Source organism: Chelon labrosus (assembly GCF_963514085.1).
Source record: "Chelon labrosus genome assembly, chromosome: 11".
Taxonomy (NCBI): domain Eukaryota; kingdom Metazoa; phylum Chordata; class Actinopteri; order Mugiliformes; family Mugilidae; genus Chelon; species Chelon labrosus.
In genome coordinates this window covers 14,718,759-14,790,024 of record NC_140344.1, presented here as the reverse complement: position 1 = coordinate 14,790,024, position 71,266 = coordinate 14,718,759, and the positions used below count along the sequence as shown (strand labels likewise).

The 71,266-nt window shown below is 42.3% G+C and overlaps 3 protein-coding genes across 4 annotated transcripts; all 3 read left to right on the top strand.

The window, feature by feature from the left end:
* Positions 1–11,384: 11,384 nt before the first annotated feature.
* Positions 11,385–55,429, top strand: roraa (RAR-related orphan receptor A, paralog a). The gene is made up of 10 exons (XM_084555747.1): positions 11,385–11,516; positions 41,058–41,143; positions 42,536–42,677; positions 44,381–44,776; positions 45,408–45,529; positions 45,635–45,767; positions 46,746–46,853; positions 47,844–47,954; positions 48,149–48,261; positions 48,674–55,429. Exons 1-10 carry the CDS (start codon positions 11,486–11,488, stop codon positions 48,836–48,838), a joined length of 1,407 nt encoding a protein of 468 aa, XP_084411873.1. The 5' UTR covers positions 11,385–11,485; the 3' UTR covers positions 48,839–55,429.
* Positions 55,430–57,051: 1,622 nt separating this feature from the next.
* Positions 57,052–65,989, top strand: ice2 (interactor of little elongator complex ELL subunit 2). 2 transcript variants are annotated; one of them, XM_084555573.1, is made up of 15 exons: positions 57,052–57,315; positions 58,372–58,473; positions 58,595–58,952; positions 59,048–59,167; positions 59,257–59,391; positions 59,553–59,669; positions 59,983–60,142; positions 60,756–60,937; positions 61,027–61,792; positions 61,874–62,043; positions 62,149–62,278; positions 63,751–63,835; positions 64,058–64,108; positions 64,639–64,882; positions 65,387–65,989. In XM_084555573.1, exons 1-15 carry the CDS (start codon positions 57,302–57,304, stop codon positions 65,531–65,533), a joined length of 2,781 nt encoding a protein of 926 aa, XP_084411699.1. In that variant the 5' UTR covers positions 57,052–57,301; the 3' UTR covers positions 65,534–65,989. The 2 variants fall into 2 exon arrangements, with proteins under 2 accessions (XP_084411699.1, XP_084411700.1); XM_084555574.1 differs by lacking the exons at positions 57,052–57,315; positions 58,595–58,952 and having other exon boundaries at positions 58,403–58,473.
* Positions 65,975–70,239, top strand: LOC311495918 (annexin A2-like). Its single transcript, XM_084555575.1, has 13 exons — positions 65,975–66,049; positions 66,652–66,709; positions 66,847–66,940; positions 67,726–67,820; positions 67,912–68,025; positions 68,141–68,231; positions 68,444–68,523; positions 68,607–68,666; positions 68,970–69,063; positions 69,176–69,271; positions 69,406–69,464; positions 69,720–69,842; positions 69,956–70,239. Exons 2-13 carry the CDS (start codon positions 66,662–66,664, stop codon positions 70,013–70,015), a joined length of 1,014 nt encoding a protein of 337 aa, XP_084411701.1. The 5' UTR covers positions 65,975–66,049; positions 66,652–66,661; the 3' UTR covers positions 70,016–70,239.
* The last annotated feature ends 1,027 nt before the right edge of the window (positions 70,240–71,266 follow it).

The following is a 71,266-nucleotide window of genomic DNA, read 5'->3' as shown; positions in this document are numbered from 1 at the left end:
ATCATTGAGCCATCAGACGCTGAGGTATTCTAGATGAAAACAGATACTTGTCATTGTGGCAATGGCTATGATGTCCCGTCTCCATTCAGGACTTACGCAGATTAATAGTCTGAGGCTGCAGTTTCTCTGCTCTTTAACTGTCTCCCCTTCTTTCTTCATTTCCCCCGATGGGGCAGCCCCTTGCCAGCACTTCCTTTAACCACAAGACAGTAATTCTCAGCAAGAAGTCAGCTGCGGTTTTCCTGTGCATGTCCCTGGCAGTTTAGCATGTGCTCTTATGTGGACTTCTGTTAGCAGTCAAAGTATCTCTCAAAACAGCCTGTTTCTGGAAGAAGCGGCAGTAAAAAAGATCAAGAAGTTAAATTCTGTCACAGTGTTTTTTTGTTATTTTGATGGTGGACACCAGATACGCACCGTCACCTTCTTCTACCTCAGTAGGGCTGCGCGGCTGTGAGATGAGATTCTGTTTGGACCTGTTGAGAGGGCTGGTGTGGAGCGGAGGCTCAGATGCAGCGGCTGATTACACTGAGATTAGACGTCTCACCTCTAATCTAGCATCAGCAGTCTGGGACTCTGTCGCACAGCTCGAATAGCAGCGAGCTAGCTAACGCACACGCACACAGGTCATGTAGCCAGGATGCTCTTCTTCGAACAGAGCAGATCTCCTGATTACCAACAGCTTATCCTCCTCCCTCTCTCTTGCAGCTGTAGATGCACAATAAACTGTTTGTCTGCTCACTCTTCAGACCGTAATACGCGCGACAAAGATCTGCATATCCACATGAAGTTGCCTGTTTACAATTTCCTTCCATAAAAGAGTAGACAAAACATACAGGATAAAATGACAATATGCTAATACAATAGAAACACCAAAAACCAGATTCTCAAAAATTACACTACAGCTTAATTTAGCCTTTTCAGCAACACAAAGGCACTATTCACAATTATTCAAATACTATACGTGTCTGGTTATTGTGTTTTTATATATATATTTCACAAGTGTTTGCATTATTTTGCCACTCTGCTGTATTCATGTGTCTGGGTTTGGAATGGGAATAGAGCGGCCAGAGGGAGGCAGTAGTACGTATGTAACTCTGGGAAAAGAGAAAAGGAGACGGATGAAGTTTCCTTACGTCTACAGATGCATGTCTGTGAGCCTGTTTTTATTTTTTTTCCCTCCCCATCCTGTATTCATCTACATTGTGGTGGCAGACCTCTTACACTTATTGAGAAACATGACCTTTATCCTGCGTCTTCACTTGATTGCCAGCACCTTGTATTGGGCTTATCTCATCAGTGACGTGCGCTCAGATTCAAACGGTGCAGACAAGCTGTTTTTCTGAGGCTGTACAGAAGAATCTGAATCATCTGGTTAGCGTTTAAAACAGAGTGCAGAGTTAAGGGGGAATTATATCACTCATTACTCAAGAGTTTGTAGAATCCAGGCCTTTGTACATTTTATTCTTTCCCTTCGGAGCATCTTTGGTACAGGTTTTTGAAAATATGCAAACAAGCTTATTAATCCCAATATTTCTGTCTGTGTTCACATGGCACAGTGACAGCTTTTTACCTTTGTAATGCATCTGCTTCACCACAAAATAACATGACAGACCCTGATTGGGTGTTGTAAAACGTTAATGCATTGGCTCTGTGAGTTGAGGTATTTTCAGCTAATCAAACACGAGATTTATGGCCCTCAATAGCGCTGTACATTGCCAATTTAGGAGAATAATATGTCCCAGTTGCTGTCTAATTTTGCTTGGCAACAGGCGCACTCCTGTGGAATCGCCCGGGGCGGCGTGAGTTGTCTCTGCATAGCTCAGTGTTCCATGCTCAGTGGTTGTTTGAAGGTATTTCATCACATTGTTGCCTTGATTCAGCTCTGTGGGGATTTGTTAGTTGCACTCATGTGGGAAGTGCATCCAGTACATTGTTAAGCTCGGTGCTGATAATGAAGATCAGCCAGCCAGAGTCCCCTGAGCTACGCAGAGAGAGATAGTCTAGTGAGACGCGCGGCGGAGGCATAGTGGAGCAGGACGAGCGCACGCGGCAATACACACAGACACAAAGGAATCATCCGCACAAAACATACAACGCTCAACTGTGCTGTAGTGTCTCAGAGTAAAAAATACCATCCACTACCACATACTGTACCGTGGATTATGTTCAAATACATTACACTCTTACTAAACATTATTCCAAGTTTGTGCAATTGCCATTATGATGTTCAAACCTTAGTTGAGCAATATTGCAATCTTTTTAATGTTGTTGCGTTTTTGTTCGAGCTGAAATTGACGTTGCGGGGCCCCACTACGCAGAGCCTCTCGTTCGGTGGAAAGTTATTTGATTCTCAGCATGGTACTGGAACTGGTTGTTTCCTCCTCTCCCAGAGCAACATTGAATGCTTAAATTGACACAATCTTTTTCTCCTTCTGTACTGTAGGTTATGTTTCATCTTACTCTATTTGTTTGTTCCACAAAGGGAGTATTTTCTTTTTGGACATTTTGGTTTAATCTATAATAGACGGCTATTTTTTTTTTTCTGAAATAGGTCAGTGTAATCACAACAGTGAGGGATGGACAGTCACTGTAAAAGGGGAAATCAATAGAGCTATCTATTTGTCGTAAACCAGGCCAACATGATTTTTCTCTATTTTTCCTCTCCTGCCATGTCTTTTCCTCTCCAACTCAATATGGCAGGTCCTCATTTTTCAGTAAAAGCATTATGCCTGCCATTTTGTAAAATTGCAAATGGCCTTTGTACATGCACTTTCTTTGCATAAGTTTCTGTGGGTAAAGACTCTTCTTTTTATCACCTCCATGGGGCCCTGTGTCTTTTGTAAAGGGGAGTGGAGTGTGGGGAGCCATAGGGGTGCAAGACAGGTTTTTGTGGGGCTGGGGGTGCTCTGCTTTTGTTGGCTCCTAATCTGCTTCTTCTCTTGGTTGCCGGCTCTTTCAGAGAATTTGAGTTGAAGTGAAGAGAGACCTCGTCAGCTTTTCCTCACCCCTTCCCTTTTGTGTCCCCCGCAAAACTGAAAGGCCCTGTCTCGAAGTGTTGTCAGACCAGAAAACAAGAGTAAGTGACATGTGACAAGGACACAATGCTTGGATGGGCTAGCCAAAGTAAGTGGCCTCATCTGCTGCAGGCGATTTCTCCTATGCCGGCTGTCTGCCGCCTCAGGTGAAAGGGGCCAGGGAGTGGGGGGCTGTGCCGAGATGGTGGCTTCTGCCAGGCGAAGCAGTTGGCATGGCTGGGAGGGCACGGCCGGCCTCGCTCAAACTGCTACGCACAGTCGGCCAGCCTTTGCACAAGTGCAGGTTATCCGTCTCTCATCAGGTTTCAGATGCCTCATCACTTTCCCATGGCGTACACGCATTCAGCGCAGGACAAGGGTGTCAGCGTGTAATGAAAGGTTTGATTCATGGAGGGCGACAGGGGAGGAGGTCATGGAGCTCCTCCGGATATGATCCCGACTGATTCAGAAAGGGTACCGTAATTATACCCTAAATCAGATTTCCTTGAGCTTATCACTACACCAGCGTGTTTCACATATTGATAAAAAATATATATATATATATATATATATATATATACAGTATATATACATACACAAAATTGAAGGGGCACAAACTAAATACATCTGTCATCACAATAGATTCAGTTATGAAGTTGTATTTGTTGGAAGTAGAGATTCTGCAGTACTATGCATAAATAAAATCTAGCAAAAATGGATATCTGTATACTATATATGATTTAATTACTGTAATTAGCTGTCCCCACTAAAAGAATTCCTTAGTAATTGCTTGAGGTGTAGTCACTATTTCAAGATCAATAATAATCACAGTGCCTCAAAGAAGAAAAAAATAAATGCTGGGACAAAACAAACTGCATACCGATCAAATAATAATTTGAAGCTAGGATCATAACTTTTTGACAAATAATGTCATTCTGTTCAGAAACTAAAGCAGGAAAAGAAGTTGGGTGCACAGAGAAGAAAGCAGACGTGCCCACAAAAGCTCTCGGTGATATTATACATTGACATTTGTGCTGATCGCATTGTGCCCATTTTGTTGAATCTGCTTTATTAGAGGAATCTTGTTGTTTTTTTTTTCTTGCCGAGTTGCTATTAATTTGTGTTTCTGTGGGTGTGCAGCGCGAGAACAGAGAGATGTGGTTAACCCATTGTGAAGTTAGCCGTCATCATTAAGATTCTGCAGATAACAGGCATGCGGATTTCTACTGCTCAGCATTATGGGATCTCAGACATCAAAGGCAGGTTTTCATTCTACTGTGTCTGAGGCAGGCACGGTGAAGGGGGGTAGAAAAAAAAAACAGGTGAGGAGATATGGAGTCAGGAAAATAAAGCAGACTGGGAGAAGAGAGGAGAGCACGTACACTGTGTTTCGTGGCATCGGGTGACACAATGCCCTATAATGTGTTTGATGCCACATTTCCTCCCGCCTGCATCGTTAGCTCCTTGTTAAATTGGCGTCCACTCTGATTAAGTGGCGCAGCCCTTAATAACACCACAGCTGACTGCAGCTGCAGGTTGGTTCACTTTAAAGATCAAGTTCATTTCTCACCGTGGTCATTAAAATACGGGCCTGCGTAACTCAAAACAATTTACTTACATATTTTTTTCCATCTTTGTTTCTTCCTCTCTTACCTGTGACACCATTATCAGCTCAGCGTAGCCTCCTTTAACATAAAATCTATATAAACGTATTGTCATTAATGTTTTTCTTTCTGTGAATACTGCAGTATTATTTTCTGTGGCATTACACATATGTGTAACAGCGAAGTTCCTCTTAAATTCAGATTACTTTCTCTTTCAGCGTGGTGCCATTATGCTCGTGCCATTACATCAGTGTGAGCTGTTCTTCAGCGAGAGTATTGAATGTACAAGAGCGAGAAATATGCTGTTCTCCAGTATTGTGCTGGATTACAGAATCAAGGTCGACTCACAAGACACAGAGCAGCATTATCCCTTAATCCTGTGTTTTGGTTTCAAATAGCCTTTTTACACCTAATCTTCACAAGTAAAATGACAAACACGAATAAAAAAGAAGGTAGGTATTTAAGTGTGCATTACCTGCGATGTTAAGGTCAAAGGCTTATGTTGACTTAAAGTGGCTCTGTTTTGTGAAAGAACAGACAATCATGTGTTATTTTGTTGCAGCTGCATTACAGGGAGTCTTGTGATGAAATTCCCCCAGGCAGTTTCAGATGGATAAGTCTGGGAACTTTCCCTCCAAACTATGACTCACATCTTGTTTGTTTGTCTTTTTCCTTTGTAGACTGTGTAAAATTTTGAATGAGGATACAATTCCCCCCCTCATTTTCATCTCTTTTAACAAGTTTTGTTTGGCCTGGTGTACTTGGGCACTCCGAGGGCAAGTTTCTCTGAGTCAACACATACAGTATAGTGAGTACACAACTTACACGAGCAAGGCAGTGTCTCCCCTTGACCAGGCTGGTCTTGGTGTGTCCGTCAGGCTCAGCTGTGGCAGCGCTCGAGGAAACTTAAAGGTGCTGTGAAAGACTAAAAGTGGGCCAGCCGCTGCTGCCTCCTGTTGACCTACCTTGTTCAGAGGGTCCAGGTACAGACTGATGACAGGACTCCTCCTCAGTGGACCACATTACTAATGTGTGAGGGTGCAAGAGGAACACATCCAGTGATGAATCACTCCCCTGCACCCATGGCATCCTCATAAGTCAAGAGTAAAAGTGTTGAGAGTGCGCTCGGTAAAGAGATCCTTCGTCCCGTCCACCACAGAGAAACTCCATCCAGGCCCAGTGGAAGAGGGGAAGGGGGAAGGCTAAGTGGTGCACATCACGCATAGCCTGAAGATCTCCCTCAATCTTGAGGAAAACATTAGTCCCTCTGGTGGGGTCACTTGTTTTTTTTTGTTTTTTTACAAAGCTCGCAGAACTTTGGAAAAGTTACTTTCATGCTTGAACAGAGCTGCTTTTTAATAAATGAGAGTAATCTAGTTTGCGTTGATCTGGCATGCCTCACTGGACCAACTACATTACCTGAAGTCACAGAGAGAACATTAAATATGTGTTAATTTAAGCTAAAAATGTTTTCTTCTGAGGGTTTCCGCACTAAGCAGTCACAGAAAAGGCACTGCCTCATTAGTCACTTATAATTTACTTTATAATTGTGAAACTGTTCAGCTCAACCCAAAGAATACTAATAGTAAGTATGTTAAAGATTTTAAATATTATTGTCTTTTTTTTTTTTAATCCAAATCTTGCGGATTGGTTTGTTTCTCTGTTGTTTTCTTCTAGCCTTAAGCCGGAAGGTTAAACTATTTTAGTTTACACGCCTGCCTCCCCCCAGAGCTGATGTCGGGCTACACTGGTGATGTTGGGGGAGTGTGTAAGTTTGACGCTGGGTAATACATCACGCACTCCAGGGGGTCTCCCTGGTATGCTCCTCAATAATGAAGTTCATTCGTTAACTTCTCCCTCAAAGGCCAAGTTCCCCTGCTGCCCTTTTCAACAGCCATTGCAACTCTTACCAGAGTCACCCTACTAAGAGAAAAAAGACACATCATCATGCGTTGCCCCTTGACAGTCTCAGTGGTTGCCTTTGCAGCGCATGAAGAATAAGCAGGTCCATTACCAATCCCTCATGCCTGGTTATAGCCATAATTATCACAGGGAAAATGACCTGCTCTGTTTGGTTTGCCATAGAGGCGCTGCACCTTCCTAATCACCTCCTCCTTCCCTCCTATCGTCCTCATGCCACGGAGATGGAGCTGGTTTTAGGGGGAGTCTTGCCAGTTCATTAGAATTCACAGGGTTCCACCTCCCTGCCTAGCCAAGCTAAGCCTCTCACACAGGCTGCCATGCCTGCGATAATCTCCTCTCCTCGTTCCCTTTCGCTCCTTCCCTGTCTATCCTCCTATCCCTTTCCTCTCTGTCCCCAAGGGCAGCCTCGCACAAAAGACATGCCGTGCAATTCATTGTTAAATCTGATTTCTATTGATCTATTGAGAAATTGTTCTGTGAGACATACGATATCGCTCCAGCAGCGCTGTTGAGTTCTCTTTACCACTGCCTTTTCATCTGATGAACCAAATAAATAAACTGACTTGTTCCTCTTACTTAAATGACAGCCTTTATTCAATAATTTTGTGAAGGAGGTGCATATTTCTTCTTCTTCTTTTTTTTTTCTTTCCCAGTGCTGTGTCAACCAATTTAATATACAGCTCCAGTGGTGACATTTTGTTGCTGTTGAAGTGCTCAGAAACAAGTTTAGTTTAAACCTTGCTAAGATACAAAGGGAGCAACTTAACTGCCACAAAACAAAATAGTGACAGAATAGTGTCACCACCTCACTTACGCCTTCAAGGGATCATTTAAATTATGTGAGACCTGGTCAGTCCGCAAAGAAAAATTTGGCCTTGATGCACAGTACTAAAAAATCTCTGACAAAAACATGATGATTCAACTGATTTGGAAATACCGGAGACTTGCATTTTTATGTCTGTTCGAAACAAATATTTAAATCTAGCTCCATAAATAACCCTGGCAGTAAAACAAAAGGCTATAGCCTTGTCAAACATTCACTATACGGACTGTGTTGTTGATTCTGATTACATGACAGTTGACAGGTGTATTCTTCACCTATGTAGGAATGATATGCTTTCATATCTCCTCCCTTTGACCCTGCTATTCTATAAATACTGGGTTTGTGTGTGTGTGTGTGTGTGTGTGTGTGTGTGTGTACGTATTTAGTGATAGATAGAAAGAGACTGGTGCTGATCTGGCCCCGTGGCTTCTGTGCATATAAAGTATGAGGGGCAGTGTATTTAGTGATTAATCCAGACTGATCTGATGGGAGTGTAACTGTAAAAAATTGTAAAAAATCTTTACCTACAGCTGCTACCTCACTCGATGAAACACATTGCGCTGCTCTGTGGAAAATCCATTAGTTGTAATGAGTTAACAGCATTTCCTGTAGCTACACATAATGCTGGCACAGCAGAGGCATGCGCTGTGTTTTTAAACTCTCACTGCTCTTATTTAAACTTGTCTTTAAATGCAACCCCCCCGCAGTCCTCTGGACATAACCCAATAGTGTCCTCTATTTTCACTGAAATAGATATTTCCTTTGTTGTCTGTGTGATTTATTGAAGTCTTCCCACAAGTGGAAGCCCCCAGGAAATTGCCTGGAATGGCCCTAAATTGGTTTATGATTGTGTGGTGTGGGCCGGCGCTGTTATGGTTCTAATATTATGCCCTCCACTCCTTGGCATCTATATTAAATTGATCTGTATTGTTTTCATGGAGTGCCTGTTGGAGCTTGTTAATTCCACCGCTGCTTCAGGCTGGCTGCGCGGTTCCAAACACCCGGGTGGCTCTGTGGAGGAATATGAGCTCTCTCTCAGCTCTCTCTAAAATACCTCGCAACAGGATTGGGACGCAAAATGCGGAAGTCTGAAAGCGTTCACGCTGTGGGTTCAGAGGCGACGGGTTCGGCGAGGCCAGTCCGGAGTTGTAAGAGTTAACGTGGATCAGCTGCGTGGTGAGGCTGTGCATGGAATGGCTACTGACAGACTGCTAATGAGGCCATTATCAGGTCTCATCCTCTCCTCTCCTCCGGGGGCACCAGTGGATGTCCTGTACCACATCTCAATTGAATTTCATTCCACTGGGCTTGTTTACAGTAAATACATTTGCTTGAATTAGTCCATGAGGAGTGAGAGACATGAAACTCACCAGAAATGTATCGCACTGGGCCTGCTCCCTCTCACTGTCTAAAGTATTGACCGTAACGCTGCAACTTCTCCACCACGGTTTCTGTTTTGTACTCCGGGGTATAAAGACATTATCAACTAAAATTATTCTATCGATTACCTCGCGTCGTCTCCGCTTTAATACGCATAGACAGTTGACCATCAGTGCCTTTGTGGCTTAATCAATGCCCTAATGAACACGTATCAGCAGCGTATTGGCATGCTGTCACCGGTAATGTGGAGCAGTCAAGGAGGAGTGTGATCAGGAGCTAATGAAGCAGCTTTGCGGGAAACATTTGTCCTTAGGGAGAACTGGGCTTTTAAGCACAATTATATACAGCTGGAGGCGCTATATATGTAGAGCTGAAAGGACAGAGCAAGAGAAACATCTCTGTCCACGTTACCCTGGGTTACAAAAACTGATTTGTTAGAGGATGTGAAAGTGTTAAAAAAAAAAAAAAAAAAAAAAAAAAGGAGTATCAGGAGACCTTAATTCATCTTTACTGTTCACCGAGAAGCTCCATAACAAGCTACTTTATTAATATTAAGCTGGCTGATTGTAATTATGTGTGACATTTTTACACATTTTTCTTTTTGTTTTAATAGAAGTAGCCACTGAATTATTCCTCTCTCAACTTGTAATGAACTTTTTCGGAAGCTATTCCCCACATGCACATTTTAGATGAACAGAAAACATGCACTCCTTCCAACTTTCTCCTGATGCTCACTCAGATTGTAATGCGGGTGTTCTCCTCCTCTCAGATGTTTATAGATAACCAGCCAACAGACTCAACCCTCGCTATCATGTCTTTTTATTTATTTATTCATTTTTTCTTTCCCCTTAACCATACCTTTGTGTTGATCCTCAGTGTGTGTAGAGCCACGCTTGGTTCTAGATTGATACAGCAGCCGGTTTCTGAGAGACGACCACAGATAGTGACAGTTAAACAAGTTCCTGCGTAGGCCTTGGCCCTGACTCATCTGGCGAACTTTGAAGATCTTGTGGGGAGACGGCGACGTCGAAATGAGAAGACTGCGCCGCCTGTTACATCACATTGTTTTGAATAGTTTATCGTGGCTTGTCTGCGTCGAGTTTGTGTCACAGGCACGCTTCATTTGATTCTATCAGCCTCCCAATGATATTTTGTTCATTAGGCGGCGTGCAGTAAGAGACCGGTGTTGACACAACCTGAGTTAATGTGTTTAGTGACTCTAATGGATCATAGACGTCCTAATGAAACATTGTCATGGGAAGATTTATGTTGCAAGCTGCTGAGTCCTCGTTTCCATATCTTATGTGGTTAAAAATGCCGTTATTCAGTTAATCGAATTCAGCAAAAAAAAAAAAAACAAATCTACATATATAGAGTATAACACAGTAATAAATAAATACTCAAACATCCTGTTTTGGTTGCTTCGTTAATATAAAATTCTTGCCCCGTGAAAGAGTGGTAATTCCGTGGTAAAGATGCTGTGCTCAAGAAGGGTTATTAAAAGTGTAGAAAGTGTGAAATCCAAATTTCTCGAAACCTGAAATATTTATGGTGTTAAAAAAATATATATATATTTTCTCTTCGTGAACTTTTAGATTTGAAATATTGCAGTGTCTAAAACCGAAGCTGTGTGATGTTTTTTTCCTTGAGACAAGATGATATGAGCACCAGCTTATTCATGGAAATGCCAAATGGTTATTGGCCAAGGCTGGATTGCACTAAAACCAGAATATTGTATCAGAGAGAGGCAGCTGGTTAGGAGTCAGAACAGATTATCATATGAGAGAGGATGAGTGAGGAGAGGGGGAGGAGAGAGAGGGAGAGGGAGACGGAGAGCGGTAGCGACGGGAATGGAAAGCAGGGGGCGAGAGTGAGGGGCACAGGAGGAAAGGGAGGGAGAAGTGATAGTAAGAAACTCATCGCCTGGTCGCTGTGGGGTGGAGGGGATCATCCGAAACCCTTTCCGTCACTATCTCCCCTTCCTCACCTGTCAAAAAGAGCGTGTGAGGAAGAGAGGGGCTTGCAGGTCCTCTGAGAGGTCAGAGGAAGATGCTGAGGCTCCACTCATCTTCCCTCTGCGTAGGGCCCACCGCTGCTCGCAGACATCTGGCCTCACACTGATCACTCATATCTACAGACAGGGAGGAGGAGAAGAGCGGAGCGCTTCTATCTTTGAGCCGCTGAAAAATTACAGATCCTCTCTCATCCATTTCCTCTACTTCATTTTTTTTTTATTTTTTTTTTTACATTTCTTATTTTCCTTCACCTCTCTTTTATCCATATTTTTCATTTCATCCCTTCTTTTCCTTATCCTTAACTATTTTTAAAGGCAGAAAACCAAGAGAGTATAAAGTGTTCAGAGCAGGAATGTGTGGGGAAAAAACGCTGTCTGCTAGAACTGGTTCTGACTTTATCCTTGCACTAAAAAGATAAGCCACAGAAGATAGTTAGAGTGTGCTGTGTCTAGCAAGCCGGCGTACAAAGCTCTGACTGCAATCAGTGGGAAGAGGGCCAGCTTCCCTGCCTGAGCTCTCAGCGCCCCTACTGGCTGCATGCTGTGCCAATCAAAGGCTAGTGGGTGGGGAGCAGTCAGACATGAACACTGATGTCACAGTCACATGGATTCTGGTGTGGTCATGCTCGGAGGCTGAGAGACAGAGCTGTGCTGGCCAGCTGCTGCTGAGACAGCAGTGGAGGGCTTTGCGCTGGTGATAGTTCTTCTCTTATGGACTCGAAGCTTAATGATGTATTTTGTGATTTCAGCTATGAAAGGTAAGAGCAAAGCGCACGCTGATCCTGCACCCAGAGTAACAAGTAGGGAAGTACGGCTACGCTATTCATAGCCTGCCAACTCTTTGCATTTCATTTGCAAGGCATGAGTGTGACAGCAGAGAGAGAGAGAGAGAGCGAGAGAGAGGAGGGAGAAAGGAGGGTGGGAGAAATACAGTAATACAGTGCTTCTTATTGTGTCTAAGTCAGTTAAGCTTTTCTGATATATCTTTTTATGCATGCACAGAATTTCTTTTGTTTTAACTCTGTAAAGAGGCTGAGCTTGAATTCTTTGTCTTATGAAAATAGCAAAGATAGTTGTATTCAATTTAGATAGTATTATTTGCACTGTGCATGTCTTCTCACTGCTACTGTAGGGTGCTGTGGAAACCACAACCGCTGTAGTTTTAACATGTCTCTGACAAGACAGTTCCTGAGCTTCAAAGCAGAAGTTTTTTTTGTTTGTCTTTTGGCATAGATGTGAGGCAGCATGCAGTGGGGGGGTTGGTGGGGGGGTCCTGTCGCTATTCCTTTCTGTCCCGTTCCTAATCCTGTTGTTCCAGTCCAGAGGACGTGTCTGTGCCGCAGGAAGATGTGTGTGGCAGTGTTGAACGTGGGTCGCAGACGGGCGACAAGGCACTGGCGCTACTGGCAGACTGTGATTCTTTGAGTTGATACCGGTGCATGTGTGTGTGCGAGTGTGTTGTGTTCCACTGACCTATTTTTTGGGTAGTCGGGTTTACATGTGTGGCCATGAGAGCAGGACAGGGTCCTCCCAGTCGCTGTGATGTTGATCTAATATGCTTAATCCCAGTTCTACCACCCCCTCCATCGTACAGACGTACATGTTCACACACACATCCGTGCAGACAGATACTGAGTGTGCAGTCAGACGTGCAGTACGGCGCACACTTCTCTCATGCATGCTTGCACACACATGTACATAATCACGTTTTTCCTCACTTAATGCATCCTCATTCTGCCACACACAGAAACGTGAACAACCCTCTGAACGTATGTGCGCAAATGCACACATGATATAATCAAATAGCCTTCAATAAGCACGGTGAGGCACAGACAGCTGTCATTCTGTATTTAAAGGAAAATATCATTTGATTGGAGCATGCTGCCTTTCTTGTTTCTAGCCTGTCTAAAAATAAATTTACACATTTGCTATATATCTTATTTATTATGTAGATTTGAAAAGCAGTGGAGTATTTTCAAAAGTAGTTCTGTATATGTAGTAAATGCAGCAAATAAAATTCATGTGTGAAAACGTGTTAAAGGTGAAAATACTGTTTTATGACAATATTCGTAATATGTATCATAACCCTTATAAGTTTTCTTAAATTAATTTTAATTTTAATTTTACATCATTTTGACCTCTAAATCTTTGTAGTATCTTGGGTTTTGTGTGAGACGTGTAACTCTGACCAGAGCGTTAATTTCAGTCTTTTCCTTTTTCTTTTGTTGACGACCGTGTGTGAGAATTCATTTATGAAGTGAAGTCTTTTGTGAGAAGCCTGACGTGTGTGAAATTGAGAAAGAGTGCGGCCCTGCATCTTATTTTCATTGAGGCACATATGAAAAAGGACCTTTGACCTAATGTCCTTTTGCATGCAATTTACAGTGATGGGCTTTATGCAACCACATATTGTTGCAGAAACAGTGACTGAGGTGCACGTCTGTTTTCTTTCTTCGAATGTGGTGCAGCAATTCAAAATGTGTGTTTCTTCTTCCCTTGCCATTCGTAGAAGAACGTTTTTTTTTTTTTTCCTGTTCTGTTATGAATTATTGTAATTTGACGAATAAATAGACGAGCAATGATTTGCACCCTTGTTGTTTCGGCCGGTGTGTTTACCAGTCTCTGTATTTTCCCACATGATACTTTCAGTTTGACAGGGGTTTGCTGGTGTCGTGACACGACACTGTGGCAATGTCAGAAATTAAATTAAAATGTGAACGTGCTATATAATTGGAAACTAATTTAAACGGCAGGAGTAATTTCATCCTGCAAATGGTCAGTGAAACAGCACAGTAACTTATTTATTGGTATTTATTGGTGTGTTACTACACCCATCATGTGCCTCTTTTGGGGTGTTTTTTTTTTTTTTTGTCTTTTCATCCTCTACCCTTCAAAATAATGCTAATATATTATAACAAACATCTCTACGTCTCTCTGTGGCTTTGTCTTTACCCTGCACCACCTCCCCACTACCCGCCTCTCCCTCCCAGTTCAGCCTCTCTACCACACCACTGCCTCTCAAGTACCTAATTACCTGTAATGGAAACATCCCTCTCATTACCCCATGCAAATTAGGCAGCCTACTCAGCACAATTAAGATGAAAATTCCAATTACATAATTAAAGAAAGTTGTTTGATGTGCGGATAGAAAAGGTAAAAAGTGCGCCTCATCCAGAGTACATATAATTAACCCTTGGGAAAAAAAAGCATCTACTGTACGGTGCAACAGTGTTTTCAGAAGAGTTGAAAACGAGGCCCAGCGAGCCACTATACAGTGCATGGAGGCAGCACATAAATATGTGATTTAGCACGAGTGTGTACTAGACTGTGAAAAATGTTCTGGGGCCCTGGAGAAGGTAAAGCCAAATATCTTGTGATAGTCGCTTTAAGGCTATGTTAACAAGGCTGTAAATATTTGCTGTAGATTTCCTACTCTTTGTCTCTTTCTATCAGTGGCCGATTGAAGTGCTCACTACCCGGTGCTGCAGGCTCTCGCACATTAAAGCAGAGGTTAACAAGATTGGCTATTATCCAGTTAGGGACTGAGGACATGAAGAGCCGAAGGATAAAATTGCCACAGATTAAGGTGAAGGCAAATATAGCACAAGTCACCTGCAAGGATTTAAAATAAAAGACCCAATTGTTGAAACAAATTAAATATATTCTTATATCCTCTGATCTTAAAAGCATATAATATAGTTTGTGATTACATTTATTTTGGTTTGAATAGGATCGTAATTTCCTATTTAAAATATGCACCACATTTTAATTTATAACGATTTATTTTAAATTTTCATTTTAATTTCTTTGTGGAACATGTCCCAGTGAAAAATCTAACATCTGAGCAGGGACAAAAACAAACAAGAGTCACATAAACAAAAAGAGGATGTGTGATTTTGCCCTCTCTCTAGCTGCCTGAGGAAGTGGAATGGTGTCCCCACGGGTTATTAAAGTGTGTGAGGTGTGCCAGCCTGTGCTGTGCACACTGAGACAAACATCCTGGCTGCCTGACTGTGTGTAGAGGGACTGGTTAATGAGATATTGACTGCCCATTGAGAGCATGGATTTTTGATTTGGCTCCATAGAAGTTGGGAAGAGATGGAGGTGGAGGGGAGAGTAGAGCAGCCTAGTGACGGACACTAAGTTCAGGATTCGAATTTCTCAGCAGTGTTTCTTATTATGTTGTGATTCTTCTTCGTAATTGTACTTTTGTTCTTTTCTTTTGTTATATAATTATTAATTAATAACATAAATCACATGATAAGCGAGCATAATAATCAGTCACATAAAAGGAAATATCATGTCAGTATATTGAAACAGGAACTTGTGTATTCCAGGTAAAACAGCTCAGCAAAGTTTATGAACTGTCGGTGATAACTCCTCAAACGTAGTGTAAGAATCCAAATTTAAACAAAGAACGACGGCGTTATGTAGCCTTAACCGAGTACACAGCTTTTATACTGTACACACATTAATCTGCGACTTCATCCGAGCCATTGCAAGGGGTGCCAGACAGCTCTGTCAGTCATCTTGTCTTGTCAGTCACACCTTGTGGTTTTGACAGATTAGTCCAATCACAGGCAAGGTTAAACGCCTCTCCTCTCCCATGTCCAATCAAACAGCAGGGCGCGACAAACGGCAGTCGCTCATGGTAGCCATTGCGCCCGCACCGGAGGATTTTTGCACGTTGTGAAACATTCACACAAGTTCAGTCAGGGTTCTCATTTTGGCTCTCCAGTCAGGTAAACCACCTAGCTGGGCTTAGTCAATGCCTCTAACTTAAGGGTAATTTCCTACTTTACTTTCACTCTGTATTTCAGGAGTCACTTATAGATCCTTTGAAGTGTCTCCCTGTCATGCAGCATTTAGCTCCTGATAGAATACTTCCTCTGTCAGCACTCGTTAGATAATCATATACCACAGTCCATGGACTTGAAGAACATTTTCACTTTCATTTTTTTTCTATATCTCCGTCTGTAGAATATATACCGAGAACAGAGAAATTATATATTTTTTGCTGCCCCTGTTCACAGAAACCCTTTGATTTAAATTTTATGGTTTGTTATTTCCGGTTATGGTAACGTTTGAGATGCATCTTCTCAGTCTAGATCCGTTATATTCTGCACAGTGTGTCCACATAATTAATGTGTAAATATGTAATTTGAAAAGAAAAATATCAAATTTCTTCTCCCTCTCGTGTCTTGGCTTGCCCTCATATGCTTGCCACTCGTGGTTTAGAAGTAAACAGTGTTTTAAGAGAGTGAAGGGTGAAGTTTTATTCCCCTGTACTTTCATTCTGAGCGTGTTTCGTACCATTTGCTTTTTTCCTCTGTGTGCCTCTGGAGGGCTGTCCATTGGCTTTTTGAAGTGCATCAAGAGGAAATGGGGGAGAAAAAGCATTATTGATTTTGCGTTTTGTCTGACTCGAACACTGAGGACAGAAAAACACATAAGGAGTTTAGGTGTTGGCAGTGGGGCAGCTCCGTCTCTTGTGTGTGCGCTGGAGGGAGATGGGGAAGAAGCCGAAAGAGGTAGAAGGTGAGGAGGAACGGCGGCAAACAACACTAATGCATCTCTCCCTAGAGTCGTATCCTCAGTCCTTTCACTTCCGTCATTTCTCCTCTGCTTTCGATTCCTAATGGGAGAGTAAATAAAGCCCATTACTGTACGGCCGGAGACAAACCTCTGTCTCTCCCCACCCTGTCGGATAGCTTTCCTCCTCCTCCATCAGGCCGGTGACTCCCGAGGTCTGACAGCGCTCTACAGTTGACCTGCTTTTCCATGAAACACCAAGCTGCTCTCTCTCAGTTGTAATCAGATCTCCCTGCAAGGCAAGCATGCTGGCAGCAGGCAAGAAGAGGAGTATTGTTTGTGTGTTTTATCACCTTCATCCTCCTCCTGCGTCAGCCCAGTATAGGAGACAACAGAGAAGCACTTTTTCTGGTGTTAATGTGACCTGTGGTGACTAAAAAGGAGCTCTCAGTGATGGCTGCTGCTAAGACTTTGTCATTAAATGGTCATGTTCTATAAAGTTTGTTGAAACACATCTCCTGTATGCCGCGTATGGATTTTTTAGCGAGAGAAAAGACTAAATAGTGAGGGTTTGGACAGAATTGCTGTATGCTGTAGAGTCAGGGAATGAGGACGGGTCAGAGGTCACATCAGACTAAGGCACACTCCCCTCTACTCATGGAGAGCTACTGCGGCATCTAGGGATCGTGGCGGGAAGAAAGGATGAAAAATGAGAAGTGCACGGAATTTTGATGAGATGAGGGAACAGGCAGCGTTATAACTAAAGGTCGTCACAACATGCGCTCAGCCACTTGATTACAAAAGGGAGAGAAGTGTGTGAGGCGTTTGATTACATGTCCCAGCAGAGGCCATTAGGGGGCTCTACTTGTAGGATGGCATCATTACACTCATCTGATCCAGTGCCTGCGCTGATGAACGAACAATGACTGGGAATCCTCCTGAGCACTAGGGGGTGCTCTTCAAGAGAGACGCAAATTACGAATATCCGTACCCCAGAGTTTTTGAAGTTGTGTCTCCTAACTTTGCCGTCGTTGCCGACTCTGGCTAAATGTTGCCACCAGGCAGAATGAGAGAAACAGCAAAGAGTGACAATTAACTCCCAAGTTTCCAAGCATAAGGTACTCCATGCACCAAGTGAGATGCATGAAAGGAATTTCTCATCATAAATAACAAAGAAAAAACAGCCTTGCCAGGGTGGTCTCCTTAAGATTGATTTTTATGCACATGCATTCATTTGAAATAAAAGAAATGCTGCTTCAGTGCTAATTACCAAGATGAAAGGAGGGAGAATGTGCAAGGCAATGAACTTTGTTTAAAGGGACACCACAGACACAGCTTATTCAGGGGCATACTGCTTTAATGAAACCCAGATCCATTAAAAACTCAAGAAGTGTGTTTTGAAACTGAAACTCTTTGCATGACCAAGAAAAACGCACTCACTTGGCTCATGTCGGCCTTGCCGTCCTAATTCAGCAAATCAGGCGTCGCAGTCAACTAAACAATGTGTGTCCTAGACAATGAGCGTGTGCGTGTTTCTCAGCTGGAGCAAAGGGGTTAACTGGCAGTGGAGAGATCCTTGACCTATCTGAGATGAGCTCCCCGCCCCCTCTAGCAATGCGGAATATCTGATTGCTGATTATGAGTTTATTCCCCATCATGCTGAGCCTTTTGCATGTCAGGATCCATCCCTCCCTAGCAGAACTGATTAAGGAGCTGGAGATGATGCTACAGCTCTCAGCAATTGCTGAAAGTCTCTCAGAGAGCCTGGTAATCTGGAGTGCAGCTGGCAATCACCCACCACTGACTCTTTTGGAGGCTTTTTGGGTTGTTTTGTTGTTTTCAAGTGGGGTTTTTTGGCATATTGTTGTCTTTGTTCCCCTGGGCTTCTTGTTTCTGGATGAGAGCTTTCCTAGTGCTGAGCACAGGTCCTTGTCAACCTGGCTGCTCAGCTCAGCCTAGTCCAGCCTTAACAACGGCAGCGTCAGCAAAGACCCTCGCTCAAAGTCTGAGGATTTGCTTATGATCGCCCTCTTACAGGAGACTAATTTGGGCAAAAGAAGAATCTTTATCCCTGATGTGAAAAAATAAATAAATAAAGCTCTCTCATTTCTCATTTTCTGAGCTCCCACAGTCCAATACTTGGGACAAAGGCATCAGATAAATTGAAATAAATAGCTCCTTAAAAATGTATCCCTGTGTAAACTTTTAAGGATTCATGTGCCGTTCAGTGGATTTCTGTCACAGGAAAACAAAGAGAGTTTTCTAGCAAAAAGACGGCACGACCGCTTTATTTGCTCGCAGGGATCTGTCACTTAGTTACAAATCAGCAGCTGTCGACTCGAAGTTTCGTTTTTGTCAATAGTTGGAGGGGAGAGTGAGGCATTCTCGTTCCCACTGTGCTACATGGCAGTTTTATTGCCTTTAATGCGCGACTTTGGGCAATAGAAGAGCAATCTGCCCAAACAGAGCATTCTCAGTCACCCCACTGTCAAACGCATCACACCACAGTTTTACTGCTTGTTGTCACCATTGAAATTGTAATCAATATATTGAACACTGTCTAGTTATAAAAAAAGAAAAGAAAAATCACCAGCAACATTATCAAATTTCACAAGACTTGGAAGCCTAGGAAGGTTCTCCCAAACTGCGTACAGGAGACCTTTTGATTTTGCTTCTCTACATTACATACAACTCTTTTAATATTTTCTTCCTCATCATGCATTTGAATCCAACCTGCTTCTGTAGCTATAAACTAAAGGTAAGAGGGGAAGTGAACACGGGCACGATAAGAGATACTGTAGGGGAAGCACATTTTCAAATTGAGGATGATCAGAGATGAACTACTGTACGCCTGACATACCTTGCCCACATGAGGTGGTAAGGAAGTTGTTTTTTGATCTTTTGACACATGATTACGTTGGGCCTTTCCGCTTTGATCTCAGCATGGATTTTCTTCTTTCTCTTGATGTGGGATTATTATAATTTATACATAAGGGATTTTGTTTTTTCTTTGGCCTCAGCAAACTCCAGTAAACATGGTATACATAGTAGATTAACATTGTATTCATTTACAAATTCTCATTAGCAAGCCCTGAGGTAATTAATCAGAGGCCGTGGTATGGAAGGAGATAGACACCGTTCAAATAATTTATTCCTTTCTGCTCTTACCGAGTGTGAGAAAAAGTGTCTGATCAATTTCTCCCTTAGATGTAGCTCTTTGAAGACAGGCAGTGTCTTATGAGAGAAGCACCACAGTATTTATTCTCTACAAACCCAGGGCTGCAGACCTTGCAGATGCAGCACAAACATTGCAGGGCACTGTTGCCTAAATCATCCTAATAGCCCACAATTCCCCCTAAATATAGGAATTGTATAACCCCAATTAAACCCATACAGGTGTAAAATGTTTGCTGTATTGCAGGACTGCAGCTCCGGTAAGGGTTCAGAGAATGCAGTTTACTGTTGATGTTCACAGGAAATGGCCTTGATAATTTGTGGGCCTTTCTTTTTCCCGTTCTGTGCAGATTATATGTAAAAAAAAAAAATTCTCTCCCAGCACCTGAGGCACTACCTTAGAAAAGCATGGGAAAAGACATCTCTTTCTTTTATGCATTGAAACTCAATCTAACAAAAAAAAAAGAAGTTGCTTAAAACAACCGCCATTTGCCCATTCCACCTCTTGTTGCTGTGTGAATAAAACCAAAAAGCTTTGATGCATGAACCTAACAGCAATTGAAAATTAATCCTGTCTCTCACTTGCCATAATCCAACCCTCCACTTCCGAAAGTGACTTTATTCCGGTCATTTCTGCAAGCAATTATATGTGACGTATTGGGAGCCATTGGCAGCCGACTTATTCTGTCATTTATCTGTGAGGGCTTGTTGGCGTTTAAAGCGGTAACACTTGTGTCTCATCTTTCTGGAAGTTGAGAGTAATTACACAACCTACAGTCGTCTCTCTAAGGAGGAAAAGCAAAACCAGTAATGTTTGTCATTTGATCACTTTCTTTTAGACTATAATCCTTGTATAATATAACTATGCGCATCTTTTCTATCTTGAGAAGCATTGAAACTATTCTTAAGTGCTTTCTAGAGTCTTGCTTACATTTATGAATCTTGTGTCTTTACCATATTCCTAGTTGCTCCCTCTTCCGCTCTTGCAAACTAATCATTGCCAGTTGATGTAAAATGCATTGCTACCGTCTGTCATGTCAGCGCAGGAATATCACCACAGAAAACAAATTTAAAACTCCAGCATACTGCACAACACAGACAGGTTTGCCCGCCACTGATTATTGTAATCAGAATTTAATCAGAATTGTGAGAGCGAGTAAATCCGTTCTTACCAAAAAAAGTTCTGAGAGAGCGTGCAGTAATGGTGCGACATATCATTAACGTCTGCTCATATTAGATACTGACGGTTACTTCACCGTGATGTAGTGAAACACCGTCATTACACTTTTAAATGAGATGTTCCTGTGAGTTTTTTTAATCAAAAATTACATACCTGTCTGAGTGTTGCTCTTTCAAATTCCAGAAGATTCCAGCACTGTGAGCCTTTTATTCTCCTAAACACGAACATTAACAAGTATCTGTGACTTTTTGTTTTTATTTCTTTTGCATCAGTTCTGTCAAATAAAAGGAAAAAGCAGGGGTGGTGTTTTTCAGCTGCTCAGTTTCTCTAAGAGGCAATCCGGAGGTTGTTGCGTTTGCATTGTAAACTAAACGTTATCCATAGGCAACAGACATTTTATGGCTGTTACTGATGTACGTTTCCGAGATAGATTCAATGTCACAATAGTACATCCCTTGAGCAACCACAAAAGCTTCCAGTGATGAAGGTTTATTTTTAAAACTACAGGAAAGGCTTTCTGCAGATTAATTCCAGTGTATGGTTCCCATTGTGCAAGAAACAAATTGGGCTTTACGGAATTAGTGTGTTCGGCGCATAAATCTCAAATCTATTCCTGAGACATACGATTGTGTTTAATGTGATTGGATGCTTCTGTGTTGCCTTCGCGTGAAAAGGGAAGCAAACCTTCCCGAATGGATTACTGTAGAGCTGGAAGTACAGTAATGATGGCTTGGTGTTTTCTTCATTGACCCAGGTGTGTTGTCTAAATACAATATGGATGTGCAGGGCTGCCTGTGTGCTCCAGTGTGCTGGGTAGACTATTTGCTGAAGGTCATTTGGGATCATAGCATGCCATTAATAATTCCTGAAAGCATCCAACATCTCCATCTGTTCTGGTGCATCCATCGCTCCACTTCAAAGACAAAGGCAGCATCTGCAGGTTAGCGTTAAACCTGCCTCCGGGCTAAGATGTTGGAGGTGGGATTCTTTGTTGAGAGAACATATCTCTGGTCATCATGTCCTGCTGCTCATATATTAGCAAATTAATGTATGTTTGCTCCCACAGCTTGAACCTCTGAACACATAAGTACACAAAGACTACTGTACTGGGAGTACGGTGTGTGTTTTTCAGCTTTCATGGCTGAATCCACTGGACATGTGTAGTACAATAATTCCACACCTACCCTCAAAGGCCACTTTCCTCTCCACAGGGATGCAATTACCACCCTCCGTCAGGGGGCCTGGTCAGTCAGCTTGACAAGGTGTTACCGCACAAATTATCAAAGCTCATTTTAAATGAAGCATTTAATTACATGCATTGCGTGTGTTTGTGTGCGCTCCTCACCAAATAACAGGTACTCACCTGAGCGCCCGGCAGTCAGTGCAGTAAAATCTAAACAGGTCTCAATGACAAGCCCACTTCAGATACGCGGGAGTCCTGCGGAGAGTAAATGGATGTTTGGCAGTGGCATGTGCTGCCCGGGCCTGGTGGGCACAGTGGGCGAGGAGGCAAGTGCCTGGCTGAGTGAAAGATGGCAGTGTGCAAGGAGAGTGTGTGCACACAGCTGAGGCGGTGACAGAAAACAGTGAGACTTCTGCTCCCGCTGCTCCCTCTTTCCCTGCCAATGATAGATCTCCACTTTAATTTGGTTAATATCACGAGTCCAGCTCCCACGATGGAAAAGCTATTGCAGCCACACAGATGGAGATAATCATGAAGATGGAATCATAGCTTGTGTTATAATATTTGATCATTCGCAGTAAACATAGAGATACGTTGAGAGAACAGCTTACAGTTATTACTACTTCATCCTCACATGTGGTTTGCTGATAAAGCACCTGTGCTCATGAGTAACTCCACCATCTTTCAGCCCTAGGCTCTTGTACTGTACTGTAGGCCTGACCATTGAGTCTGCTCAAATCAGCATCAGCTACGAACTGCTTAGCCTGGCTAATTTGAATTTCACATCTCTGCTGACTCATAACCCTGTCAGGACCTTTCTTCTTTATCATGTCTGTGCCTCCAGTGGATTCTCATCAGGGGCAATAAAAATTAATTATTCACATTAGAAACTGAGCCACAATTACTATGATTTTTGTCAAGGCTTAAAGTTGATATCTGATTGGGATCGTACCGCAGAACCCACATTGTCGTTGAAAGCAATTAGTTTGCTGTATTTATTCATGACATTTCAGCTGAAGTTAATGGCTGTGGTCAGAGCAGGCAGCACAGATAGCAGGAAATGATTCTGGCTGATGACACACTCTCAGAGTAGTCAGGTAAGAGCGAGTGTGGCGCTGTGCTGGACAGCAGCTCAGATCAACATGATAAAGAGGGACTGATTGAGCTCCGTACATCCACAGGAAGCTCAGCGCTGGGGTTCAAGGTTATCTGGACAAATCAGACTCCTATTTCCATTCATCCCCTCCTCAACCACCAGCCAGCCCTTCCTGGGCAAACCAGCAAATTAGCAATTCTGATGTCTGCAAGCAGGTCTAGCAAGGGAATGCCTGTGAATCCTAATGCCGTGATTAAACTTTCATATCCGTCCGGGGGAAGTGCTGCATATACAAAATAAGCAATCTCTTTTTATTTTTCAGCACTTTAAGTAAGGCTGTCGAGATGGGCAAACATAAACCCTTCAATGGGGTTAAATAGACTGGGCCAAGGGGGAGGATCCTTCAGTCAAATCACTCAAGTCTTTTCTCTGTGATTATAACAGGTACTGATATACTAAGGAAACTGTCTGCACCTGCATGCATCTGCTTCGCAACCATTATTGTACTGTATCTGAGCATCTGTAAACAGCCCCAATGTCCTCATGATCGCAAAGCCGCTTGGTGTCAATTAACATGTTAAATGGCAATGTTTAACGAAACTGAATACCCAGGCAATCTTACACTCCCTCAGCCCGGCTATACTGACGGTACAGGAGAGAATGTGAGGGACAGGGAGCCTCAGTCCAAACAGCGGCCAGGTCTGGATGTGGCCATTATGTAAGATGGTCTTATCAGGCTCTACCTCCTGCTGAGCCACAGCCTAGCTTTCCCTCTGCTCCCCCTTCCTGGTGCTCCCAAAACATGGGCCTTCATTAGCAGGGCTAAATATCCCCGTTCTCTGCAATCTCTATCATTTCTTGCCTTGAGGCAACCCGATAATTACCTGTTCTCATTCCCCCTCCTTCTGGCCAGCAGGGAAGTGTTCTGACTTGCATTAGTTTGCATGAAATATTATCAGAATATTGCACATTTCTCCATCCTGCAGCCTCTGACACAGGAAATATGGAGTCACAGCAGCCGTGATTGACAGGTGTCTGTCTTTCATGTTCCTCTGAGAATAGCTGCTTTGTTCTGGAGGTACAGCAAGAATTTTGATGGAGGGAGGAATGGCGTAATGTGTATAAAGGCTTTGTTGCTTTGTTTAACCTCCGTTTGTCATTATTTCCTGTGTCACATTGCTCTTTGTTACCTGCAGTGTAGGTGTAAAAGAACTCACAGATTTTCTGAATTTAAACTCATCAGTGACTTTTTCCCACTGAAAACCTATCATAGTTAGAATAGAGTAGTATCCCTTTGTGAAATTGTTGAGGTTTGGGAAAGAGCCAGATGAGTGCAGAACATATAATGCCTGGAAGGGGAAGACACATCTAGAGTGGTTATGGTCAAAAGACCAGGAATTCCATCACGCTGCACATATTCTGTCTCATATTATTCATTCCTATAAGTATAATGTCCAGTGGCTAAGCTTTACCACTAAAGGCAAGTCAATTCTGCAGAAATCATGTATGATAAAAAATCCTGATATAATGTGTCCCAGCTCTCTTTACAACATCGTGTCACGCATGGTATTTACCAAATCTCGGTTTCGTAGCAGCGAGGCCGCGAACATGACAAGATTGATTGGAGCTAATTTTAAAAATGTCTTTAAATGTAATTCATGAATGCATAATGAAAAGGAACTTGTGTTAAGCAGAGGATCCGGCAGATACTGAGTCGCTGTTGAGCTTAAGTCTATTCAGTGTCTCCCCTCGCCTTGCCGAGGAAAGCAGTGATGATTTTGGACTTTGTAACGGTCACTTTAATCTCTAATGAAGGCTCGTCCCTGGCTCCGCTCAGCTCTCTGATAGGAGAGCAGTCATAAACAGGACTGTCAGGGGGATTGCAGCGCTAGCAGTGCAAATGGCAAAGAAAACCCCAGGGACCAAGCCATGGTTGCATTATGGTCTAATTCAGATATACTGTAGCCCAGAAAAGACACACTTTCATATGAGAAAACTCTTCCACTCTGCCTTGCTAGCTTGACAAAATCACACTATACCTTTAGACTCACTTTCCCTTTCCCCTTTTAAAATAAGCATTACCCACGTTAGTCCAGACATATGAGTTACACCGCTGCCAGGTGGTCAACATATCCTTCACGATACTCGGGAGTACAAACTCTCAGGCTCATTCCAGCTGCAAATAAACACTCAGCTTTGAAGATTGCATTGCAAATTGACCATAAAATCTGCGTCTCTAATTCAGTCGTGCCATGTTAGAGCATATGCTTCTTTCAGTTTTATAACATCACCACACAAATGAAGACAATTTCATGTTTAACATCTAGTGCAAGATGTAAATGTGTGCTCAAATGATTCTGTGAAACTGATTACTGGTTGCTCTGTGTTCTGACACATCCTGTGCTCATGCAGCATGTGCGACAGCTGGTTAGTAATTAGAATAATCTTCTCCCTGGTAGTGATTTAGCTTTCATGACTGCAGCTTACCTCAAATTGAAAATAAATTTATAGATAAATGCCTTTGCTGTTCCAACAAATTACACCGCTGTAACTCAAAGGAGCCAAGTTGTTTATTTTGGTAGTAAAAGAGCAATCAGAGAAAACAAACAAAGCGCTTTATGAGTGCTGTCAGATTAATAATGATGCTACCCAGCGGTGATGATACAAATGATTATTTTTCAGCACACTCTACCCCACATCAGCATGGTAATTATAGATACTATATCATTATTATATCAACTATTCATTACAGATTATCAAGATAATTGAAGCTTGCTCCAGGACTGCCAAGTTCGCTGTGCTGTCATTAAACAGGGAATTACTGTGCAGGAAAGAAACACACACATTTTGTTATCCACAGCAAACCAGTAGTGAACCAGTGTGATGTGTTCATGTTCACTCTGTATTTTTCCTATCTGGGAAAGAAAACGTGTATCTACGCACACAGGATGCACTCACATAAACAGTTGACAGTGTTACGATGAGGTTATACATGTGAAACATTGTTTTTCTCCCAGCTTCTGTTCTGGAGTATCTGGGCAAATCCCATGGTGATGAGGCGTAGAATCTGTCATGGAGAAGGCATAAGCCTTTCATATGCATAATAGAGATAAGAGGCAGCCATTTTATCAGGCGAGCTGTCGCTCCAACATGCTCGTGTGTTATGTGTCCCCAGGAGCGCCTCCAGAAACATGTCCCTTTAATGACGCGGCCCATGCTCGCCAAAAGGACGCCCGGTTTGTTCCGAGCTCTAACCTGACAATTATGCCAATTACACAAGGCAGCAATGTTGACAAACACACTGGGCACATTGCTGCTGTTGATTGGTAGTTGTGTTTCGAAGTCCCCTGCTGTGAATTCTTCTGTAATTTAACTAGCGTGGAGGAGAACTGCAATGGGTTTTCAAGAAAATCCCCCAAGCTTTGTGCTCTTTTGTAATGGGGTGATGTTTGTGCCAAATGAACACTCAAAAAAATATATCTAGTAAATCAAGGAGACAGAAGGACAATCAGATAGATAAATCATTCCTCCTGCTAGTCACCACTTTCTGCAGTTTGTTTCGATTCATAAAGCGTGTTATGTTTCCCTGATCGGCCAGGACAACAAGTAGAAAGTTGTTGTGGTGGATCGTATTGCCTCTGAGGATTAGATCCCAAATACTGACCCACACCATTAGCTGCTACTTGTGTAACCCTTAAAGAGCGCTGCTGTTGGCACCTGAGTATGAAGCTTAGTTTCCTATGAAGTGATTCGGGAGACACTACCAATATGGAAGCATATTAACAGTAGAGTTGCTGCTCACTTGCTACAGCATGACGTGTGAGCGCTTGGTTAGAATACATAAAAGCTTTTTCAGCAGGTTTTTTGAGCTAGAACAGCATTGTACTGAATCAGCCTATTTGAACACTTGAACGTATTGATCTCTTCCAAGCACAGCGCATGACCGTTTATATTGCTATTTCAAAATATCAAGCTCTTAAATACATAGCTTAAAGCTGTCATATCACATCATATAAAGAAAATCTTAGATAAAACCTTTTAGACCAGATATGTTGCCATATTTTAGCCCACTACAATATTTGTTGTGAAGCATTGCCGTTGTCATACAACACCTCACAGGGACATTTAAAAGCAAAGACTGCTTTAGCTTTTAGTTTAACACTGAAGTCATGAACCGTTTTATAACAATCAACTTGAGCTCTGGTCATGTAAGGGCAGGGCTGAGAGCAGCTTGGGTTGTGCATTGAATATGGTTGGGATCTTGAGTTACCCTAAAGCTGAAATCAGAACCGGTCAGTGTGTAGTGTAACGGCACAACAAGAGCCCAGAGATACACAGAAACACAGGCAGCCAGTTCACTGTGCTGGCAGGGTCAAAGTGAATGGAACGGAGCTCAGTCCACACATGTCCCTCTCACTTCTCTTACGTAACGTGACGTTAAGCCGGAGTTAGCAAACATTAGAGGTCATCTGGTTATTGGGACAGCGGAATTATTTACAGTAGGAAAAGTGAGACGGCTCTGCGAGGCAAACAATGGCTCTATTCCTGCTGTTTGTTGTGTGTTAAAATAAATATTTTTTGCCTGATTTATTTATTTAGTCCAAAAAAAGGTAGGATTAGCTACTTCCCGTATCCTGCCCTTTGTTCCTCTGATCTTTCCATACCTTGAGGACATAATGCTTTCCTGTTACATTATCATGTTAGGGTAGCGTAACTAGTGCTGCTTGTTAGAAATGTCTGATGTCCCTTAACACCGAAAGTGCGTTGAGTTACAGCAATGTTTGATGAGACGAGTGAATCCATTTGTGTCAGCCAAACCACTGACACCAGTGTGTAGTCCACGGCCAGTTCTTTGATTAAGAACTGTTTCAAATTGCTTTATGTAACCGGCCCTTTGCATTAGCTCAACAATGCCGCTGTTCCCCTGTTTAGCGGCTAAAAGAGCCGTAGCGTTTTGTCTTGTCAAGAGAGAAATACCCAAATGAAATAAAAGCTGCAAAGATAAAGCACCGCATTTTTTAACCCAGTGAATCACCTTCCTAAGTGCAGACTGAATAATGTAGGAACAATTTTACAGGGTAGGCAGTGCAGTAGATTCGAACATGATGTTGCTCTAGCATGCTGCACAATAGGATTTAATCAGTGGGGAAAGTCACGAAAAGGCATCATATTGTCCAATTAAAACAACAAAAAAAGTCTGACTTACCTTCCTGAACTTTTCTGAGATGTTTTCATGGCATCATAATTATTGACATCTCATGTGAAAACCAAATTTAGATTGCCGTTGGAAGTCTTCATCTTAATTCAGTCAGCTCCTTTTTAAAAACCCGCCTTTTGGTTTTGATAAAAGAAAAAGGCAGTGTCAATCAGGTGAACTAATGGGAACGTGCATTTTGTAATTCCCTCAAAGGGAATGGTAAATTGAAAAGAGTTTGCAACCTTTTAACACACTCACACACACCAGCGCTGACAGTCAAGCTCCATTATCTGACAGCTGGAGAGGTTAAAAATAACTGTGCTTGCAGCAAATTAGACGTATCATTTGGCTTCTAAGTGAGAGATGAATCTTTGTGTGGATGCTCCTGCCATGCCGTGACACAGGGGCAATATATCAGGCTGTGTTTGCCTGTCTTTCTCATAAACTCCAAATGGAATTGTAAACAGATGAAGCAATTTTACACCAAATGTATTCTCTCCGAGTCGCTCCTATGCCACAGTGAGAAGCCCAGCCACCACAGATATATACATTACGGCCCCGTGCACTCTCAAGCCAAAGTATATAAATCATAATTTGGCTGCCTGCAGGGTTATTGCTATCGCTCAAAGCCAGTCCTCGAAGTGTTTTATATGTTGCTTTTCTATCTGATGATAAATCTGATGTTATTGCACATATGTGGGGAGGACTTTTTTTTTTTTTTTTTTTTTTTTTTTTTGGAAGATCCCACTAGCTGTTATTTCTCAGCTCAAAGACAGAGGCAGATTTACACGTGCTCTACAGTAGGCGTGGGGTGCATACATAAAACATGCAAACACAATCGGATGAGCTATATGAATCTCAATTCTGCTTGTCACTGTCAAGTTTTCCGTGTCATTCAATAGCACTATGCCCCCTCGTGCACGCATTTTAAGTCAGGTGTCAGAAGGTTGAGGTGTCAGTTCCCCTTTAAGACGGTAAAATAAGTGTAACTGTGGGATCCTTGTTACTGTAAGGTAAGTAAAGAGATTTCCATGGGAGGCTTAGGTGACGGCGGAGGTGTATCGTTCCCTCTAAATACCTAACAACATCATTGTTAATTCATAGCTATTTAATCACTTACTAGAGTAAGTGCAGGAAGGATGAGCTTTGTGTCATGTTGTCTCACAAGGTAATCTCTTGTATTTCCTTGCTTAAGAGCCAGGCTGTAAATTTGTCACCGACTGTGTACAACCACATTCACCCCAACTTTTAAGTTTGAAATCTGCATTTTTACCGAGCACAGTGCATCCCCGACTCTGTCTGCGTGACCTGATTTATCTCCTCCTGCTTAACTGACAGGTATTGATGTGATACAAGGATAAATACAGTAGATTGATGGAATTAAAGCCTACCCTATTGTTCCCATGCTGTGCATCACTGACACATGAGACTCATGTCTCTCATTAAAGAAAGTAAATGCTCCAGGCATCCTCTCTGCAAAAGCATCAACTTGTGTGTGTGTTTGTGCGTGCACGCGCGTGTGTGCTCGTGTGTGTGGGGGAAGCTATCTCAGTTATTTTCGCTCTCTATAATCTCTCCCTACATGCACAATGGATTTAGCCTAGCCTTGAATGGGCGAGAAAACAAATTGCAGTGGACTCTAAACAGCATTCACCCTGCTGACAGACTCCTGGACATGTGATTACACAGAAAAATAAATGGGCAAAACAATTGATTATTTAATTAACCTCAAAGTACTGCTTACAACAAAGCCATGCTGCCATACTTCATGTGGCCAAGATCAGTTACTGAAACATCTCTGTGTTACACCCCTGGGCAATCCACCCCGCTCCCTATATGATGCATCTAAGCCACTACAGAAATCTAATCTTAACTATGCAAAAAAGAGAGAGAGGAAGATGGAGTGCCTTCTCCACTTTACGTGCGCGGCAGGCACTTGGCTCTTCATCTAAATTTTAGGGAGCTAGTGTTAACTCTATATTTGGATTCCACTGGAATGGATTAAGGATTCTTTACTGCAAACCCACGGGATTCTCAGAGACATAAAAGAGGAGACTGTTTGCATCCATGCTATACAAATAATTGCAGGTTTCAAATAGAGTGTAATTTCAAGCACCAGCTATATGGGAGAGTGTGGGCTTTGATGTACAAATCCACAATTCATGGGGGATTAGCACCCCAAAGGTTAGCAGTTGCTAATTACAGGAGATTGGTTATACATATCTAACAAGGCAAGAAGACAGCCTTAATAAATGTGAGGATTCATCAGGAACAAGGATAAGCGGTTGTGATAAGCGGACATGTATTTGAATCACCATGGACTGATACCCTGTAATGCCCTTCTTCACACAGTGAAAGGGAAGAAGCACTATTTCTTCTGTTGTCTTAACAAACAGCTACCTCGTGCGATATGAGATTTTCAAGATGTATTTGTGAATGCAGATTTGTGCAATCATATAAATTAACCTCTCAGATATTCTTCCGGTGTCTCTTACTGCAGCAGTTTCTTTTTTACTGTATTTTGCTTGCAGCGTTCAGTGCTGCATTACCATAATCCTTGGTTCCCTTCCACATTCCACCACTGGCTAAATGAATCTATTATTTTTGCCTGGAGCCAAAAAGATGCAACAAAATGCAATGCACTGAAGGAAATGAAACTTGTGATAAGCCACACATTTTCTCTATAATAGCCTGTCTACAACAGACTTTTTACCTAGAGTTGGAAGTATCACTGCACTTGACCTTCAATAATCTCAGTGTTGTAAGCTTAAAAGGCGGTTTCAGCCTAAACTAAGAGGGGGGGGAAGAAAGCATAATTCAATTCAGCACACGGCATTTAGTCAGGCTCTGGCTCACTGGCCCTGTGTGGTGTTGATTCCCCTGACTGACGAACGCAGACCTGGCCAGTGTGGCCTTCTGTTTTCATATGGCCCTAAATTAAACATGTCCGAGCCAAGGCAGGCGCTTGCTCTGCCGCGGGAAATGCTTTTTCATCTCCTAATGAATGTGCCTGAGGGGGTCCCACAGGGGGCTCCACTTCACCCCTCATTAGTCCGGGTGCTGCCTCTGCCTTCATGTTGAGGAGCAACCTCCTGGAGAGGGGCCTCCCACTTTATCTGAACGTCCCACGCTCTCCTGCCCCTGGACCATTGGACTGCACTGCCCCTCTCCTCTTTTCTTTTTTGCTTTCTATTCCTCCCTGTCCTCACTACTTCGCTTTCATCACAAAGCATCTCATCTTATAGCTGCAGACCTGGGATGACAGGAATGAGAGGATGGTCAGTGCTCCTAATGTCATTTTAATGGCCCTTTATGCTCTGCTGTGTGATTTATTTCTGTATACACACTTCTAATGTCCTCCTAGAAGTCTACTTGACTGCCATTTTCAGAGTAAGTCAAACATACTATTGTTTTCGACCTCATAATGTGGAGTGGGACTAATGAAAACTCCGCCAAGAGCTTCACTTTCTTCCTGCCACGTTGCCTTCATCATTTACTCAGGCAGACATGATCATTATGTCAGACGCTGAGGACCAGACACGCTGTGCAGTGGCCTTGATTAGCAGCAACAAGTAACAAGTGAAGAGCGTAAGAACTGTGGAGGAGCCCATATCCTGCGCTAGCTCAAAAGCTCCCTCCTACTACAGCTTTGCATACGCTCTCTCACGTAGACAGCTCCCTGTCATTAATGAAGCAACAAAACGCAGACAATTCCTGTCTGTTTTGAGGCAGCAGGAAGGGAAGAAGGATATACTGTCAGCTGACTCCAAGAGCCTTGGCGTGGCAGCAGAACAGGCTGAAGAGCTGATTGTTATTCCAGGGCTTTTGGGATGTGTTTATGCAATCATTAATCTTGGCACTTGTTTATTTGCCTGGGATTAGAAACACCACGGCGTATTCACCAGCACTCAGGAAAGCCGGTTCACCAAAAGGTAGCAGAGGAGCGCTCGGGCCTTCCATTGTAAGCAAAGTGTGCAAGGAGGGAAGCATGCTTTGCGCATGGCTGCTTAATCCTGCCATGTTAAACAAAACCAGGCCAGTGTTTGTAGGACTATGAAAACAGCAGTGCAGGGGGAATGTGCCTCACACGCTGTAAGCAGTCTGTGAACTCTGTGTGGCAGTAGATACTCCTTGTGCACCCCTGTCGTCTAGGAATGCCTTTCATACGGTCTGCTACAACCGGAGGAAACCAGGATGACAGTGGAGTTGATCGACGGCTCCTTTGCAGAGAATGCAGAGGTTATTGAAGATGTTCTGTGTGCCATGTAGATTTGTGAAAAACCATTTTCTTCCAAATATGAGCTTTTTGAAATCAAGCTAAATTTTGAAGCTAGTTGAAATGCTTTTTTTTTTTTTTTAGATAATCTTGTGGTTTTCAAAAAGATTTCTTAAGATCTCAGTTAGAAAGAGAATAATGAAGAAGTAATCATCAACATTATTGAAAAGAAATGTGTAATCACTGCACAGAAAACATTAGTAGGAGCGACTACATAATGTATGACATAAACATGTCATTTTCCCATCAAATATTGTATAATATGATGCGGTCCCTACAGGATTATTAATAAAGTGACATAACGGAGTACAGAATCTCTATCAAATCATTTAAATTCATACTTTTGATACTGACTGAAGTAAAATGAAAAAAAAAAAACACTGATTATTTTTTAAATGCCTTGCAAATTCCTTACATGTAAATATTTTACATAGTCTGCAATAATTTCAGTATAATCATTTTGCACATTTAGCTGCACTGGGGATCCGTGATGAACGATTGAAGCGTTCACAGTCGCTTATTAAGACACTAATACTCGAGTGAATTGTGTATGGATTAGATAATGGCTCTGTCTCACTTTAATTTTCTCCTCGCGCATGGAATAGAGCACCGGAAAATCTTTGAAGGCCAAATAGCGGCATAGTGTGTGTGTGTATGAACATAGAATAGAGGGAAACAAACGTGATCCAGGTGGTAAAGCAAAGGAGGGAGGGAGCCCGGTGAAGCAGGCACTTTGAGAAAGCTCTTCTTCTGGGGCCCCATGACACCGGTGATCTGTAGAAAGGTTGGGTGCCTCTAGTTTCAGCTCTATCAAGCTCTGGATCTTTGAGCAGCAGGATTCAGTATCCCAGCTAATGTAACAAGGCTCATTTGTCTCAATCACACGTCCCTGGAAGTATCGGCTGGCCATTGATGTCATTCATCTTCCCTGTCCTTGCCTGCTCTTTTACAGCTGATGAAAACCCAAGACCTTCAAGCAGAATGGCAGAGGCAGTGCTCATCAGCTCTGCTGTAAAAAAAAAAAAAAAAACAGCTACTGAATAACTGAGGTGCCGTGCGGAGCCTTCCTTGTTAAAGCCAATAGACCAGAATAACGTTCCAACTTTAATGGCAGACAAACTTGAACATGTTTTGGCAACTGACTGTTTGATTTGGAGATTTACTTTGACAATTGTTTAGCACCTTGTCACAAGACGGTGAGAGCGTGTACTTTTATCTTGGTTCTTCTAAGAGCAGTCTTTTTTGTCCACTGCTGGAGTCGGTACACAGCAGCAGCAGCAGCTGACAGATTTAACAGTCTATTTGGAACAGATGGTATTAAAATAATAATTTTTTGAATCTCACGTTCATAAATAACGCTGCAAATTAAGAAATACATGTACACTTTTTTCTCGAGTCGTGACTACAGAGGTAAAATATATTGTTATGCAGCTACACAGTAACTAGGTGGAGTAATAAGGAATAATTAAAGGATAGTTTACTTTGTGGTCCTTCCCTATTTTAGAATTTGCCGGGGTATTGCATCTTCACATTGCTATGCTGCATCCCTGCTTGTTTCAGCTGATGTCAGCTCCGGTGGAAATAGTGAGTTGCGCCCCAACTGGAGGCTTATGCTGAGCTTCCCTCTTCGGTGGAGCAAATCAAGATCATGATTACTATCTGGCTCGTGCAGCTTGCCTCCGTTGTCTGGAAACATGTTTTCCTAAGGAGACCACAGAGGGACAATTACTGTCAGCTGAACTATTCAGCCTGCTCTGCATGTGTGTTCTGGCTGCGTGCCTCTGACCCACTGACCCTGAGCAGCAGCATGAGATGGGACCTCCAGCCTCCCTTCTCTCCCCCCACCCCCCTTACACCCTCACTTCCCCCCCAATATTCAGCATTAGTGCAGCGATTAAATATGCGCTTTACAAATGGCTAAAATACACACATAAAATGCTCACTTACTCTGTTACCCCTTTGGCGAAAAGTCCATGCAAGAAGTTGTATGCGTGTAAGTTTTGATTTCTTTGTGTGAAACAGTAGAAAGACCATATTCAAAAACCCACAGCAGAATCCAGTTGTCTTAGAGAAATGCATACTAATACAGCAATTATACAAGGAAGGAAGTTGTACAGTGTGGCAGTGGCAAATTCCCTGGTGCAATGGAACAAGGCTCTTTGTTGTTATGTAAAGGTTTCTGCGTGTAATTGCAGTGGATGTTTTGAAGGATTCATTATTTATATTTTCCGGAGTTTTTCTAAAGGAGCCTACTAAGGCTGCCATCCCTGCGGGGAGATACGGGGGCTGAGAGGTGCTTAACTGAGGCACTGTGCCACAGTCGAGCCTTTAACCGTTGCCCGCTTGGTTCAAGTGGTCAGACTACAGGCTCAGAAGCATCACATGATCCTCAGCTAAATCTTAGAATTCAAACCGGCAGCTCCTGCGCCAGTCAATCAGTCGGCCCTGTGTGATTTCAGCCTCAGTGGTTTGGAGTTTTGTTGCATCCCAGTGCCTTGCTGCGCAGTGTGTGAGTAAAGCATGCACAATAAACTCAACATGTTAAAGCTTCTATTTCAATTCAAAATAACGGCTGTATCACATTTTACAAAGGGCCCAAATCAAATTATCTGCATAGTAAGACCACGCGTTGTAAATATTTGCAACACATATTTTTTTTATTAATTTCTCATGGCTCTCTATGACTAACCAGGGGATGGTAGAATGCATAAGTGAGTGCAGTCTACAGTTTTTTTCCAACAGTGTGAGGATTTTTTCCTAGGTGCACACGGCCGGCTTTGCGCGCACGCTCGCTCGCACACACAGAGGGGGCGTGCCCTCCGGTCCCCGGCACCCAGGCACAACTTCACTTGTCACTTCCACAGACGAGAAGGGGATAGGTGGGGGAAGATGGATAGAGGGAGGTAAAGAGTGATGGGGAGAGAGATTTGAGCTCAGGTGGGGCAGACAGGGGAGGGAAGAGGAGCGCCGCACACATGCTACCCTTCATGGTGCTCGTCTGCTCAGTAAACCCAGGCTTTTGTTGTTTCCCCTAGAGTGCAAGAAGGCAGACTCCCAGTCAGGAAGCTCGTCAATCTTTGCCACAACAGCACATAAATTAGTGCCCAAATTACTGTTACGCCGGTGGAGAAAGAGACATGGAGAGAGACGTCTTGTGCTGTGGTTTGGGAATACATCTTCCCCCGCTCCTGCTCCCCCTCATAGAAGGTGTCAGAATGCACTTCAATAAAACAGTCAAGTAAATACAGGGAGAGACATGAAGAGAGAAGCACTGCTGTGTTGTACAGGCATCTGGAGTTGGGCAGTGTTGAAATATTAATAGGCCTCACACACAAACAAACACAGAGATGTACGCATGAGTTCATCCAAAAAGCAGCCCAGGGCAATGGTCCAGACCTGAGCTATAGCAAAGTCACTGCACTGCTATGGAGGAATAATAGGGAAAGGCTTAAAGAGCCCTTTTTTTCTCTCTTTTTTTTTTCTGGAAACGGAAATATCTCTTCAAATGTAGTTGGTCTCTAGTGAAGGGGGATCACAGCTTAGGCAGCTAAATGATTCGGGGGGAATTAGCAGAGCTCAGCATAGAGACATCAAAATGTGTCAATTATGTCTTTTCCTTCTTCTAATCCGTTTGGTCCGAGTATTTTTTTGACGACATCGGAGCATTCATAAGTTGAATGGAAGCTGTTTTAAAGTCTTGATATAGATGTGCATTTTTACACCTCACTGTATGCTTTCTTTGTGCTACATCACAGTAAATACCATTAGAAGAGCTCTGTGATAATACGCCAGCGGCCCCAGATCCCTAAACAAATAACACATTTCTACTATTCATGCTGGTGTTCCGTGCCGTGACTGTCCTTTGCCGCTGACATTCAAATAACCTTTCTTCTGCTGCATAAATGGGAATAAAAAAGTATTGTGTTGTGCGACTTCACATGACAGCGGAGCCCTGGCAGATGAAAAGAGGCAGAGTTCTGATTCCATCTCTTGTTAGGCTGTCGTCTCTCTACAGCTCGATCTGACTGTTGCGGGTATCTGTTTAGAGAGGACTCTGTTTATCAACCGACAGCCGATCTCCACTGCCAAATGGGAAGTTTCATGGAGAAGAATAAATAGATGCTCATAATGATGGAGGAGCGTTGCTTAGTGCACATTTGCCAGACAGTTCAGTGCCTCTGGTGTTTGTGTGTTGACCATGTGTAAAGGCTCTGTTGGGCCTCAGAAGGAAATGTGCTTTGTGTAACTCTCCTGAGAGCATGCACATGATCCTTATAAGCTTTTGTTTTGTTGCAAAATATTTTAGAGGAAGAACATATTAATGCAGTTAGCTTGATGGTAGAAGAATTGTTAATCTGCTCATAGCGCTGTGCCCTGTCCAGTTCCTTACATAATCTCTGACATGAGCCCACTGGCTTGCGTCACTCTGTCATTGACAGCTGTCAACACAACACGGCTGACACAAACGTACAGTATGCACACACTCGCTCACACACTCATGCACAGTGGAGCCAATGTGGTGTTGTTTTTTTTCACCATTTCTTCACATGCTTTCTCTCACAATTATGTGCATTGTAAATGAGGCGATGTAGAAAAGAAAAAAAAAATAGCCGCTCTGCATATACGGAACAATAAAGAGGACTTCATTTGTGGTGCACAGCCGCCGTGAATCGTCAGGCCATGAGAAACTGATTTAATGGTCCAATCGAGTAATGGGTTAAGCTCTCGGCATTATGACGGTGGCCAGGGCATTGGTCTGTAATGTAAGGGATAATCTTAATCCTTAAACGTTATGTCAGTAGTCCAAGGGTTCAGTGGGAACAGCCAGGAGATTTTAACTGGTGATTTTCCATGTTTGCACAAGCCGGGTAGCATTTCCAGTTTTATTTTATTTTGTGCACGTTATCTGCGTGCCACGTTGAACACTGTAGAAAAGAATTACCTGGACCTAAATGAAAGATTTGTTTATATCTGACAAGAATGCAGCCCACTACGGCATTTTTTCAGGATATTTCTCCGCTTCGCCGTTTTATTATGTCTTTGGGATTCTTTATATCTTTGAATGAAGCTATAATATATTTGCGGTGCGTAGGGGGATTTTGTTTTGTCTGGCAGTGTCTGCCTATTCACTGCTTATGATAAAATAAACTATGACAGAGCCTCCGTAAGCTGTTAGTGTGCAATTGGCAAATTGTTCTGGGATATTCACATTTGACTGTTATTTCCCTGCTCTTTCATAATGTAGTATACCGTTTTAGCAGTGTCTTGATCTCACGTCTGTGGAGAAGACAGTGAAGGGCACTGGGTGAACATGCAGAGGCCTCACTGCCCCATTGTACATGTGCTCTGAGTGACACGTCATCCCCTCAAAGGGCCTGCTAGTGTTGTGAATCAGTGTCCTTGAACTGCTCAGCCACAGACAGACAAAGAACAAGCTTTAACAATTCTGTTTCACTGTCTTTTCTCTCGGCCATGCCCATTATCCAAGAGGCACCCACGCCAGGCTGCAATGCCGCGCGCAGGAAATCAGTCCTGATCCTCTGTCCGACCCTCATGGTCATGTCCCTGGTGTGATTGTGCCGCGGTGTGATTCAAACATAATCTTGGCGTCTCAGCAGGTGTCTTTGAAGTGGCCCGCGTGCAGAGGCCATCTCGCAGTGCTGTGAGGAGCGGCAGGCTGCTGGGATGGGCTTTAGCATGGCTGCCTGTCTAACTGTGCCTGGCTTTGATGTCGTAAACAGAGCAGGCAGGGCTGGCTGGCAGGAGAGCGGGAAGGCAGGGAGGCAGGGAGGCAGGCAGGCAGGCGCGGTGAATGGGATCAGTGGCACTGCACTGGTCAAGCTCAAGCAAGCCAGCAGCTGCCTGTTTCACACCAAGAGGCAGTTAACACCACAGCTCATGTCAATAGATATTGACTGCCAGATTGGGAGTGCTTATAAGTGTGGGCCTTTTTGTTTGATTGAGTCCCCTGTGTGAATTCAGTTTAAATCATCCTCAGTGTCTGAAGTGTAGCTTCGGGGGCCAATGGCCAGTCACTCAAAAGGACAAATATTGACCGATGGTTTAGGTTACTCCGTGGTGTATTTGATGTCCGTTGTGTCCTTGCTCAGTATTTATTCTCCTTGACCCCCCTCCTTTTGAACGCAGCTCATCCTGGTGTGGAAATAGCTATATGTTCGGAGTAATTTCTTTTCTCATACAAGAAACTGAGGAGCCTGTCTCAGCTGGTCCAGAGACAAACCCTTTTTACTGTTGAGTGCACTGAACATCCAGGGGCTTGTGCAGCAGTTAGAGTGAGAGTGTTAGCTGCTGAGACTGTGTGCACTCAGGGCCTTCCTGCTGCAGATAGGGCTTTGTGAGGCATGCTTGTGTGAATGTATGCCCTGCTCAGCCTGGCACCCCTGCGTCTATACTCCCACTGCTTTCACCTGATGTGGCACAGCCTCTGTCAGGCCTGAGCGAGCGCCCAGCCAGCTCCGCTTCTTCAGGAGAGATGAAGGCATCTCGGAGCTATGCTGTGGGGGTGGGGGAAGCTAGCAGCAGCCTAAGCCTGGAGCTATCAGAGGCTGGAGCTCAGAGCCAAAAGCCTGTGGGCTGGATAGGGTGGGTGGAAGCTTGGCTTAACTTGGTAAGACAACCATAGCCACAGCCCTGCACTGCCACCCAATGGCTGGGGCCTGTCACTACAAACTCTAGTGCGCCATAACTACAGCTAGTCATAATTACAGCACGCTTCACTTGTTGTGAGTGCATGTCAGAACAAATTACGTAAGTAATGAGGCTGAAAATGCTAAAGGAGTTGAAACACACTGCACTGCTAATACTCATGCAGGGAGAACACAAAAACAAACAATAGAGTGCACTCATACAGAGATAGACCTAAGTGAAATAACAAGCAACTGTGCACAGTAAGGAAAAGATTAATTATAAATTAACCCTCTCTGTTAGGTTGTCAAAGCCCGCCTCCTGCCTGGATTTCACTCTAATCCGGGCCGGCGAGGTGCAGTGCCCTCTATTGTATGTGAGAATCACAAATCGCAGGAGGTGTTGTCTGGAGGAGAATTAATTGTGCATGTTCCACCTCTCCCTTTTGTTCATTTTGCTAAAATGCAGACTAATTCCAAGTAAACATGGCTGGTCTTGTTGACTCCAGCAGCGTGAGGAGAACAGACAGTTTCTTGAATGAATAGAGTGCGGCTCCCGGGTTAGTGGATTAGAGGCTCTGTGTTAAGGGCCTCTCCCGGGCCTGCCTCGGGGACAAGGACATTATCCACATGACACGTTACAGACTCCTAGGCAGCTGATTAAAATGGGCCGTGATCTCTGGATTGAATCCCAACAAAACTACTTTTGATGTGATCAAACTAGTTTAAAGAGGTCGGTTGTTAAGGTGTACAAGGGATATTTGAAGCGTCTTGTCTTTGGAAGAGACCCGAGGCGTAAAAGTAGACAGTTAGGCCTGTAAGAGGGGAGAGGCTGATGTAATACTCTGACATTGTGAAAGAACCACCGCTTTTTTAATTCTTGTCATTTTTACTGCATCCTGTTAAGACAAAATTATAATATTTTTCCCGTAATTGGAATAAGATTGTGTTGCAACAGCTCCTTGTGTTCTGATTGGTTGGCTGCATGGTTGGTTGGAAAAAACCATTACGTTGTGAGAAAATATCCCGCGGTGATCTTTCCTCGATTTAGATCAGATAGCGGCGTTTGTCTGGCGCTGTAGTGCACTGTTGGGATGGCGGGACTGAGATGCTGGAGATGTGGAGGAGGGCTATGAGATAGTAATCTCTGGAGGGGTATGGGGTGGGGGGGCGGAGGTAGAGAGGGATGCAGCATCAGTGGCTGCAGTGATAAAGCTGAGAGCAGTGGGACGAGCTGGGAGTTCTGTGTCTCTGAAGTCTGTGTGTTCTGCCTGTTCTGTTGTGTTGCCCCGTGGTCTGCTCCCGAAGAGAAGGCCAACGATGGATGAGGCCTGTCCTCTCGGTGCTTTTGTCCTCTATGGTGGGTGAATCACAGGCCTGTCAACAGCACAACACCACAGCCAAAGCGCGACTTAACGCATTTTTCTATAGCGTATACAGAGGTCCACACACAGTCAGTGGCTCTGCTCCATCCAGCACAGCGGGCATGTTATGATTCTTTGTGGCCGCAGTGGATTTACTCCTGGGGTTTTTATGGTTTTGAAATTTAAGAGGCTTCACGAAGTCAAGTTTTCCAACAGGGAATACACGTCCTCATGTGGGTAAAGGAGTCTTTGTCATTGCACAAGGTTAGTATTAGAACATCGCTGTAGTATATTAGGGTTTGTGGTTAGCTGGGTTTTCTCTTATGTAAGTTGTCTTTAGGAAGCAAAATGACTCGTGTTTACATTGGCTGCTTTTGGGGACTTAAAATGGCCTCCTTCCCCTCACACACATACCCACACACACACACACACACACACACACACACACACACACACACACACACTCACAACTCTGTAAATATTCAGCTAATGCTCTGTGGAAGTGAGGATTCAAAAGCCACCGGATGAGATGTTTTTAGAAGCACAGTGCTCTTTCATGTACCAACATGGATCCATGGTGAGGGTGCTGTACAGTGACTTGTGACAGCAAAATGTTGATTTTTTTTCTTTTCGTTTCCCTTTCTTCTCTGCAGCTCAAATCGAAATAATTCCCTGCAAGATCTGTGGAGACAAATCATCAGGCATCCATTACGGCGTGATAACATGTGAAGGCTGTAAGGTAAGCGTCAACAGACCGAACCCGTTTGTGTGACGGGAGGTAGCGAGTGCGACGGCGTGTATGTGAGGGACAGAAGAGCTGAGAGGGGGTAGACGGGGGGAACTGAGGAAGTAAAGAAAGTTGCTGGCGAGGAAGAAACGTTTGAAAATGTTGCTGAAGTCTTACGATGATTTGGAAGTGTAAACATACAGAGTGTGATCATTAAAGTGGTCAAGCACCACAGAGGACATCACAGAAAGCCACAATTAGTAGGACAAAGTCATTCATCTGCCTTGCTCTGCTTTTCCTTCCCAGGGACATGTCTTTTTTTATTACTTTTTTTTTGCTGTTTTTGCTTCTGCTGCTGCTTGCTGTTCTTGAAATAAAATGATCAAAAGAAGAGTGCTTTGAATTATAGCAGATTGTTGGCTGTTTGCTACAGTGTGCTGCTTCTGTTGAAGCCACCTTTTGTACTGTTTCAAATGCACCAGCCATTCACAGTGAGGGGAATTTTGTGCTTAGAGTGTATTCTTGTCCCCATGCTTGTCACTAGGCACATCATTAGCATTCCTCGGCCAGTCTGCACCTTTGCTGGTTGCTCCTGTGTGTGTGTGTGTGTGTGTGTGTGAGTGAAGGAGAGAGAGAGAGAGAGAGAGAGAGAGAGAGAGAGCAAGCTTCCTTTCAGCTGTTCTTCCCAGCGCTCCTCTCCCTCACACAGGAGCTGGAAGGGACAAAACACTAAAGAATAAACTGCTGAAATCTATCTTTAATGATTGCTAATTAGTCCAGGCAGAGAGGCCTTTAATGATATGTGCGAGTACAAAAGTTTGGACCATAAATCATAGCATTATTAAAGAGTGCTGCTTGTCACTGGCAGTTTTAGTCTGTTTCCATAATGGCTTCCATTATAAAGCAACTTGGCAGCTGTCAGCTGTTTTCTTGTAATTAAACAGCCAATGAGCAGCTAATTAAGACATATGTGTATGGAGCAGTAGAGTGGGGCATGTTAATGATGTGCTGGAATCAATTCATTAAGTCAAAGGATGAGGAATCCAGTCGGTGTGCATTCGCAATCCTTTAGCAGTGCACATGCCTGTGCGGCGTTAATCAACACTAATAACCTCACTGAAGAAAAATACCATCCACTGTTATCATTCCTACCCAAACACACCATCCTCTTGCTGAAACTCCCTCTTTAAATGCCAGATGTTACAGCCAGTAAAACACTATCAGTCTGGCATAAGAAAAATAACAATATCTCCACTAGGAATACAGTAATTCAGTCAGTGATACATTCTGTCAGCACTAAAACACAATGAAGGCATAAACTGATCCTTCAGCCCCAGAAAATGTTTCTACCTGCAGGCGTTCTTGCCGTAACCCAAGGTGAGCCCATGCTCTTTTCGTGTGCAGGGCTTCTTCAGGAGGAGTCAGCAGAGCAATGCAGCCTACTCCTGCCCCCGTCAGAAGAACTGCTTGATCGACCGCACCAGCCGCAACCGCTGCCAGCACTGCCGGCTGCAGAAGTGCCTGGCAGTGGGCATGTCACGAGATGGTAAGTTCTTCATGGAAGAGGAGAAAACAGGTGGGCGGATGCAGCAGGGTGACATAGTGAGTGGCAAGGGGTGACGAGGTTCAGGCTCCTGTGTGGGAAAGAATCTGCTCCGTTGAAGAGCGATTGGATCAACGCTGCAGGGGTACTGCTGTGGACGCTGACCTCCCTACAAAGGCGAGCAAGAGAGCGAAGAATTTTACCTATGGCAATCAAAACATCAAATTGTCATTGACAAGTGATTGGTACAGCTCATTGTTTATTACAAATAATCAGGAAATTTTGTGACTAATTTACCTACACGGGTTACTTAGTGGAGAGACAAACAAAAACACATAAAAAAGCAGACTTGAACGCATGGTAAGATGTCAGTCTGTGTTCATTGTCTGCCAGTAGCAGTGCTTTGTCTGTGGGCCTAATTTGTTGCTGTGATAGAAACTAGGTGTGATGAAATAGGAGGTTGTTAGAGGTTGCCATTAGTGCGGCTGCAGCTGAGATGCCGTAATGGGAGCACACAGGTGGGGATGCGTGCAGGCGGGCTCCTGCTGTGCCAGGCTGGTCCAGACTAGACTGGGCTGTGGAGTTCCTATCAAAACAGAGAACTGCTCTTATATTTTTCAGAATATTTTACACACGAAGGAAATCACGGAGACGAGTAAAAAAAACAAACAAACGTGCAGTCCATGCACTGAGACTGGCACATCCTCACACGCGCATTCATCCATATTCATGAATGTGCGTGAACACAGAAGTACATTAGCACTGAGCGCGCAATACACATTCTCACATGCACATACAGACACTCGTACACACTCTCAGGACAGACGAAGGTGACTCTTACCTTCACTGAACACACCAGAGCCCATCTGCCTGCACTCTCCTCTGTGTCGCTCCACTCACTTTCCACTGTGCATAGACAAACATACACACATACACACACACTGGGACCAGCTGACTTACTGCCAGGCCCCAGAATACCGGCCAAGGAGTCTCATTCTCAGCGCCACTGTTTAGTCTGGAAACCTTGAAACAGGAGGCAGCGGCTCAGCCTGTCTCATGTTTGAGTGTCTGATAAGATGGTTCTCACTTCCCACTGTTGCCTCTCTACTTATAACGTTGTTCGTTTTTGTAATAATCTCTGTCATTACAGATTCTTGCCATTGAGATTTCTTTTGTCATCTGAGTTTATTTCTCCTTGGCTTTAATTATATATATGTCTGTAAATGGGGTCCACAGTTTATAAATAATGTGCCTTTGCACCTCACAGAATTTGTTGTCTGTTATAAAGTAGGTTTTGGACTCTGGCGTTAAGATTATATCTTTAAAAGATTAAGATCTTGGCCAGTTTTGTTGTCTGAGACTGACACATCATTTAAAATACTGGGCCGGATGCCAGATTTAAAAAAATGACTGAATTATGTCTTTTTATATTGGGGAAGTAGATGAAACAATACACAAACATATATATGCTTAAACTCTCCAGTGAAATTACTAGTAAGGGAAGTATACATTCTTAGACTCAGTGACAGAACATGTGTATATGTGTACAAAAATAATCATAAACAGAATTAAGTATTCAAATTTTTGACATTTAATTTTTGTGATGAGAAGATGCTGAATGCTGCACATATGATTCCACCACCATAGCCTCAGTTATTCCATTGTTTTGGTAGAGTCTCACTCTTGTTTTGTCCTGCCAATCACAGCGGTGAAGTTTGGCCGCATGTCAAAGAAGCAGCGAGACAGCCTGTATGCTGAGGTCCAGAAGCACCGGCTGCAGCAGCAGCAACGTGACCACCAACAACAGCCTGGAGAGGCGGAGCCACTCACACCTAGCTATGGCCTCTCAGCCAATGGCCTCACGGAGCTCCACGATGACCTCAGTGGCTACATGGATGGTCACACCCCTGATGGCAGCAAACCAGACTCGGCGGTCAGCAGCTTCTACCTGGACATCCAGCCATCTCCTGACCAGTCAGGCCTGGACATCAACGGCATCAAGCCGGAGCCCATCTGCGACTTTGCCCCCGGCTCTGGCTTCTTCCCTTACTGCTCCTTCACCAACGGAGAAACCTCCCCCACCGTGTCCATGGCTGAACTAGGTAAGGAGAAGGAGAAAGAGGGAGAGGCAAAAGGAGACACGGCAAAATGGAGGAGGGGGGGAGAACAACTCAACCGTGGGGCAAACGACACAAAGGTTGCTTAAAATAGCAGGAGGTTGGAGACTCATCTCCAACACTCATTAAAAGAGCCTCTTTTTTGTAATTAGTTTCCATTAATTAGGGCCAATCAGGATCCAGCAGGGCAGGCGTCTGGGGAAATCATTTTTTTAGGCTCCCCTGTGCCTAGGAACTCCTTTTAACAGATGTGTTTTCAAAACCATTTAAATTCTTATACTCAATATTTCTCCCAGAGAAAATGTGACCTTTGTTTCAATGAGTAACGTGGCGCCCCTCCTCCTTTCCATGCATTTGTGTCATAACTAGATTGGCTTTGCCTCAACCTTAAGCTATGAGCTTCCTGCAGGCAGTAGAAGGAAATGTCAACAAGCCTTTTCCCAGTCAAAAAAGCCCACGCGTATCCGCCTCTCCTCCTTCATGAAGGCTCAGTAAATAAATCTTCTTTTCCTGTGGCATATTTCATCACTGAGGTCTTCACTTTCACACAGCTTTGTGAGCAGCACTCAGATCTCGGCTGTGATCTTCTGGGTTCGTGACGATGTTTGTATTTCAGAGCACCTGGCCCAGAACATCTCTAAGTCACACATGGAGACATGTCAGTACCTGAGAGAGGAGCTGCAGCAGATGACTTGGCAGGCTTTCCTGCAAGAGGAGGTGGAGAGCTACCAGAACAAGGTAGTTTGACCACATCTGGGCCTGTCTAGGCCTCCGCAGCAGTTACAATAATCAAAACCATTGTTTTAAAGCAGATAACCTATTCTCTGTCCTATCTTTTCTTAGCCCCGGGAAGTCATGTGGCAGCTGTGTGCTATCAAAATAACAGAGGCCATTCAGTATGTGGTGGAGTTTGCCAAGCGCATCGACGGCTTCATGGAGCTGTGTCAGAATGATCAGATAGTGCTGCTGAAAGCAGGTATGACAGCCTGTCAACATGGCCTGCTGCCGTCAAACTCACCCACCACTACCACCCCCCTCTGGCATTGTCACAAGGGCGTAGCTGACCTGACTGCACAAAGCCCTCTTCTTCACACGCACTGACAGTGTCACAGAGAGGAGACCCCACCCTGCCCATTTCCCCTCTCTGTCTCTGTCTCTCTCTGTTTTCTTCCATTCATTACATACAAAGCAGAGACGGACACAGCATTAGATAAGTCATGTGTCCCTGAGCTCAGATAATAACTATCATGCCGGCTGCCATTTTACTCTCACTTTCCAGGCAGCAAATATATATATATATATATATATATAACACAGCTATGGCTCTTTGCACACTGTCACCTATATTTATGCAGTCGCTTAAAAGTATAGATGTAGATAGATGTAATTCCCATGCTGCAAACAAACACCTCTCCTTAGCCTTTCCCTGTCTTTTTTTTTTTTTTTTACATCAACACAACCCATATGAATAATGAAATAAAGGCTGAGATCCCTCGTCAGACATGACATTTTAAAGCGGCAGCATCTCCTTTGAGGCAATGATGGCTTCCATTACATTTTCTTGATCCTCTTATCCACTCCCACAGAGTTGTACAAATTGTAGGATAGAATAAATACCTATCTAGCTAAAAAAAAAAAAAAAAAAAGGCTGAACGAATAAGCACTGTCTCTATCGAAAGACGCACAGTTTTTATCTGGCATGTCATTATGGAAGAATAGCCTTCTGTCGATGATATTTTCATCTGCAGAGGCGATATTTTTCCCCCCCTCTGACGACAGGTTTCGTTATTTCAAAGTGGTTGTGTTGCTCATATTGTGGGAGATTAGCACAAAGCACAATCATGTGTTTTGCACCCCTGACTGATGTGTAACTGTTAGGGAAGAAGAAAAAAAAAGAAAAAAGAAAAAGAAACAAAGCTCAGATTCAGCATCTTGTTCCTGTCTGTCTCCACAGGCTCTTTGGAAGTTGTGTTTGTCAGAATGTGCCGTGCCTTTGACTCGCAAAACAACACAGTCTATTTTGATGGAAAATATGCCGGACCTGATGTGTTCAAGTCATTAGGTAAGTGGAGTGTGGGTATGTTCGTGTGCATATTTGAATGAGTGTGTGCATGTGTGGTATTTGTGTGCCCCTGTGTTTGCGTGTGCTTCTTACAGTGTCTTACTCCTTTCCTTGGTGTAACAGCCAAAATTAGAGTCTGCTGTTCTGTTTTGCACAATGCTGAACGCCTAGAAGCAAACACGGAGCACTCATCCTTTCCTCACCTGGCATTGCTGTCTCTACAGCGGTTATTTATGGTAGAACAGAGATGTTCTGCTGCTCTGCTGCATATGGCTCCTGTAAATGCGGAATAAATAAAGCCAGACGGAGAGTCTTTAGGGAGAGTGCTATCAAAACTATCATTGATAATCTGACATAAAACATCTCAGGCGAAAGCAAACATCATTCGTGTTTGACTGCCGTGATATTACTAAGATTTTCCACCACGGATTTTCTTGCTTTTCCAACTGCCTTTTGACAAAATAACAATGTAAATGTGTCCCATAGTGGCAGCACAATGCAGAATCCTTTTTTTTATTTTATTTTATTTTTTTATTTTTTTATTTTTTTTGGAGCGCTAATTTACAATTCGCCACTCTATTTGTGTGTGAGTGAGCATGTGTATCTGTCCGAGTGTCCTGTGAGTTCTGTGCAGCGGGGTCCGCAGCGGGGGAGGTAGAGTGATGGGCTTCCCGAGCCGCGGTGGCATCCGCCTGTCTCTCTCCATCCCCGATAATTGATTTAACTAAAAGCCTCAATAGTGACCTCATTTTGGCTTGCATAACACCACCCAACTGCCAAAAGTGACTCGTCTGGGAGGCAAAACTCAGTAAAAGCATTGCCTGTTCTGCTTAAGACGCTCCCATGTGCTGTCAGCATGCCGCTCTTTTTCATTCCTTCCCCTTCCTCTCCCCTCCCCGTGTGCCTCTCTCCCAATAAAGATCAAGAGTGGATGTTGTTCTTTAGTGTTCCTCATCCTAAACCCCCTCTCTCTGTCCTTTGCTGTGGCAGGCTGTGACGACTTGATCAGCTCCGTCTTCGAGTTTGGGAAAAACTTGTGTTCTATGCACCTGTCTGAGGATGAGATCGCCCTGTTCTCCGCCTTTGTGTTGATGTCTGCAGGTAGGTGTCATTCGCAGTGCAGAGAAAAGAAGCCAGACAATCATTCACTACAACAATGAACAATGTTGCCCCCGTGTTTTTCTCCTACAATTGTATATTAATGGCTCTGCATCCGCGCTTTCCGTGTGAGCCATGTTGACGCTTGAGGGGCCCACGTGTGTTTCACAGTGACAAAAAGTAAATTTTCCTTCCAGACCGGTCCTGGCTCCAGGAGAAGGTGAAGGTGGAGAAACTCCAGCAGAAGATCCAGCTGGCCCTCCAGCACGTCCTGCAAAAGAACCACAGAGAGGACGGCATACTTACAAAGGTACAGTGCCACGCAGTATGCCCTCCATCCATTATCCTTGAAAGTAGCTGTTTACTAAGCTTGCTGTGCTCTTGTAGCAGTGTAAACTCCCACTGTTTAGGATCTTTATCCACGGGCCATAAACCATTTTAGTGCATTAGATTAAACAAACACTGATTCCAGGGGAAATGTTCATAATGGGACATGGAATGCCTTTTTATCTGCAGAAAAGTGGCAATTTATCAATTGCACCAGCTCCTTAATAGAAAATGTCAAGTTTTCCTTGCGCCTGAGCGCTTGTCTCAATATTTACAAGTCTGTTTGCCCCTGTGTGAGCTGGAATACACTGTAGGGAGGAATGTTTTTCACTACCATTGCTCCATGTCCTTGCCTCCCTGTGAATCTAAACAGCCTGTCTCCTCTCTCTCCACAGTTGATATGCAAAGTGTCGACACTGCGAGCGCTGTGCAGTAGGCATACAGAGAAGCTTACAGCTTTCAAAGCAATATACCCAGACATTGTGCGTGCCCACTTCCCCCCCTTATACAAGGAGCTGTTTGGATCAGACTTTGAGCAGTCCATGCCCGTTGACGGGTAGCAGCCCTGCCAGGTGCCAGTGTGCCCACCGTAGGGGAATGTGGAGGAGGAATCTGAGACACTTTACTGGTGCCCTGCACAAACCAGAGCGGACAGATGGCACGCTGTTCAACTTCTTCTTTTACATTGGAGGGGAGGGCTTGGGGAGTTGATTGTCATGGTTTACTCTATTGAATTTAGTTCTCTTTGGAAGTCATGTGGGACCTGACACCCCATGGGACGTGAAGAGGAGATAGGAACAAATCATTTCTGTTTGGTTGAACTTGACCCTCTTATGCGCTTTCCTAACAAAGAACTCCCGATGCACTTCATTCATTCGCTTTCACCAGTACTCACTGCATCTGATTTGTCCGTGCATCTGAGGTAAAACCATGTAAACAATTAACGAGACACTTTTGAAAACAGATGAAGACCTTTTTAGTTAGAAGATGACCACATCAGTATTATTTTCCAGACGACACTCCCAAAACAGTTTTTGTATTTTCACAGCGAAACCTAACATCTCCATAGACCACACCATGCCCAAACCGAAGTAAACAACTGACAAATGCGCACATTTTGGTCAAGTTCAGCCGTTTTGTTTTTGTTTGTTTTTTTCTCTCTTGCGTTCAGTCGTATTTTTTGGACACAGTGCTCAGAATGAAAACACGCAGCAACTTTGAGGGAGGTTCCATTGGCATGGTCATGCAGTCGGCGCCTCTCTAAGGACAATCGTTTAAAAGAAAAAAAAAAGAAACCTAGAATTCTGGTAATTCTAATGAAAACGCAATGATTTTAGCTGTCAAAGACTCCATCCACCATTGTTGCATAGTGAAATCATGTAAGGCCATCTGCTATTAATCCTTCTCTGGAAGCGTGCCCTGAAGAAGCACAGGGTACCACCACAATGAAAAGGGTCCATTCCACCTGTTTTATAATGTACTACAGGGTATATGGTCATAAGTACTTACTATACAGAAAAAAAAGTAATGTTTATAGAATCTATTTTAAATAACATGTATGATATTAGTAGTTAGACCATTCTTAATTGTTGAATTGATAAGGCACTTTTATTTACACCTTTCTTTAATTTAAGACTTGTATATTTACCTAGTGATGTGTTGCATGTGCACAAGAAATACAAGTTGAATCATGGTCACAGAGGTTAGTCCTGGGAGTTGCAGATGATACTGGCCTGGAAGGGTATGGGATGTCTGTTAGGATGGCCGGCGTGGCTGGTGGACAAAGAGGCGAGAAGGCAAGTTAAAGACACTCTATCGCAACAGGTTTTCTCAGCAACTGCCAAATTTACACTTGTCAAAATGGAGCTCCGATAGTCCTCTCGGCGAGCGCGCACAAAATAACGGCCAATAAACCACACACTTTGTTGTTCAAAATACGATGGCTTGCATTTTTTACAGTGTAAGACCCCATATATTATTTAAATAAGGCTACAAGCACACACACAAAAAAAAGACAAAGGAAACTTTACCCCAGCCAGGCCTTAATAATCAACATTCAATATCCATGTGGTTGGACTGGAAAACTCACACACAGACTGCAATCCAACTGTTCCACCTAGTGGAAGATAAAGATACGACAAGCAAGTCAAGAAGCCTAATGGCAGAGATCCAGGGTCCAACCTAAAAAGCACATTTATGAGCCTCTGTCAAAACGTTTCCAGCGTCTGCGTTGTTGTTTAAAGAGTGACTCTATCTGCCTCCTCACCTCAGCCCTCAGCCCAGCGACGCCGTTAACAGGACACAGGAGTAACAGTGAAGGGAAAGTGAATATTCAAAGCCTTGTCTGGTTGTAAAGCTTCTATTTTTGTAACTCGTTTTGGTTAATAAACTCATGAAAGAGAACGAGGGAGAGAAAAAGATGTCAGGTAGCACTTAACTATACTCCTGCAATAATTAGACTAGCTGTTGTTTGTATGGTTAGGGGAGAAACATAAAAATGGTAGGACAAGTGCTATTTTCAGAATGCTTTGTTGTCGTGCTTCTGTTTTGTTGAGTGTGTCTTTCTCGTCAGTGTGGTAGTAAAGTGGTAGGAACAAAAAAAAAAAAAAAAACCCTGGATGTGCCAAACAGTAGTCGTTGCTTCTGCTTTCCAGTCTACTCGTCTGTAATGTAGAATGGATTCCTAAGACATTCCAGCAATCTCAGTAGCGGCTTCTAGAAATATCTTTTAAAAAAGAAAAAAGAAAAAATGAGTTAAAAAAAAAAAGAAAAGAGAAAATGACATCCCTTTAGAAACCCAACAACGCATGTTAACACATCTGTCACCGACTGTAACATAGAATCCAGTTGTTTGTCTTTTGTTTTTCTGTTTGCACACTATCATTCCTCTGCCGTGCAATTTGTACGAGGCGTTAATGCCTCGTGCTGTCACCCCTCAGGGAAGAGTTTCTTTTTTGTGCTTTCTGTTTTAGAGGACATTTGTTTGTATTCAGTAAGTTTAGTTTTTTTTTTTTCTTTCTTTTTGTTCAGGGATGTTCCATGAGAAGTGGTTGAAAATAAGATTTAAAAAATTCATCACTGAGTTGTTGAGAATCTCACATTACTGATGTCCATAAGAGGCCTCCAGCCAAGTTTAAAAAAAAAAAAAAAATCTCATTTGTTAAAGCAACAAACCCCATCACTGCCGTTTTTCAGTAGCAGCATATTTCAGTCACACAGAAGAAAAAAATAATAATAATCTGTTTTAATTTTAAATGGTGTCGTCAGGGTCTTTACAAATGATAACCCTCTTTGTTAGAAAACCAAATATTCTTATGCAATACTAAATCTGTTTCTGTGTTTGGGTTGTAGTAGATATGCTGTACCTGAGTAATAATCTCTGTTATGATCCAATCCTGTTTGGATATGCACAAGCCCTCTACGACTAGTAAACCTCAGTCTCAAAGCAAAAGAAAACCCAGTCTGGAACACTGCTAGACAATCCAGGTTGAGAGGCCCAGTGGCCCGGCAAGAGCAGCAAAGAGGATGAGGTGTGAACGCTCAGGGAGGTAACAGGTAGACCGAAGAAGCAACTTGCTTTCCTCTGGAGCTGCGTTTGATTAGCTCTTTTGTGAATTAATGAGATTTTTCTTTTTATGTAAAAAAAAAAAAATCTCTTGAAAAATTGATGAGCAGAGCTTGGCTGAACTTTTTTTGGCACAGCACGCTGAACACATACGCTTGAGAAAATAATGGAGGAAACAAAAAGGAGATTTGGCTGATTTCCTGTTACTATTTGCAGAAAAAAAAAAGACAATAATTTGGTTTGTGTCTTGAAATTTATTCAGTTTTCTTAATGTGTTTCAATATTGCTTGTTAGCAATCACACATTTGGATTTTGGCAAATATGAAAGCCTACACACAAAACAGTTGTTTTCTTAAGATGTGTTCAGTTTTGTTTTCCTTCGAGTTTAAAATAGCCGAGTGACTTGTAACGTGTTCTACAATATATAACAAGCAATATGCCTTGTGTTTCAATTACGGGTCTCTACAGTGCAGTCATCATCCTTTTGAATTAACACACAGCTGAACGTATAATGTTTACTCTCAGTCGATGACAAAAAGTAATAAAGCCCCATCACTCTATTTTCATCTTCTTATGTACTGGTATGGTTGCGATAGTGGCAGGAGAGCAGCAAATGGTCATCAGACACATGGATCCGTGTGTCTAAACACAAACTATGCCTTCACACAGGCCTGAAAAAATGATGTCCGTCTGTATATTCTCATCCGAGGTATCCCAGTTTAATGAAGGGAATAATGCTATGTGTGCTATTCAATCAGTGTATAGTATACAGTCAAATGTGCTGGTCCTTCTGTCTCTGCTCTGTTGTCTGTTTGTAAAAAGCAATAGTGTGTGTGCGTATGTGTGTATGTGTTTGTTCTCACTGTGTGTGAATAAAAGAAACCCCAGACAAGGCTTTAATAATTACAAGAGGAACAGGGTTATGTGGACGAGGAGGGTTTGATTTCATTTTGGACTTTAAAAAAAAATAAAAAAAAAAAAAAAATGAATAAAAAAAATAAAGAGGTTTCTGGAAATGCTGAGCTTGATCCATCCATAAAAGGTGTAGGTTTTAAAAGCATGACATAATGCCTTCGACAATTCACCATCGGTCTGCGGGAGGACTGCGAGGTGGCAGCGAACCGGCAAAAACGTGCCATCAGTTGAAATAAACTGAGACAAATTCTGGACCGTGAAAAATGAAAAAAATTGTAAAAACAAGTCATCCGGACCGGAAATTGTGAAGATCCGCGTTATGTCACGCTTAAAGTTGCCAGTGTGTCACTCAGACTTATGTCACATTTGAACAAAACTCATTCTCCAAAGCACAGGTGATAAGAATTTATGATTACATTTAAGAATATAGTTTAAAGAGGAAGAAAAAAAAAATAATTGAAAAGCAACTTTTTAGCCATAATCGAATGTCAAGCAATAATATATGTCTGCGTATTATTTTTCATTCTTTTGTGCATAATAGTCTTTGAACATCTGCATGTAAATACACCTCTTATTTATCACTATTTGGTTCTATTTTGTGTTGATTTTGTGGACGAGTTTATGTTCCATCTGTATATTTGACCGGTTCTGTTCCCAGGTGGAGAACTAAGAACTTGACATGGCCTGTATGCTGTATATCTTATTTTCTCACTCTCTCCCTCATTCTCTGCTGTTTATTCACCATATTTAATGTTATTATTGATCACATGTATAAAGGTAGCTTTGTAACTTCTGTCTGTATAGGTAAGAGGAAAATACTGCTACTAAGGCCTACCCAGTGAAAATATTTATCTGTTTATCAATTACATCGTATTGTACGATAACTCTGTTTCTATTTGCTTCCCTCCTTTAGGATTAGTTTGATAGAGATAGGGTGTGCTGACATTTAATTTTGTGTTGCCCTGATGTGTGGTGCTAGGTAAGTTAATTTTGTGAACCGAGTATTGATTCCTAAGCCTGGCCGCCCTATTAGTTCACTCATTTCATCGCATATTAACGTATTATGGATATTAGGACTCGATAAATGAATAAATAAATGAATAAATAACGATAATGAAAAATGATAGTGGTAAAATTACCCAGAGCCAGCGCCTGTATCAGTGCGCTCGCCCCGGGATAAGGCACTTATTATACCTTCTGACTTATAGCAAAGCTAGTATCTGCTAATTAACGAGCTATTTAAGGTTGCTTTTCTGGTTTGTGGAAAAATTCTAATATTCAAACTGAAACAGCAGTTTTGCAGTATTGTGTTATTATTATTTTTTTCCTTTGTCTGATTGTACTAAAAAAACCACTCACTGAGGCTATAGTTTGTCAGGTTTTTTAAGATGCTAACTATTTACCTCCTGTGTTTGCATTGTTCTTCACCTGATGCAGGGGAGTGGTGCTTGGGTTTCTTTCAGCAGAGCCTCCGTATGCTTTTTGTTATTGCCCATTTTAGATTATCCCTAAACAGACCAGTGGCATAAACCTTTTGCACCACGCAAAGTGTTAAAAAAAAATGTACATGAAAGGATTGCCATTTGAAGACAAAGTCGACCTTCTCTCTCTCTCTCTACTCTGTAGCAAATATCAGTAAGAATATGCTTGCAATAATACACACAACGAATCACACTGAGTGCCTCTCGGTGTAACGAAATGCATACATGGTTTTGATTGTCTTTTTTTTTTTTGTGGTTTTCCAGACGTGTTCTGAAGTGACGATGTATTTTGTACATGAGGATGAATTCTCACTCTCACGCCGCTTAAAATGTCTTCTCTGAGTCTTTCTCCATGTGCCGTTGATCATTTTTCACGTGGGTTGATGTCGGAGGGTTTCGATGTGTAGGTTGGTCCGTTTTAGAGTGTACATGTCACCCCTCACCTTGTTTCTGAAACTGGGATGTTTGTTTCAAGGATAATGTTGCAGAAATGTTCACCTGCACATGTTTTTTTTTTTTGTTTTTTATTTCTTCTGATTGGACAAGCAGAAAATCCTTGTCTTCATTTTCTGTTTGTGCTTCTCTTTTTTTTATTCGACTGAGAACAGAAGATTTACTAATGCGTTGTATATTAAGTATTTGTATGTGTTTGTAAAACAGGTATACAACACATCTGGATTTCTTTAATGTTCCGTGTTCAATGTGCCCTCAGTCTGTTTTGGGGTATCTTAACATGAAGGGTGGGTGGAGCAGGGGTGGTTTCTTTTTTCCATGCAAAAGCAGTGAAAATGATGGGAAAGCCGAAACTAGAGTGTGGTTGTCACAAATTTCTAAGTCACACGTTTGCTACTGATGTTAAATGGGGACAGATGATCATGTACCTTTTTATCCAGCTCTTTTGAACTCTCTTTAGCAGGTAGTCTATTCACAAACGTAGTTTTGCTCCTTCTTGTCTGATTCTTAAATATGAAAATAAGTATTTTGATTCATTTTGTAAATACAGCTGTAAAGAAAAATAAGAAATTTAATGTTGTCTTTTAAATACTTTTCATTCTAATATGAATGTTGTTATATTGTACTTAGAAACTGTACCTTTAATATTACCTTTATTAAAAGTGCATTGGACACATCGATTTTAGATGTGCTTTATGTGCCGTTATCCCATAATAAAATTTACCGCTTGTAATGGGCTTTTTCTTCCTGATTGTTTATGTCTCTGTTGTCTGCTCTCTCTTTCTGGTTCACTCTCTTTTTCGGACAAGTAGCATACTTTGGAGCAGCGATAACTTTGTAGGTCTACCTTGCCTGAATAGTTCTGTAATATTAAATCAACCTCAGTCCAGTGTAAAATACGTTGTTCAATTAGGTCAATACTTTGATCTGAATATATAGACGACTGGCAAAAAAAAAATCTGACCAAGGTCCGATACATGTTCATCTAAGATATATTCTAATCATCATCAGTGTTGTGATTATTAACAGTGTAAATACATTACAATCATCCAACTGTGTGAGGACAACGATGTGCTTCTCCTAAACTGAGTCAAACGATGAAGATAAATCAGAGGTAACTTGTGATAAAATCTGTAGCAAAAGTACAGACAAAGTCTCTTTTGCAGCAAAGTCTGTTCCCCTCTAGGTCATACTCCTCTAGTTTCTAAGCTTTAAACTTAAAAAAAAAAAAAAAAAAAAAGTCCATTGCTTTATTGAATGACTCAATTTCCCTGCAAGGAATATACATTTTTCATCAAATTTATTCATGTAATACATCTAAAATTCTGATTAAGAATTATGAATTATAATGTGATAAAGTTGTAGAATTTTTTTAGATGAATTTTAAATGATGTTTTTCCATAAACGTACACATCCGTGTCACCTTAGAATACACCGATCAGCCACAACATTAAAACCACTGAAAGGATACATAAATAACAATGATCGTCTTACAACAATACAACGTTCTGGTGGGAAACTTTCGGACCTGGCATTCATGTGGATGTTACTTAGACATGTAGCACCCACCTAGACCAGACCAGGCACCCCCACCCCATAGCAATGACACTCCTTGATGGCAGCAGCCATCCCCAGCAGGATGCAGCCTGACACAGGCACACACACAACAATGGTTTAGGAACAACTCACAAAACATGAAGAACAGCACAAGGTGTTGACCTGGCCTCCAAATTCACTAGATCCCAAACTGATCAAGTATCCGCGGAACAAGCCTGATCCACAGAGGCCCCTCTCATCAACCCATAGGACCCAAAGGCCTCCACTAACAGCATTCTGTTGCCAGACACCACAGGACACCCTCAGCAGGACCATGTCCATTCTCGGATGAGTCACAACTGTTTTGGCGGCACAAGGGAGACCGACACAATATTAGGAAGGAGGTCATAATATTATACCTGATCTCCGTATGTGGAAAGACGTCATAATTTCAGTATCGATGTAATGCAAAAGAAAACACATTATTTTCTTTTTAAGCAAAAACGATATTTGTGTCTAAACAATGCTCAAAATACTATCCAGCTTCTGAAGTTTTAAATTAGTTCTGATCCTCTGGGTGCAACTGAAGACAATATATGGGGGTGTTTTGATTCATAGTTTTAAAGACAGAGCTGTAGACTGCAGCCTTAACTGAGTTTGAGTCTGGGACTTAAGACAATAACTGCAGCAGAAATGCTCAGATAAGGTTTCTCGGGCAAGAACAAGGATCCTTCAGAAAAAAAAAAAAAGGTTGTGTTTACGGGACTGTTTGCAGTTAAGAGCTTTGTTGTCAACATAACTTCACAACATTTACATTCTTTTCGTGAGTTTGTTAGTGCTTTGAATAAATACTAGTAAGTGGATGGCAGTTCCTAGTTCTGCTCCAGTAGGTGGCGGTGATGTACCACTAGCAGGTTGCTAGCTGTACAATACACTTCGAAGAAGAAACATATACGGTAGCTCTGCTTGTGAAACGTTTCTAGTTCATGGTTACCGACATAAACATCCGTCCCACGCTTACAGTAACTTCAGTGTAGTAACTCATAGAGAAGAGAGCGCAAACAGTGACAATAATGGAGCTGGTATGGTAAGTAACATTGTCACCGCCGCGCCATACAGTCCTCCGTGTATGAGACTGTGTGACAGCTGAAGCAATTTAACTAAATGAAACACATATATTTAACTTTATGCTAGCTAAGTTGTTTGCTAACTTGGGCTCACTCATGTGTGTTTTGGCTAACAGCTAGCTGTGCTAACCAAGCGTTCTTCATCTGCTTGTACATTAAAAGTGCATTTAACCGGAGAGTGATTCCCACTGAGAGTCAGTCTGTAGCTGGTATTAGTTTTCTGCTGCTGTTACACAAATACAAACCGTGGAGGACCAAAACAGGCTGATTCAAGGCTAACTTAAACTAACTAACTAGCTGCTGGTTAAGCTGCTACAATAAGACAGGAAATTAACGAAAAATTAATCACACAACATTTTAAACAGAAGGAAATGAAAGTATTTTCGATATATTTGACTCGTACTCATATCAATTTAGCTGAGCCATACACGTGTTCAGATTAGAATAGTTGAAGAATGATGTTAGAGTTATTCTTATTAGCAATATTTACATTATTTTAACTAGACACTAGCCTAATGTATGCGTTCATCATATCACATTTGTGGGTGTGACTACATGTAAATAGCTTATGTATAACGACAGGAGGAATTTTTGTTATCTTGTAATTTGAAGGCTGAAACATGAAGTAGAAATGTTTGTGCCTGGCTCAGAAATATTAGTAATTGAATAATTGTTGTCTTAAGTGTTTTTGACCATAAGCTGATGGTTATTTGGTTATGGCAAAATTTGTTGAGATACGATTTAGAAATAATTATGGCTCTGGTCGTTTATTTTATTTTTACTTTTTTATACTGGCCTTCTGAAATGGAGTCACTAGCTTAATGTCAAACTAAATGCAGGTATGTAGACTTTCGCTCAGTTGTGATATATTTTGTTGTCCTGTTCCTGTTTATATACCCTCAACAGGAACAGGACGACATCGAGAAGAAGTCCCTGTACAAAGGCATGGCTCTGCAGAGCTGTTTGGGGACAATATTTGCTCTGTGATAACATTTACTTTCTCCTTTTAATTTAAGGGAGGACGATCCGCTCCCTGAAGCTCCTTTCTTTACCAGAGATCTGTATGAGAAATATTCCCTTGCACCTAATATCAGAGAACTGTGGGCCTTCCTCCAAAGGTATGTTGATGAATAAATGTGCAAGTGATACTGCTCTGGTGCATTTTCACTGTGTATTTAACTACTGAGTGTTTATTTGACATGCTTTTTTTTTACCTTCCTTTTTTTGTCCCTCTCAAAGTCCTGTAGACGATGGTAGCACAAAACAGAAGTGTGATGTTCGACCTGCCAAAGCCTCCTGCTCTTCTTCCTTAGAAGAGGCGGCAGAGTCTAAAGATAACAGTTGCACTGGCAGCCAAATGTCCTGTTGGGACAGCTGTGATAGTGTTGATACATGTGCAGACAATGCGGCGGAAGGTACAAAAGATTGCAAGGATATCAAAAAATCCCAAATAAAGCTGAAGCAGATTGAGACTGAGGCTGATGATGCCTATCCCGAACCCAGGCTGCCCTTCCCATGTATATCCTGCCTTTCCAGCCAAGAACAGAAGACATATGTTGGGTTTTTGAAGAGTAATAAAACTCGGCCTCCTCCACAGGTAACAGCATTTGCTTCTTAAATGATCTAAGGAAATTTTAATTCTGCTAACTGCTGTTGCATTACTTTATCAAATAATCTGGTTTAATATTTCAGAGTTTGCAAGCCCGAGTAAACAATGAAGTGATGCAGTTCATGAGGTACCTGCAAGATGTGGCTAAAATATGTGCTGATGACTACAGCTTCATCTCACAAGGAGCTATGCAATACTCGGAGGTACTGATGCTAAGTAATGCACCTGTCATCAACTCTGTGTGTTTTATGTCTATGAGCAGTCAAATATTAATGACCAATTTGTTTTTTAGGATTTCTTCAAGGACTGTTTAGAGTGCATTAAGACACTTCCTCAGCTCTACCAGATCCATGAGATGACCAGTTTGACAGGGGGAACGTTCAATCCAGGGCTAGCGCTGACCTTTGAGAAGCAGCTTCTAACCATGGTAATGCACCTTTTGAAGGGCACTTCGTAAACTGTGGATTTTCAGAAATGTCATTGTCCAGTTTTTATACACCCTTTCAACATAGTGTTGAATTGCAGAATCAGTCTTTTGGTGTTGATTAATGTCTCCTGTTTCTGTATCTGTACTCTTTATTTCTCTAGGGCAAAGTGAATATTACAGACCATGAGGTAGTGCCTGCTGATGCTCAGCTTGCATCGGATTATCAGAGTGTTTCATCAGAGAATCCTCCAGCTAAAAAAGCTAAGGACATGCATGCTGTAAGCAATTGTCTCACTTTTTTAATTGCTCCAATAAAGTAAGCCACAAAGATATTTTACTGCTAGAATGGGATTCATGACCGCAGGTCTATTCTAACTTAATTTCCACTCTTGCAGTTTTCACCAAAGACACCAGAGGGTGGTCATGTCTTGCACAGCAAAACCAGTGCTAATTGTCTTTCTGTTGGAAGCCAGGGCACACACATTGCTGCCAGACTTCATTTATTGTAGACAGTTGTTCAGATGCTTGTATTTATTTAACTGATTCAGTAGATGTTCTAGTAGCGTGACCTGTTCTTGTTTTTCTCTCCAGACAATCAGTCGTGATAGGAATGCTGAGAGACTGACTGCTTGTTATGAGCCTCATGTCTGTCTGACTCGTGAGGCTTTGGTCAGGCTGCTAGACAACCATGGCCCTGATTTTGAGGAGCAATGGGAACTGCCTGTTTGGGTGAAATTAAGCCCAGGAAAAGGTACAGCATCTTCAGTTGGCTGCTCATTCTGTCATGGTGGAAGTTAACTGAACTAGAGCCAATTTAACATTTGCTTCCAATTTTTTGTTTTTGTTTCTCTATTGCTATTCGCTTTCTGCTCTTATGCCAAAAAGGGAAACAAACTTTTCATTGTTATTTAAAAAATTTGTTAAATTAAACTGTAGTCAGAAAAAAAACACACATGGCACACCTTTACCTTAAAAAAATGGTTAAATACACCAGAGATTTGCTATGTTTAACAGTGATGCCATATTCATATGCCCATTAGAAATAGTAATATAAAGTGACTTTTTAGTGTTCTCAACAGATTTTAGGTTTTGAAAGCATCAACAAAAAATGCACCCATGTAGTATTACTTAAATTACTAGTAAAAAAGATACGTTGTGATGGCATGTTTTAATAATAAAACAGTTTGATTAGAAGGATCCATACATATGACGTCAGATTACTTGACAGAAATGAGAGTTTTGAGATTTTCTCATTCATATTTTTAAATGTAAAGCAATCTGAGACAAATCCCATTGTGTACTGATACCGAACAGCCTCATGGTGGTACTGTTTCACATAGTCTTTTATCCTGTATATCTTCCAGCTTGTAATCAGAGGAAGACAGTGTACATAGACTCTCCCCTTCTGAAGACTGAAATGACCGCGCGAGAGAGGAGTCACATCTACCACGAAGAGAGTCTGAAGCTCTCCATCACCAACAATGGAAGTGTAAATGCATTCCGTTTAATGACAGAGTCTCCTCTGAGTGAGCAGCAAACCTCACCGGTACGTTGATGCTGAAATAGACATGGTCCTGCCTGTGATATGATGGTATTATTTGACTAGAGCAATCATTCTTTATTTTCCTAAATTAGGAGAGCTCCAAGAGAAATGTCGTGTCTTCTGAAAACAACGGTCTTGATTTTGATGTGGACCTCACAGACCTGGAGACATTTGGAGAGACGCCTTCTAAAACTTCCTCGATGCAAGAGACACGGAATGAAAAGGCTGGATGTGTTGAAAGCAAAAAAGCTGCTTCCCTGCTTTTAAGTAGGAGGAAAAGAAGTTCTCAAGAAGAGGTGAGCAGCTCATCCGTGAATGACTCTATAACGGAGCCAACTCTGCCGATTGTAAGTGATACAATCGTATCAAAGATGGAACCAGCGAGCATTGACTCTACCCAGGAAAGTGATGAAAACCTAGTTTTTACAGGAGACTCGGACGATGAGAAGCTGGTCATTGATGATTCTGTATCTCCAGCAGCAACACCTGCAAAACGACCTGACCCCCAGGCTACAGCATTCTCTGCAGACCCTCCAAATACCCCTCCATCTACCCCTGAATCTTCCCCTCATGCAGTTACAAGGTGCAAACGACAATGCAAAAGAACAAAGGTTTCAGAGGATCAGCTAGGGGAGATCCTGCGCATGCAGACTGCCATGTTCAAGCCTACCAATGAATCATCCAAATGCTCAACTAAGTCACCCTCCCGAAGCACAGCACCAGTAGTTCACTCTCATCCTACATCCCTGGTTAAAGCCTGTGTCTCCTCGTATTTGGAAAGAAACCAAAATGAGGATGGCGAGACCTGCGCTGTTAATGACTCCTCAGCTGTCAACATTAATACTACAGAACACAAAAGTTAGTGCCAACTGAATTTCATTTTGTAAGTTTTAAATTGTGTCTGTGTGACCTGATTAATGATTATTGACCCCCACGCAGAAATACTTTCCGAAGATCTCCAGGCTAGTGCTGAAGATGAACAAGACTACGAGGCTCCAGTAGACGGAAACCTGCTTTACAAGCTCTACAGTCTGCAAGACTTACTGCTCTTGGTGCGCAGCTCTGTGCCACTAACCCATACCAGAAAAGTAGGCAGCAGCCAAAACCAGGTATGTATGTCAATACTGTGCATCCCCCAGAAGTAAATTTCTTATATTAACATATGAAATAAATGCAGCAACTTTATTTATTTAAACTTTTTTACGCCCCCATAGTTTGTGCCGGTGCATGTCTTGCCGAAGCTGGAGTACCAGTTGAGTCACGGTGTTGAGTGTCTAACCAGAAGTGAAGCATGCCAGCTGTGGACAGAGACATTGCTCCATTCCAGCACTGTTTCTTACATTGGTAAAGTTTTTATCACAGTTACATGCAGTCCTAATTCTATTAAAATGAAGTCATTAAGTTACTCAAACTGCTTTTATTGAAAGGATGAAGGAATAGCCCTTTGGTCGTTCATTCTTCAGCATACACCGATCAGGTATAACATTATGACCACTGACAGGGGAAGTGAGTAATATTGACTATCTTGTGACAATACAATGTTCTGCTTTTGGATCTGGCATTTGTGTGGATGTTACTTAGACATGTACCACCCTCCTAGACCAGACTAGGTACCTCCCACACCATAGCAATGACACTCCTTGATGGCAGCAGCCGCCCCCAGCAGGATGCAGCCTGACACAGGCACACACACTAAAACAGTTTAGGAACAACTCAAAAAAAACGTGAAAAACATCACAAGGTGTTGCCCTGGACTCCAAATTCACTAGATCCCAAACTGATCAAGCATCTGTGGGATGCACTGGGACAGGCCTGATCCACAGAGGCCCCTCCCCTCAACATTCTGTTGCCAGACACCACAGGACACTCTCAGAACCGTTTTGAAGGCACAAGGGAGACCTACACAATATTAGGAAGATGGTCATAATGTTATACCTGATCGGTGTAAGTGCCAAGTACATAGCCAAAGTAACATTTATGGGGCTTAAAAATAGAGTTTTTCTTTCCTTCCCTCACTGTGTTCAGTGGAGTCCACAAAGCAAAGCCTCCCACAAACCAGTGGAATAGTCCTCAGATGACTCACCATCCTGCTGTGACCATGTAGTGGTTAAGTTTACTTTGTTGCCATGACTACAGCCACAACTAACAGTGGGGAATTACATAGATTGCCATGTGCAGAGCTCAGCTAAATGTTGTTTTGAGCTTGAGTTAAATTTCTTTAATGCATGTTGTCACTATAGATGTGCCGCTTACCTGTGGCTAAAGATTAAAGGAAAGACTCCACCTGTTTTCTGTACAGGATTAATTGAATTGTTGACTCGCATAGCTGCGGCATAATGACGGTTTTTGTGTCTATAGTAACAAAGCCTCCCCAGAGAGTGAGTAAAACCCTGTATGAGTCAACAGAGAGACAGACAATCTTGTAAGATATCTTATAAAATATCTTTCTGTTAAGTACATTATGCAACAAGCACAGTAGTTCCTTAGTTATTTAGAGGTAGATAGTTCATCATGTGGTTTATCATGTGGCATTCCACAATTGGGTATTTATGACTGTGGTTGCGAGCTCTTTAACGCTTCATAATTGAAGGAAGTCACTGCTGAAATCGGCAGGACTTACCAGCTGAAGTGGGAGACGGGAAAGAAGTGGGGACCAGCCACTCAAGAATATAACAATGCTGGCAAATCACCACAGACTAATTACTCTGTAAGCGCTAGGATTGGCATGGATGATGAAGTGAAGCTCTTGATGTGCACACTCACTATCTCTTGGTCTATCAGTTTATCTTTCAACCTCTTTCTTTCTCCTCCTGTAGCTCACATCAACGCACACACATCAAAAGTGGCTCTGCTGAGAAAGCTGCCTGACGACTGGAAACACGGCCTCTCCTGTGGTTTCAAGTGAGTGTTGCTGGGATGGGTGTGTGCAGATGGTTAGGATTAACCCACTCACTCCAGAAGGATAACTTAAGGTTTTCGAGGTTTGTCATTGTTAGAGTCGGTGAGTTTATCAGTCTCACTCAGCAGTCACCTCTGGTTTTGTCAGCTAAGTTAGCGTTGAAATTTAAATCCCAACCAAAGAAGATGGACTGAACCTTGGTGATATCTCTTTTCCATCCACAGGCTTTCCAAGTCACTGAATATACTGCACCACCTATTGAAAAAGCTAACTGGGTAAGTTGTTAAGGACATTTATCATCATTCGTCATTCATCATCTGAGTTTCACCCACCACACTTCCACATTTTTGTTGCAAATGTATGAACTTATAAGATTGTTGTAATTTAAATGAACGAATAAGGAAATTGCGGTGTGGACTGATGGGCTGTTTGGGTCCTAAACTGTTGTTTAGTTTAGAACTGTATCCTGCAGATAAAACATCTCTGACTTACTGTATTGGAGCAGTTAAAGTCTATACATGCTTGCCTTCACACTGTGTTTGAGCTGATGACATTTTCACCAGTTCACTTTGACTCCCAATAATATGACATCTGTCTCCCTTCATGTTTGTGCTGGAGAATTACGCAATGGATTACTCAATGGCGCACAATAGACGTGTCACCCTCTGCTTTCTCAAGGCTCTGTTTGCCTTCATTCCAGTCATCATTCATCCGGGAAGCAAGAAGTCTTTGCAATGCTACAACATGTTTCAGTGCGTTCGTTTTAACTCAAACACACCCTCAGTGACTTCATTTGGTTTTCTAGATTAGAGGAAGGCCAATACCTGATCGCACACAAAGCAGGAGAACCATTTGTGACCCTATTAAAAGCAGCTAATGGGAAAGTGAGTCGGGGGGCATACAACTTGCAGCAGGTCCACAGCTCTGTCCCACAGCCCCCGACGTCGGGCCCCGTCCCCTGGATACCTGTTGATCCAGCTGTGGTCCTTCCCTTCCACCAGAAACACGGCCGGGTCCCCTGCACCTTCCCACCAAAACCCTTCCTACAGGTGTGTATTTAACAGAAGGTAGTGTGAGGAAATACAACAATAGATTTGGACAAATAATAGTAACAACATGAAAGGGTGCTGGAAGTAAGTTTTAACTGGTTAATGTTGAGGAAACCCACACCCTTCTTAGACACACACACACACACACACAAGAAAGTTCTTATCAGTCAAGCTGGAGCAGCTGCTGCATAGTTTTGATTGCATGAGCCCAAGACTAACAACAGACACAATGGTGAGCATCCAGAACAGCTCAACAGGTTTTATTCATGTAGTCTCTGAGGCATTCATTGGATGCCTGTCTAAATTTCAACATAATAATGATGTTGACACATCTTTTAACCTGACAAACGGTAGCAGAAAGGAATGCTGAAAAAATTTTTTCAGCTGAGCATTTGAACTGTCTTCATTTGTAACTGGTTTGAAGTTCCGAGTATGATGTTTCAGGTGGAATGTAACATGTTGTATTAATGCTATGTTGTGTTTTACCCTTCTCTGTCCTACCAGACTGCAAACAATGGGCCGCCACACTCTAACAGCCATGGATTTGGGCAGAAGAAGAACAAGAATGCACAAGGCAACAAGAAGAAGGGCAATAAACGTGCAGCCAAGCGTAACAAATATATGACAAAGCTAATTCAGATGTCTGTTTAAAATCCTTTGTTTCATTCATATCATGTCATAGGTGAGTGAGAGGATGAGGAGGAGCTGAAACTATTGAAAGGAAACCAGGCAATGTGTAAGCTTTCATATTGAAAATAGGTTTTGCCCCTAAATATGAATTCTGAAGCACTTTTACAGTATAAAAGCTATAATTTTATATCATGTGTTCAAGTCAGTAATATTTTTGTAAAAAGAAAAAGCAACAATAAACATTGAGTGTTCACACTGGAGTTTGGTAATTGTAATACAGATGTTGTAACAACTTTACACACCTAGGAAATCCTTGAAGGCATAAACGGAGCTACAGTCACTTGAATAAATGTGTGTGATGAAAACTTAGCTGCCAGCCGGGGTGGAGTCATGAGTGCATGGAAAGGGGAGGGAGACTGAGTCAGGGGAGGTGAAAGGGGAAGACTTTTTGTATGTGAGTAAGTTAAAACTCCACACCCATTCCATTTAAACTTCACCAGGACAAATCTCTGCATCATCTCAACTTTTACAACTTAGGTAAGTTTGATTTAAAAAAAACTACATGTTTACAAATCCAGTGTCGTTCAGTGTTATCTAGATGAACTTTGCACGAAGGGTGACGGAAATTTCCAACTTCCATTCATTACCACAAAAAAAAAAAAACCTTTAATTTAAACACAACTTCCATTCAGTGTCTATAAATGTGTTTCTTTCTGTGTTCCGATTCCTCTTTAATTCCTGTTTTCCACTTTTTCTCATGTGTATGTGACTGTACAGTCACAATAGGCCCTAGCACACTAGCACTTTTTCCAGGGTGTGTCACTTTAGTGTTGCTCTCTGGGATGTGTTTGTCTGAACAAGGATTTGAAGGAGCTAGGTTGCCAGTTGCGTCTGACAATTTTACTCAAATCTGCTCTGAATGTAAATACGGTGAACCAGTTTAAAAATAGATTCATAATAAAGTCATTTATGCAGTTGCTAACTTTGTACCAAAAACAGTTTAGTGAAAGTTCTCCGCCACTGTTGAGTACACACTGCCTAACAGACTTAAGTGATTAAATCTTCAGTCAAAATAACCCAGCCTCAAGTCAGTGATGAGATTACAGTAAAGTCTGATCACAAGATATCATCTGTTTCAGAACAGTCAAGATGGCTATGGTTTCAGAGTTTCTTGGACAGCTGTCCCTCAACACCTCGGTAATGTTGCACCTTTTTTTTTTAATATAAAATCTTTATGATGAAACCTCACACAGTATTTCATATACTGTGTACATATCATACTGTATGTTTATATACTGTGTTCATTTTCTCTGTGATTTGCTTTGAATCCTCAGGCCCTTGAACCCAGGTACCCCACTGTGGTGCCTGCTGTGGACTTCGACCCTGACAGAGATGCAGCAAGACTTGAGACCGCTATCAAAACCAAAGGCAAGATACAAGAACTGTGTTTATCTCAAAAAGTCAGTGCTTGGTTCTGCAACGACTCGCTCCAGATGAGTAGATGGTATTTGTGAGTCAGCACCGAGGCTTAAAATGTTGGATCGTGATGTGAACGCCTCCGTGTCCGTTCCTGGTGGAGCCGTGCTCTGTCCACTGACTGAACGCTATTGGCAGCAGTCTGACTGCTGACTCTTCACCAGCCCACCATTTTGTTGTTATGAAGAATGTGTTCTATGTGGAGTGTTGTTTTGTTTTTGACAAATGAGAATATGAGGGGGAAATGCCTCATGAACACGTCATGTGCCTGAGTACGCTATCTGTACTGCCTGGCCTTCTCATGTGAGTGTATATTCTGCCTCTTTCAAAACTGTCAAGTCGCAGTAATAAGGATTTTTGCTGATTACTTATATGATAATTAATAAATACTTCACGTTTTTAACTATGAATTTGACATAACAACAAATTTGGCTTGAGAAAATTGTGAAATTGTAAGGAATTGCGATTCTTTCATTATATTAGATTTCATTGTCTATTGAAGAGGAAGAATTGTAAACAAAAAGTCATCAGATCAATCAAATTTGGATTTGCAGCCCCCCCTAATATGTTTCATGTATTGTCCACATAGACTATCTTGTGAGTATGGACTATTATTTAGATTTGTACCATTTTTACTTTATTTAAATGCTGTATACTCCCAGCCAACTGTGCTTTAGGTCTGTGTATGTTATTTTAAGGAAGTATTGCATCTCAATTAACGTTTCCTCTTATATCAGGAGTGGATGAGCAGACCATCATTGATGTCCTAACAAAGCGGACCTATTCCCAAAGGAGAGAAATCGCTTTTGCATATGAAAGGAGGGCAAAGAAGGTACGGTTGACCCGGTCAGAAAATCCAAATTGCTTTATTGATTGTCTGTGCATTGAATAAGTATAATCAAGTAATGTTGTTATATTTTTAGGACATGATCTCAGCCCTCAAAGGAGCGCTGTCTGGCTCACTGGAAACTGTGGTCCTTGGGCTGATGAAGAGCACTGCCCAGTATGACGCCTCAGAGATCAGAGGATCTATCAAGGTAAATGATGTGGGGTTCAGTTGAAGGGTAACACTGCCCTCTAGTGGAAATATGACAAATACAGATTACAAGTGGGTTTGAGGTAAAGTAGTGAATTGATTTCTGTCTCTTTCAGGGCTTAGGAACAGATGAAGAAACCCTCATTGAGATTGTATGCTCACGCAGCAATGATGAGCTGATGGAAATCAAAAAGGTCTACAAAGAGTGTAAGTTAAAAAAAATCCTAGACTTTCATAAACAAGACTAAATGTACATTGAACTTTCCTGTATAAAGTTTCACCCATACAGTGATTTTGTAGACCTTCGGCTGCTGTACTATCTATTAAAAGTCTTGTGTCTTGTCGTTAATGATCCTTAACCAGAAGAAATCAAGTAGTTATGTGACACATGCCTAAAATGAAAATATAATTCCTCACAGTGTTCAAGAAGGAACTGGAGAAAGACGTGGCTGGTGATACTTCTGGAAACTTCGCGAAGCTGCTCTTGGCTCTTGTGCAGGTGAAATATAGCCAGGCCTCTCTTTTTGACATCCATATGACAAAATACAGTTGAAGCTCACCTGAGTCTTGTCACCTGTGCAGACCAAGAGAGACGAACCGTCTGCTGTTGTAGACTACAAAAAGATTGACGCAGATGCCAAAGTAAGTCTCCCCTTTCACTTTGTGGTAAAATAGAAACTGGATTGATTCGAAACATTTTATTTTGACATCAAACGCTGTGACTGTGTTACATTGTTCTTATAAATAAACCTCAGGCTCCAACAGTTCAACATCATTATGAACATTATGTTTTAAATTGACAAATGTGGCACTAAGATCCATTTGTGTGTTTTACATCTCGAATAGATCTGGACATCAGCACTAATATGGATATTTGTTGGGTGTTTAACTCCTGCCATGTATTGTAAAGTACAACAGGGTTTACTGCTCTTTTGACTCTTTCAGGCTCTCTACGATGCTGGATTAGGGACAAAGGGAACTGATGTGGCAACCTGGATCTCCATAATGTCTGAGAGAAGTGTACCTCACCTGCAAAAAGGTACTACACCCAGTTCCCTTAAGACATCACTGATGCACAAGTCTTGATTTCTGAGCAAAATGTAAAATGTACCTATTGCTACTTGAATTTGTTCCGTTTTTGTGCTTCTCAGTGTTTCAGACTTACAAGAGCCACAGCCCCTACGACATGCAGGAGAGTATTACGAAGGAAGTTAAAGGAGACTTGCAAAAGTCCTTCCTGGTGCTAGGTACCCTTATACTTTATCAGTAATTCAGATTATTAATCTAGACACATAAATCCCTCCAAAACTTTCAACAGAAAATAATGTCAAATATTAAATGTACTCTTGTGGATATTTATTGTGTTTTTATTTTGTTCCAGTCCAGTGCTTTGAAAACAAACAGCTGTACTTTGCCAAAAGACTGAATGATGCCATGAAGGTACTAACACTGCTGTTCTTTTTCTTTCTGTTCTAATGTGGCTATTTTGAGGGCTAGGCTTTTCTTTTTTTTTTTTTTTTTTAAACCAACAGATGTAAGAAGTACATCTGCTTGTGAAAGAGAAATTTTGCTGCAGGAACACAGAATCCAAACTTGGCAAAAGTTATCTTACAACAGTGTTGCATCAGCTGCTGTAGTTAAGTATAGAGCCTGCACAACTCCACTAAGTGCTGACTGGTCTGCTTGTCTGCTCAGAGTAAAGGAGCCAAAGAGAAAGTAGTGACCAGAATTATCGTGTCGCGCTGTGAAGTGGACCTGAAAAAGATCTGTTGTGAGTACAAGGCCAACTTTGGACAGTCTCTGCAGCAGACTATTCTGGTAAGTGGATTTTACAACCCAATAAGCCCCCTGGCCTATTGCTGATTCTCACTAAAGCTTGTTCTGTCATGCAGCCCATCTAACCTGCTTAATTTCTTTCATCTGTTCTGCAGGAACACACCAAGGGAGACTATCAGAAGGCACTGCTTGGACTGTGTGGACCAGAGCAGTAGAAGTGAACCGCCAAGGGTCTTGCTCGCCACCGTAGGAAAGGTGGGCAAAGGTGGTCTTATGAATATCACAACTGGAACAATCTGTGCAACCAAAGGCCATCTTACACTCATACATTCGGCACACGCAGTGCAACATTAAAAGAGACATGTTCAGCTTTTTGATACATACTAATTGATTGTGTTGTGGCAAAACGGTAATAAAGTTGCTTTGTTGGACTACCTGACCTTACTGTTATTGCCTCCCACTTAATTACCACTATGTTCTTACTTGATATTTACATTAATAACCACCAGAGGGCGATATAGTTGCATTAAACGCATCTAAAGAAACCTCCAGCTCCTCTTTCTTAGGCCCTCATCTAAAAACCTGCAGAAGAAATGCAAAGATTTAAATTTAATGAAATATTTGATCACGATTTACATCTTTACATCGTTCCCTCAATATCCTCCAAGTTCTAAAGTAAGGGAAAATAAAGGACAACGGCAATTAGACAGCATTTGCACAATCACAGCAGCCTCGTCGAGGATGTGAATGTTAAAACTGTTAAAATGACTGTTTAGATTCCAGCCGTCGACTGCAAGCTTTATTTGCAAACTTAAAGATTTAGGACTTTATGAAAACCGGCATCATTTTCCACTATGAACCTCTATCAAGATGATTTAATCATTAGTGTGTTTTTCTGTGTTTGTTTGGTGCTAATATTTTAATTGAAAATGCTAATTTTACCTCCGGCAAAGTTGATTTGCATACCACTAAACAAGCGTCTATACAACGTGTTTCTGCTGTTTAGTTTGTGGTCTCTCAGGATGAAATAACCGCCACAGTGTTGTCAAGGCATTTCTACTGAAGTATAAGGAAAAAAATAGCCCCAAAAGGCACGATCAGTACTGCTGAGCACAGTGATGAGGAAACGATGGGAAGGAAAGTGCAATAACCTAATGAAAATAAAGTGGTGTACTGTAGCTCAAATATGATGGAGGATCATCTATTATTGAGAGAAATTGCCTGATAGAGTAATGCTGCTGCCTAATATTCTCAATGGTTGAGTAGCTGAGGAGAGAGGTGGCTTCAGATTTTAACAAGGCATCGGATTTATGATCATTTTGTAATAATATTGATGAGAACATTAGCCCTTTGTGATGGTTTATGTTTATGGGCAATAAAAATATAAAATATAGTGTAAAGTGAGATAAAACAGTATTTTGCAAAGCAGCGAGGGAGATTTATGCGCGGATATGGTGACAGATTAA

Excerpts from the sequence above, each read along its gene's own strand:
- LOC311495918 (XM_084555575.1), top strand. The coding sequence starts at position 66,662 with ATGGCTATGGTTTCAGAGTTTCTTGGACAGCTGTCCCTCAACACCTCG. Across the intron at positions 68,232-68,443 it reads CAAAAAGGTCTACAAAGAGT|TGTTCAAGAAGGAACTGGAG; the intron begins GTAAGTTAAAAA and ends AATTCCTCACAG. Across the intron at positions 69,843-69,955 it reads CTCTGCAGCAGACTATTCTG|GAACACACCAAGGGAGACTA; the intron begins GTAAGTGGATTT and ends TCTGTTCTGCAG.
- ice2 (XM_084555573.1), top strand. Across the intron at positions 60,143-60,755 it reads GAAATTAAGCCCAGGAAAAG|CTTGTAATCAGAGGAAGACA; the intron begins GTACAGCATCTT and ends TATATCTTCCAG. Across the intron at positions 62,044-62,148 it reads TAGGCAGCAGCCAAAACCAG|TTTGTGCCGGTGCATGTCTT; the intron begins GTATGTATGTCA and ends ACGCCCCCATAG.
- roraa (XM_084555747.1), top strand. The coding sequence starts at position 11,486 with ATGATGTATTTTGTGATTTCAGCTATGAAAG. Across the intron at positions 45,530-45,634 it reads TGGAGAGCTACCAGAACAAG|CCCCGGGAAGTCATGTGGCA; the intron begins GTAGTTTGACCA and ends ATCTTTTCTTAG. Across the intron at positions 47,955-48,148 it reads CTTTGTGTTGATGTCTGCAG|ACCGGTCCTGGCTCCAGGAG; the intron begins GTAGGTGTCATT and ends TTTTCCTTCCAG.